General features: G+C 43.9%; 1 protein-coding gene and 1 pseudogene across 2 annotated transcripts; both read left to right on the top strand.

The window, feature by feature from the left end:
- The first annotated feature begins 56,520 nt into the window (after positions 1–56,520).
- LOC115080982 (putative nuclease HARBI1) lies at positions 56,521–60,748 on the top strand. 2 transcript variants are annotated; one of them, XM_029585479.1, is made up of 3 exons: positions 56,521–58,750; positions 58,990–59,681; positions 60,508–60,748. In XM_029585479.1, exons 2-3 carry the CDS (start codon positions 59,294–59,296, stop codon positions 60,660–60,662), a joined length of 543 nt encoding a protein of 180 aa, XP_029441339.1. In that variant the 5' UTR covers positions 56,521–58,750; positions 58,990–59,293; the 3' UTR covers positions 60,663–60,748. The 2 variants fall into 2 exon arrangements, with proteins under 2 accessions (XP_029441339.1, XP_029441338.1); XM_029585478.1 differs by having other exon boundaries at positions 56,521–59,681.
- Positions 60,748–65,471, top strand: LOC115080984 (annotated as a pseudogene).
- The last annotated feature ends 6,618 nt before the right edge of the window (positions 65,472–72,089 follow it).

Below are 72,089 nucleotides of genomic sequence, written 5' to 3'. Positions count from 1 at the left end.
CAGTGAATTTCTGCTGACATTAGCAACCATCGCTTTAACCAAAAACTTTTTTATATTTCAACAAAAATACTATCAACAGATTTCCGGGACGGCGATGGGAGCAACAATGGCTCCATCGTTAGCAAATCTGTTTATGGCAGAATTCGAAAAAGAATGGATTCAACAATCTCCATTCATTTCAAAGATACACCTATACAAGAGATACATTGATGATATCTTTACACTCTGGAATGGGAGTGAATCAGAATTAAATTCATTCTTTAAATGGCTAAATACCTGTGACGAAAACATCCAGTTTACATTAACATATCATTTCAAAGAGATTTCTTTCCTGGATGTCACAGTCAAAAAAGATGAAAATGGAAGTTTGCAGACATATGTATACAAAAAAAGCACAGACAGAAATACTATGTTGCACAACAGCAGCGCACATCCAATACCTTTGAAGACCAGTTTGCCGTTTTCCCAGTTTCTGAGGTATAAAAGAAATTGTTCAGAAACTCAGATTTTTAGGGCTCAAGCAACTAACCTTTCGAAAGATTTGAAAAACAGAGGATATCCTAAGAAGGCAATCACTAGCGGGTTCAAGAGAGCTCTATATTATGATAGAGATGCTTTATAGACGTCAACCCTAAAAGAAGAGGACGCTAAAATGATGACATGCGTAATTAAATATTCTCCAATGTCTAAACGAATTGTTCAAAATATGCGTAGACATTGGCATCTCATCCAATTAATTCCTGGATTAGAAGAACTCGAATTTAGAACCGCCTTTTCGAGAGGAAGAAATCTCAAGGAGATCTTATGCCCCTCAACATTAAAGGAGAAAATCACAAAACCTACAACGTTAGATGGCAACACACTCCGAGGCCATTATAAATGTGGCCACTGTAAAATTTGCAATCAAACCATCGAATTAAAGGAATTCAAATGTGTTAAAACTGGATATACTCATAAATTATATCAATTTACTACCTGTCAAACTACTTACGTCATCTATGTCATCGTATGTCCCTGCAACATGATATACGTGGGCCAAACAAGCAGAAATCTAAGCTCCCGCATTAGTGAACATAAGAGCTGTTTGAAAAACAAAAGACTAACTGCACCGATTGTAGAGCACTGTTTATCAAAAAACCACCAAGTCCACGAACTCCGTTGGTTTGCCATTGACCATATAACAGCAGATGCCAGAGGTGGTAACAGTAGAGAACAGGAATGGATTTTCAAGCTTAGTGCGGAGGAACCCTCGGGATTAAATAGTAAAATTGAATGGAACAGTTTAATTAGACAATAAGATATTCTGGTGGAAGATAATCATATACCATTTTCGTTGAAATACACTTTTACTGACATTGCAGTAGTAGTGTACGTTGACATTTACAGTTGTTTAAAAAATGTACACGTCACGATGACGTCTTTTCCCATTCAATTTGATGGGGATTTAAAGTTGTTCATTGTCTCAACAAAAATCACGCAATAAAGTTTGCTGCTACGTGCAGCACGTTCACCGGGAACGATTCGATTGGTCACTTCTCAAAACGCAGGAGTACTATAAAAAGTCTAGCCGAGACAGTCGGCAGTTAGAAGCCCGCTTGTTACCAGCCACAGACAGTCTCGTGAGTACAAAAAATTTGTTTCAAAATGACTAAAATTGTTATTGCTTTAAGGAAATTAATGTTTTTCTGTTATCCTGCTGTTTCTTAGAATCTGCCCTGAAGAAACTACATGTGAAACGTTGACGTTGGCGATTCTAGGCACACACTTGTTTCAAGCGGTGAAAGATATCGCAACAAGTTTGAAAGATAAGTGCAACACTGTGGCGGGGATTATAAGCACAGACTTGTTTTGAAACATTCACATTGCAACAAGTTTACAAAATTAGTGCTACATTATAGAAGGCAAAGCAATAAGTCTTCAAACCATGTCATTTTGTCTAAAGGCATAAAGTTACAACAACTATTTTGCCTGCTCCAACCTGGGCTGTATTCCCAAGTTGATACGGACACTGTTTTAAAAGGACATTCTGTAACGTGAAAAGGCATAAGAACTTTCTCAGTGAAAAATTTGAACGAAATACACATTGAGGTTAATTTATGGTATATTAACCGAATCAGCTTAAAATTTATAAGCCAGAAAATAACGGCTGTGCTACTAATGGTAACACAAAACTGTAAGGGAAGTTCATTCCAACATAATATGTCAAGTTTCACTAAACATTTAGAACATTATGTCCAATAAGATATATATAAGTCAGAAATCTTTTTAAAGAAAAAAACAAAAAAAGAGACAACAGGAAACCTATGATCGAACTTACTGGTTCCTCAAAAACCTTTGCAAAAAATACAAGGTTTACCAGTTCTGAGGTTTCTGTCTCTATATAAAAAACTTTTTTTAAATTTTGACCATAGTAGAATAAAGATTGGCTTTTAATAAATTCTGTCCGTACCACTTATTCATATACAGCTGGTCAATTTTTTCCTTTGATATATTAGAGACCAGCTGATCCCAATTCCTTTGTTTGGCCTCTGTTGGAAACAGGATGCTGGACTTGATGGACCCTTGGTCTGACCCAGCATGGCAATTTCTTATGTTCTTATAGCTGTGTTTAAAAAAGGATTGGATAAGTTCTTGGAGGAGAAGTCCATTACCTGTTATTAATTAAGTTGACTTAGAAAATAGCCACTGCTATTACTAGCAACGGTAACATGGAATAGACTTAGTTTTTGGTACTTGCCAGGTTCTTATGGCCTGGATTGGCCACTGTTGGAAACAGGATGCTGGGCTTGATGGACCATTGGTCTGACCCAGTATGGCATGTTCTTATGTCCTTATTATTGCCATATTTTTTATGTTTTATTGTAAATTGCTTTCATTTACCACAGTAAGAAATAGTTATTAACAAGTTAATAAAATAAAGTAACCCTCGGCTTAGTGGACCTTTTCTATGACCCAGTATAGCAAATCTTATGTTCTAATGTAAAATTAACTACAAATCTAACAATTTGTAGCTTAGTCACAATAATACAAGTGATTCTCACATACACAAATTAACACAATGTCTATTATTTAGTGTAACAACAATAGTGCCTTCATCTGTCTGCAATAAAAAGTAATTTGACTCATGTGATAGATGAATTCTTAGGGGCGGATTTTAAGAGCCCTGCTCGCGTAAATCCGCCCGGATTTACACGAGCAGGGCCCTGCGCGCCAGTGCGCCTATTTTACATAGGCCTACCGGCGCGCGCAGAGCCCCGGGACTTGCGTAAGTCCCAGGGTTCTCCGAGGGGGGCGTGTCGGGGGCGTGTCGGGGGCAATCCCGGTCGTCGCGGCGTTTTCGGGGCGTGTCGGCAGCGTTTTGGGGACGGGTACGGGGGCGTGGCTCCGGCCCGGGGAGGTCCGGGGGCGTGGACGCGCCCTCCGTACCCGCCCCCAGGTCGCGGCCCGGCGCGCAAGAGGCCCGCTGGCGCGCAGGGATTTACGCCTCCCTCCGGGAGGCGTAAATCCCCCGACAAATGTAAGGTTGGGGCTTAGACAGGGCCGGGTGGGTGGGTTAGGTAGGGGAAGGGAGGGGAAGGTGAGGGGAGGGCAAAAGGAAGTTCACTCCGAGGCCGCTCCGATTTCGGAGCGGCCTCGGAGGGAACGGGGGTAGGCTGCGCGGCTCGGCGCGCGCCGGCTATACAAAATCGATAGCCTTGGGCGCGCCGATCCAGGTTTTTAGCAGAAACGTGCGGCTCCGCGCGTATCTACTAAAATCCAGCGTACTTTTGTTTGCGCCTGGAGCGCAAACAAAAGTAGGCCTATTCGCGGAGTATGAAAATCCGCCCCACTATGCTTAAAAATAACTCTCAAACTTTTAGCATCTAGGATATGTGCCCCTAGTCTCAGAGGATTCAGAAATCCAGGAATAAACTTCCCCAGTAACTAACAAATCTAAAACCATATTACTTGCACCATCCACTCATCCACACTTTGAGACTTTGGAGCTCAGCCTGCCTCTGGGGATTTTGTGGGTAACTGGTACAATTCTGAGACTAATTGCCTGGAGGTTCTTGATTTTAATCTTGTTCCTTAAAGCATTAGTTTAGTTTTCAAAACCACTTCTCTGCACCTTCCTATTTCTTTGGCATCCACTTCTACTATGACAAATGGTGCCTGCCCAACACTCTCTAAAATAATTTCTAGATAACACATGAGTTCTGCTACCCTAACACAAGGTAGGTAAATTACCAAGTGATCTTCATGTCTACTAGAGATGTGCTTCAGGTAGCTTTATCATGTCGGGCTTTGTTTCGGGGCCTCTTGGTGGGAATTTAGTTTTTCAAGCTTTTCAGGGGCCTCGATTTTCAGGTTAGTGCACTCTAACTCCTGTTAGTGCACACTAACCCGAAAATTAATTTTTTTCTGAAATTTCGGAAAAAATTAAATCATTTTTTGGTTCTCCCAAACCATTCCAAATTAGGAAATTTCATTGAAATTGCTTAATTCAGAAACAATGATTGCACATCCCTAATGTCTACCAGCCAACCATCTAGCTACATTCCTAATGACTGATTCTCCAATAATAATGGCAGTTCCAATCCTTCCTACCTGTGCAATCACCTATAGAATCATATCCTCAATGTGAGAGTATATGTCATCACAAAAAGAGTAGATCCTAGCTAAAGGATTCATTTCTGCCACACCAAGGTAATGATCTTTTTTCTGGTAACCTTGCTATGCCTGAGAAGCAAAGGGGCTGCTGGACTGGATAGCCCCATCCAGCTGCAGGACTGATGTCTGCATCATATGTTAAACAAGTTTAAATTCTTAAGATGTCTTTGGTTCATTTTTTTTGCTCTGCCAATGTCCCATTATTGATCCTTGGGCTATAAGATTTTTGTCAGGGTTAATTTTTCATTTTGTGGGAGACACCATTTGCATAGAATTGCCTTCCAGTTAATGTGATTGAGGTAAAAACATTTCAAGGAACTATGGGAGAAGACCAAAGACCAACTGGAGCTCTGTGGATGGTCCTTATATTCCATTATATTTTGTTTTTCTAGGTAAAAAATAGGGAAAAATTTCAAAGACTTTTGTTTCTTTTACATGGGTAAACATAATGGGCTGGATATTTAGAATTACGCGAGCATGTAGATTTGTGCGCGCAACCTGGCACGCACAAATCCATGCCTGATTTTATAACATGCACAGCCAGCTGCGTGCATGTTATAAAATCTGGGGTCGGCGGGCACAAGGCGGTGCACACTTGTGCACCTTGTGCATGCCGAGCCCTAGGGGAGCCCCGATGGCTTTCCCCATTCCTTCCGCTCCCTTCCCTATCTAACCCGCCCACCAGCCCTACTTAAATCCTGCCCCCTACCTTTGTTGTCCTATTTACACCTGCCTCTGGCGCGATTCCCCTGGCCAGTTGCCGGCGCGCGATTCCCCCGGCATGGACCCGCCCCAGGACCGCCCCCGGATCGGCACCCCGCCCCCTTCCCGCCCCTTTTTCAAAGCGCCACGACACACGCTTGTCCCTGGGATTGTGCGCGTCGCCAAGCCTATGCAAAATAGGCTCAGCGCACGCAGGAGGGGTTTTAAATGGTTACGCGCATAACCCTTTGAAATTCCCACCCAAAGGTATTCCACATAAATCACCAATAAACTCCAGAAAGTATGCACTTAGTTGATTAATGTACGATCATAGAAAGGAGGCATTCATCGTGTGTTTTGGAGGCATCTTCCAAAGCTATATGCATACACTGAATTTTTAACCATTTACATGTATGTGCATAATTTTATTCACAGAATAAGATATGTAAACTCAGTGTATGCAAGTATCTTGTGCTTGTAAATCAGATGAGTTTGTGCATTGCCAGCTGAGTGACTTATTGAAAATGAATCCCAAGGAGATAATTAATTTTTTAAAAGATTTACATAAAAGGCTGTTGCAAATTGCTACTTTTACACATGCATCTCCCTTGAAAATGCACTCCATAGGGCTGAATTTTCAAAAGGTTTCACACACTTTCATATATGCTACTTTTACCTGTTTAACACCTTTGAAAATTCACTCCTCAGTGTATATTTGCTTATCTGCTGTGGATATTTTATGTTATCTTCTAGACTGCAATTAAGATTTTACCAACATGTGAATGTCATGGCATTTGCTTTGAAAGAAATTAACAAAAACAGCTACCTACTGCCCAACATCACCTTGGGGCTCTGGATATACGACTCCTGCAATGCTCCATTCAGGTCCTTGCAAGGTACAATGTGGCAACTCACCGGAAACAAAGACCCCATTCCGAATTATGCATGCAGAGGGACATCTCCATTAGCTGCAGTGATTGGAGATAACCAGTCTCGGATGTCCATACCCATAGCTCAGCTTCTTGGAGTCTATAAACAGACACAGGTATGGATCAGTTAAAGCAAATTCTGAAATATGCAGCTGATCTGACTAATTATAAAGACAATGTCAATTTGCTATCCTTCAAAAACCAGACTTAAGATGTGAATGTATGGGAAGTCTTTATGGTTGCTATCACTTACTGTCAAGAAGGAGATTGGATGGGTGGATGTAACAAAGGAATAAACGTTATTTTACATTTCATCTAAAAGACATGGTTAAGTCAGGAAAAAGTTTAGAGTGATTTGAAATATCCTGTAAGAAAAGAGAAAAAATATTTTTTAGCACTCTCAGAAATGTGATCAAGGTTCAGAAAAACTAATTATGTCCTTGGTGAATTTCTTCTAGATCAGCTATGCCTCAACTGTAGCCACTCTTAGTGATAAAACTCAATTTCCCTCTTTCCTCCGCACTGTTCCAAGTGATGATTTGCAGTCTATGGTCATTGCCAGGTTAATCACCTTCTTTGGTTGGACATGGGTTGGAATCCTCGCTGAGAACAATGACTATGGACTGATTGGGAGTCAGATGTTAAAGGAAGAGCTGGTCAAGGCTGGGGTGTGCATAGCCTTCTATGAAATCATTCCTCTGTTTTACTCTCAAGAGAAGACACGGCGCATTGTAGAGGTGGTGAAGAAGATGACAGCCAGGGTCATTGTGATCTTTTCCTCTGATGATACTCTCTATCCGGTGATGCTGGCAATTTCAAAGAGTGACATATCTGGGAAAGTCTGGATTGCTTCAGATGGCTGGGCACCTTTTCCATTATTTAATGAAAAGTATTTCTTTAAACTTCTAAAAGGAACAATTGGAATCTCTGTTCCTGCAGGCAACATTCCAAGCTTCAAAGAGTACCTGTATGACCTTCATCCTTTCAGATCTACAGAAGACATCTTTGTTGGGCAATTTTGGGAAGAAGCCTTTGGCTGCAGGTGGGCTGACCCCAACATAGACCAGGCCACTCTTCAAGAACTAAGCAGAGAAAGGAAACTCTGCACAGGGAAGGAAGACTTGAGGACCCTTAATATCAGTTTCTCTGATATACCAAGCCTAAAGTCCGTTTATAACAATTATATTGCTGTGTACATGGTAGCCCATGCCCTACATGCCATGTATGCCTGTGAACCTGGAAAAGGACCTTTCTTCAATGGGACATGTGGTGACATCAAACACTTTGAGCCTTGGCAGGTATGGGCCAATTTTTGTTTAAGATATGTGATTATAATTTTGCATGACCTGTAGAGTTCCCTAAATTTGAATGAAATTCAGTATGAAGTAAATTTTTAAAAGAGCATCTAACTACAGAATAATGTGTCCTATAGACTCTTCAGCCTACAGAAACTTGACGGGTCTTAAAACACCAGCCACTTGTATATATTAATGAGTAATTATTATGTATTTCTTAAAATGTATTAATCAATTTGCAGATCCAGTCTCGATCGCCCAAGATGATGGAAAAAAAATTATAAATCATAAAATCCACGCGCAGGTCACCACGCGCAGGTCACCAGAGGCAGGCAGAGCTCCGGAGTCTCAATGCATGGGTGAGACGATGGTGCAAGGAAGAGGGATTCAGTTTTGTTAGGAACTGGGGAACCTTTTGGGGAAGGGGGAGTCTCTTCCGCAGGGATGGGCTCCACCTTAACCAGGGTGGAACAAGACTGCTGGCACTAACCTTTAAAAAGGAGATAGAGCAGCTTTTAAACTAGAACAAAGGGGAAAGCCGACAGTCGCTCAGCAGCGCATGGTTCCGAGAGAGGTATCTTTAAAGGATACTAATGATGCATTAGAATTAGGGCATCCCGATAGTGAGGTTCCAATAATTAGAAAAGTAGTCCAAGTGCCTGTAACTAAAAACTCACCTGAGCTAAAAAATTCTAACTTATCCCTATCAATTAAAAAGCAGAATGAAAATACAAACAAAAAACAAACTTTGAAATGTTTGTATGCTAATGCTAGAAGTCTAAGAAGTAAGATGGGAGAATTAGAATGTATAGCAGTGAATGATGACATAGACTTAATTGGCATCTCAGAGACATGGTGGAAAGAGGATAACCAATGGGACAGTGCTATACCGGGGTACAAATTATATCGCAATGACAGAGAGGAGCACTCGGGAGGAGGTGTGGCGCTTTATGTCCGGGATGGCATAGAGTCCAACAGGATAAACATCCTGCATGAGACTAAATACAAAATTGAATCTTTATGGGTAGAAATCCATTGTGTGTCGGGGAAGACTATAGTGATAGGGGTATACTACCGTCCACCTGGTCAAGATGGTGAGACGGACAGTGAAACGCTAAGAGAAATTAGGGAAGCTAACCAAATTGGTAGTGCAGTAATAATGGGAGACTTCAATTACCCCAATATTGACTGGGTAAATGTATCATCGGGTCACGCTAGAGAGATAACATTCCTGGATGGAATAAATGATAGCTTTATGGAGCAATTGGTTCAGGAACCGACGAGAGAGGGAGCAATTTTAGATCTAATTCTCAGTGGAGCACAGGACTTGGTGAGAGAGGTAACGGTGGTGGGGCCGCTTGGCAATAGTGATCATAATATGATCAAATTTGATTTAATGACTGGAAGAGGAACAGTGTGCAAATCCAAGGCTTTCGTGCTAAACTTTCAAAAGGGAGAACTTTGATAAAATGAGAAAAATTGTTGGAAAAAAACTGAAAGGAGCAGCTACAAAAGTAAAAAATGTCCAAGAGGCGTGGTCATTGTTAAAAAATACCATTCTAGAAGCACAGTCCAGATGTATTCCACACATTAAGAAAGGTGGAAAGAAGGCAAAACGATTACCGGCATGGTTAAAAGGTGAGGTGAAAGAAGCTATTTTAGCCAAAAGATCTTAATTCAAAAATTGGAAGAAGGATCCAATAGAAGAAAATAGGATAAAGCATAAACATTGGCAAGTTAAATGTAAGACATTGATAAGACAGGCTAAGAGAGAATTTGAAAAGAAGTTGGTTGTAGAGGCAAAAACTCACAGTAAAAACTTTTTTAAATATATCCGAAGCAAAAAGCCTGTGAGGGAGACAGTTGGACTGTTAGATGATCGAGGGGTTAAAGGGGCACTTAGAGAAGATAAGGCCATCGCGGAAAGATTAAATGATATCTTTGCTTCAGTGTTTACTGAAGAGGATGTTGGGGAGGTACCCGTAATGGAGAAGGTTTTCATGGGTAATGATTCAGATGGACTGAATCAAATCACGGTGAACCTAGAAGATGTGGTAGACCTGATTGACAAACTGAAGAGTAGTAAATTACCTGGACCAGATGGTATACACCCCAGAGTTCTGAAGGACCTAAAAAATGAAATTTCAGACCTATTAGTAAAAATTTGTAACTTATCATTAAATTCATCCATTGTACCTGAAGACAGGAGGATAGCAAATGTAACCCCAATATTTAAAAAGGGCTCCAGGGGAGATCCGGGAAACTACAGACCGGTTAGCCTGACTTCATTGCCAGGAAAAATAGTGGAAAGTGTTCTAAACATCAAAATCACAGAACATATAGAAAGACATGGTTTAATGGAACAAAGTCAGCATGGCTTTACCCAGGGCAAGTCTTGCCTCACAAATCTGCTTCACTGTTTTGAAGGAGTTAATAAACATGTGGATAAAGGTGAACCGGTAGATATAGTATACTTGGATTTTCAGAAGGCGTTTGACAAAGTTCCTCATGAGAGGCTTCTAGGAAAAGTAAAAAGTCATGGGATAGGTGGCGATGTCCTTTCATGGATTGCAAACTGGCTAAAAGACAGGAAACAGAGAGTAGGATTAAATGGGCAATTTTCTCAGTGGAAGGGAGTGGACAGTGGAGTGCCTCAGGGATCTGTATTGGGACCCTTACTTTTCAATATATTTATAAATGATCTGGAAAGAAATACGACGAGTGAGATAATCAAATTTGCAGATGACACAAAATTGTTCAGAGTAGTTAAATCACAAGCAGATTGTGATAAATTGCAGGAAGTTCTTGTGAGACTGGAAAATTGGGCATCCAAATGGCAGATGAAATTTAATGTGGATAAGTGCAAGGTGATGCATATAGGGAAAAATAACCCATGCTATAATTACACAATGTTGGGTTCCATATTAGGTGTTACAACCCAAGAAAGAGATCTAGGTGTCACAGTGGATAACACATTGAAATTGTCGGTTCAGTGTGCTGCGGCAGTCAAAAAAGCAAACAGAATGTTGGGAATTATTAGAAAGGGAATGGTGAATAAAACGGAAAATGTCATAATGCCTCTGTATCGCTCCATGGTGAGACCGCACCTTGAATACTGTGTACAATTCTGGTCGCCGCATCTCAAAAAAGATATAATTGCGATGGAGAAGGTACAGAGAAGGGCTACCAAAATGATAAGGGGAATGGAACAACTCCCCTATGAGGAAAGACTAAAGAGGTTAGGACTTTTCAGCTTGGAGAAGAGACGACTGAGGGGGGATATGATAGAGGTGTTTAAAATCATGAGAGGTCTAGAATGGGTAGATGTGAATCGGTTATTTACTCTTTCAGATAGTAGAAAGACTAGGGGGCATTCCATGAAGTTAGCATGGGGCACATTTAAAACTAATCGGAGAAAGTTCTTTTTTACTCAACGCACAATTAATCTCTGGAATTTGTTGCCAGAGGATGTGGTTAGTGCAGTTAGTATAGCTGTGTTTAAAAAAGGATTGGATAAGTTCTTGGAGGAGAAGTCCATTACCTGCTATTAAGTTCACTTAGAGAATAGCCACTGCCATTAGCAATGGTAACATGGAATAGACTTAGTTTTTGGGTACTTGCCAGGTTCTTATGGCCTGGATTGGCCACTGTTGGAAACAGGATGCTGGGCTTGATGGACCCTTGGTCTGACCCAGTATGGCATGTTCTTATGTTCTTATAATACAACACCCAGCCATTACACAATATGGGGTAGATTTTAAAAGAAGCGCCCGAATGTTATAAAATCCAGGGTTGGAGCACGCAAGGGGGTGCACAATTGTGCACCTTGCGCACGCCGAGCCGCGCTGTCTTCCTCCATTCCCTTCTCCCTAGCCTGACCTCCTCCCCCAGCCCTACTCTAACCCCCCCCCCCCCCCCCCCGATCTTTATTTTACCTTTTGTGCCTGCCTCCCGGCACACTATCTCTGACACATCGGCAAATGGCCGCTGTGCCATGAGCCGCTGACCCCACCCCGCCCCTTTTTTCAAGTCCTGGGTCTTACACGCGTCCTGGGGCTTTATACGTGCCGCCAGGCCTTTTGAAAGTAGGCCCGGCGCGCGTAACCCCCCCTACGCACGTAAATCCTCTAAAATCTGCCCCTATATGAATAAAACATTTCTAAGTGGCTAAGCATTTGTGCGAATTCTTAACTGGAATTCAAAAATTAATAATTAATATTTTTATATACTGCCAAGTCAAACTGGTGCTCTGTGCAGTTTACAGCATGTATAAAATAATTCTCATGTGCTCTTTTCAATTTGCCACATATATAAAATGGTATAAAAATATACTTAAACTCCCCTATTCCATGAGTTTTGCATCCTCTGGAAAAATGCATGGATTCATAATGTGGGTGGCAGGATAACCTTTAAAAAATGTGGTCCCCACAACTCGGCATTCCATAGAGGAAAGAATTTATTGCAAAAGGACAAAATATTGAAAATGTAAGCAATGAAGAGTCCACAATTCATGATATAGTTCAAAAGTGGGAATCAGTTACTTAGTTTCTCAAGTCACTTGAGTAAAGTCCAAATGAAAAGTTTTCCCTCTTTTTTTAGGCCCCAGTGAAGAAGAGAAAACTTCTCCTCATTCACCACACAACTCACTGAGATGGAAGATGATGTATTTTGGGTTCCTCCTTCCAGTAGGTCTTTACTCTTTAGCTCATACCAGGAAGAGACACTTGAACTCTAATATCTCCACGCAATATCTCTGATCTCCTCAGAAACAGATTCAGGTTATAACACTTCAGAAATCCTCTTAATAACTCCCCCCCATGAGACATGGAAACATATATAACTTCTATAATCTATCACCTTTAGGGGAAGGACCCACCTTTCACTCTCAATCTCCTTCACACCTCCCTTGAACCTCCCTTTGCTGGAAGGTTCCTAATGATGAAGCGTAGCACCATATCTTGTGATACATAGGCAGTGCATACATTTTTTAAATATATAAATAAATATAATCAGACATGAGAGTAGTCATATATAGGTTGAAACAGAGTATATAAAACTAACCAGGTATACAGCAAGGATCAAATAAATGGTGGCTCCATAAATAGGTGAGCAATATGTAGTAAATATCAACACAAGAATAGGTAAAAGATAGGTGCATAGGGCAAGTGTTCTGTCTATTCCTATGTGAGCATGTTAGTGTGTGTATGGATGAAAGAAAATGTGTGCACCTGCTACAGCAGCACCCTCGTCCACTCTTCCCTTTCTATTCCACAATCATCTCAAGAGCAGTTGAAATGAAAAGCTCCCAGGTGTGGTTCTGACCTGTGGGGATAATGTGGAAGGGAGGGATCACTCATTTTTTTTAAAATATTGGGAAAGCTGTTCAGAAAAGCCAGGCATTGCAGTTTTTATTTTAGCCCAGGTAGTCCTCGCTGACCCTCATGTCCTTTCCAATAGTTTTGGACAGTTTGGGGCCCAGGCAATAGATGGTCCTGTTATTAGTTTTGGTTAGCATAGACTTGGAGGTGTATGGGATGATGAATGGAGAGTTATCCCAGGACAAGCAGGATGCTATTCCTCACATATGGGTGATGTCACTGACGGAGCCCTATTGCAAGAAAACTTCTGTCAAAGTTTCTAGAAACTTTTGACTGGCACTGTGAGGCTACTAAGCATGCCCAGCATGCCATGATATTCTCTGCCACAGGGGTCTCACTATAGTCTTCGTTTTTCCGCGCTGCTGCAAGCATCACGGTTATCAGAGCCCTCTGAGACTTACTCTCAGTTTCTGACTAAAAAAAGTCATTATTTGAAAATCTCTCCCTCACGGGATCTCACTCTTTTCTCTTCTTCACCTGCTGGTGAGGTTTTTCAGCGTTTATATTTTAATAACACTAATTCAAATTTTCTCTCAGTCATCGACGGCCGTCGATGTCACCATGGCGTCACGTTTCAAAAAATGCCCAACCTGTAATCACACAATGTCGATCACAGACCCGCATCTAGAATGCGTCATCTGTTTGGGTGAAAAACACGACATCTCCTCCTGTCAGCAATGCCAGGAAATGACACCAAAAGGACGAAAATTGCGACAGGAAAAAATAGATCAACTTTTCCGCCTGCAATTGATTCCTTCACCATCGACTTCATCAAAATCATCACCAGCAAGAGCTCCCAAGAAAATTTTGCTGAAAAGCGCCGACTGGACAGTTCGGGAGACAGACCCTCGCCAACACCGTCGACGGTATCGATATGTTCGGATACGGAGGTAAGGCCTAGACATAAACATTGTCATCGGCATGCCTCGACATCACCGACCGTTCTTCCCATGAGGAACCAAGTGAAAAACGGTCTAAACACAAAGATATCTCGCCGTCGCCTAGGCCTCCCTCGGTAGAACCGGCTCCACCGCAAGTAATACTATCTCCGCCTCCACCGGTGTTGAGCGTTCCCCCAGTACCACAAGACTTGACATTATTCATAAAAGAAGCGGTACTGCAGGCCATAAAGGAACACATACCGGTGACTACACCGATGCCAGTGATACCGCCGATGCCGGTGACGTCTTCTTTACCTCTGACGTCACCGATGCAGGTACAGCCGATACCGATGACAGATTTAGTTCCGGCGACGGCGCTGATGCCGGGTACCTTCCTGATGCCGCGGGAATCCCCGATGCCACGGACATCAAGTACACCTACTCCATCAATGCCGAGTCGATGCCTCCTCTCTTTTCAGAGATCACATCGATGCGAAGTACATCCTCTGTTCAAATATCGGTGCCTATTGTCACTTCTGCACCATCACACAAAAAAACTGGAACATCAACGATGCCATCGAAGCACACATCGAAATCTTCAATACCATCGATGCCACACACTTCATCGATGATGCCGCTTCCTCCTGGGGCCCAAGTATCATCAGAAGCAGCATTGTATTCCATTATACAGAAGAAATACCAGGATTTATTGGACTCTTTGCCCTCAAATCCACAAGAAGAGGACTCTTCTCCTCAGGACCCTCTACCAGGGCCCTCTGGTTTGATTCCTCCACCAAAACCTGTGATGAAACCACAGCACACTCCAGAATATGACACATGGAGTGATACTGCATCAGACACTTCTTCTGAAACCTTTATGTCTGATCCTTCACCACCACACCCTACTAAACAATCCCCTCCAGAGGATCTTACCTTTTCTACCTTTGTGCAAGACATGGCTGACTCTATCCACTTTAAATTAGAATCAGAGCAGGATCTCCGCCAACAGACCCTAGAGGTCTTACAATTTGTTGACCCTCCTAAACAAGTAATGGCAATACCCATACATGATGTCCTCCCTCAACTATAACATCGACTTTGGGAACATTCCTGTTCTGTTCCCTCAGTAAATAAAAGGATGAACACCACGTACTTGGTTCAAGCCTCGCCTGGCTATCAGAAATCACAGCTACCCCACAATTCAGTAGTTGTGGAATCTGTACAGAAAAAGGCTAAAAGGACAAGGGTTCACTCTCCAATCCTCCTGGAAAGGACAACAGGTTTTTAGATTCTCTGGGCTGCAAGGTATTTCAAGGTGCAATGCTCACTTCTAGGATTTCATCCTATCAATTGTATATCACCCAATACCAAAGAAACCTCTGGAAGCAAATGGAAGAATTGATTCCATCTCTTCCACAAGAATATAGGGAGCCTGCACAAAACATCATCAATAAAGCTTTCAAATCTGGTAAACATGAAGTAAGAGCTGCATATGATGGTTTCGAGACAGCTTCAAGGGTGGCAGCCTCAGGCATTAGTGCCAGAAGGTGGGCCTGACTCAAGGCCTCAGACCCTAGGCCAGAGGTCCAAGATAAATTGGTGGACCTCCCCTGTACAGGGGACAATTTATTCGGTACAAAGGTACAAGAGGCAGTGTCTCAGTTGAAGGAACATAATGAAACCTTAAGACAACTTTCCTCCCTTCCCCAGGACCTCACTGCACATGCCACCCGTAGACCTCCAAGGAGAGACATGAGATGACTCTTTTACCATCAAAAAAGATATTATCCTCCTGCATCTAGGCCCAGGCAATCCAGAACCCAACAAAGAACACAATCACGTCAGCAAAGAATAACTAGGCCCCAACCTGCTACTCAGACAGGACCTGCGGCGGGCTTTTGAAAATCCATCCAGGGAACTCAGCCTCTCCATAAATCCTCGGCCACAACTCCCCGTAGGAGGCAGATTGTCCAAATTTTACCACAATTGGGTTGCAATAACAACGGATCAATGGGTTCTGTCCATAATATCTCGAGAATACCAACTCAATTTTCTCTCAATTCCCACAGAATTTCCACCGACTTGTCTTCATCTCAACAAACATCACATGTTTCAGTTACAGGTAGAATTGTCCACCTTTCTGAAATCCAGGGCTGTAGAACCGGTGCCCCGGTCTCAGCATGGGCAGAGGATTCTATTCCCGGTATTTCCTCATTCCAAAGAAAACCGGGGGCCTACGTCCCATCCTCGATCTCAGAAATCTCAACAAATTTCTCAAGAAATAAAAGTTCAGGATGGTATCTCTAGGCACCATGCCTCCACTTCTTCAAAAAGGGGATTGGCTTTGTTCTCTGGATCTCCAAGATGCTTATGCTCACATTCCAATATTCCCTCCTCATCGCAAGTATCTGAGCTTCATGGTGGGTCATCAACATTTCCAATTCAGAGTTCTGCCATTCAGACTTGCTTCTGCTCCCAGAGTGTTCACAAAATGTATGGCAGTAATAGCAGCACACTTGCACAAGCAAGGTGTTCATGTCTTCCCATATCTAGACGACTGGCTCATCAGAAGTCAATCTCTACAAGGAGCTCTCACTTCTCTCAATCAAACAATTACCATACTACATTCCATGGAGTTTCTTATCAATTATCAGAAGTCCCATCTCACACCGTCTCATGTACTGCAATTCATAGGAGCAGAACTGAACACCATCCTTGCAAAAGCCTTTCTACCCGAAGATCGAGCAGAAACACTATCCCTATTGGCAAACTCGATTCATTCAAACAAACGAGCAACAGCTCATCAGTTTCTAACTTTACTAGGCCACATGGCCTCCACAGTTCATGTCACTCCTACGGCAAGACTAGCCATGCGAGTAACTCAATGGACTTTAAGATCACAATGGATCCAAGCCATTCAACCACTGCATTCTTCAATTCAAGTCACCCACCAACTATGTGCATCTCTACTTTGGTGGGTGAACATGGACAATTTGCGCAGGGGCCTACCCTTCCAACAACCAGTCCCAGATAATGTTAACTACAGATGCATCCACCTTGGGTTGGGGAGCTCACATAGACACTCTCCAAACTCAGGGGACTTGGACAAAACTCGAAGCAACATTTCAAAACAATTTCCTGGAGCTTCGAGCTATGCGCTATGTGCTGCATGCGTTCAAGGACTGCCTTTCCCACAAGACTGTTCTCATCCAAACGGACAACACAGTAGCCATGTGGTACATCAACAAACAAGGAGGTATGGGGTCGTATCTCCTTTGTCAAGAAGCTGCACAGATTTGGGGCTGGGCCCTCAACCACTCAATGTTTCTCCGGGCAACTTATCTGGCAGGCATTCACAACGTGGTGGCAGATTGACTCAGTCATCAATTCCAATCACACGAATGGTCCCTGGATCCCTCAGTAGTGACCAGGATATTTCAACATTGGGGACAACCAACAATAGACCTCTTTGCGTCACATCTGAATCACAAAGTGAACAATTTCTGTTCTCTACACAAACAGAAGAACCAGCCAGCCAAGGACGCTTTTGCTCGCCCTTGGAACTCAGGCCTACTATACGCGTATCCTCCAATACCGCTCATAACCAAAACTCTAGTGAAACTACAACAGGACAAGGGATCCATGATACTCATAGCCCCGTATTGGCCTTGACAAGTATGGTTTCCCACACTTCTAGACCTCTCAGTCAGGGATCCCATTCGTCTGGGAGTAGCTCCCACTCTCATAACTCAGGATCAGGGTCGGTTGCGCCATCCCAACCTCCAATCCCTATCCCTGACAGCATGGATGTTGAAAGCTTGATTTTACAACCACTCAATCTTTCAACCAATGTATCTCAAGTGCTTATAGCTTCACGTAAACCTTCTACATGAAAGAACTATTCTTCCAAATGGAAACGATTCACCTTGTGGTGCAGACAAAACAATATTGATCCTTTCACTTGCCCCACTACTTCTCTTCTAGACTACTTATACCATCTTTCAGACTCTGGTCTCCAGACTTCGTCTGTAAGAGTCCACTTAAGTGCAATCTCAGCTTACCATAACAAGATGGGAGATGCACCAATATCCACACATCCTCTTGTCAGCAGGTTTATGAGAGGTTTAACTCAAATTAGACCACCAATTTGGTCTCCAGTCACAGAATGGGACCTGAATCTGGTTTTAAAAAGACTAATGCGTTCTCCTTTCGAATCCATAGATTCCTGTGATCTTAAATTTCTCACATGGAAAACTATCTTCCTCATAGCCATTACATCAGCTAGAAGGGTTAGTGAGTTACAAGCACTTGTCACATACTCACCCTATACAAAATTCTTTCATGACAGAGTGGTTCTACGTACACATCCAAAATTCCTCCCCAAGGTAGTTACAGAATTCTACTTGAACCAATCCATAGTTTTGCCCATATTCTTTCCAAGGCCTCATTCTCACCAAGGGGAACAGGTCTTACACACTTTGGACTGTAAGCATGCACGATCTTTCTATTTAAACCGCACTGCAATCCACAGGAAATCCAATCAACTTTTTGTTTTTTATGATCCAAACAAACCAGGTAAAGCTGTGGGTAAACATACTCTCTCCAACTGATTAGCAGATTGCATACAGTTTTGCTATGAAAAAGCAGGCCTTCCTCTCCAGGGGTGAGTAAAGGCAATTTCAGTAAGAGCAATGTCAACCTCAGTAGCACACTATCGTTCAGTGCCAATCATTGACATATGTAAAGCAGCAACATGGAGTTCTCTCCACACCTTTGCAGCTCATTACTGTTTGGATAAACAAGGACGACAAGATTCAGCCTACGGACAATCCGTCTTAAAGAACATGTTTCCAGTATAAACCCAACTCCTTCTACATCCAACCTGCTGTGATCTTCGGCTGATTCATTTCAACAACAATAATTCACTATTGTCTCAATCCCAAATGAATCAGCCTCTAGCTTGCTAATCACCCATATGTGAGGACTAGCATCCTGCTTGTCCTGGGATAAAGCAAAATTGCTTACCTTGTAATAGGTGTTATCCCAGGACAGCTGGATGTAGTCTTCACGAAACCCACCCGCCACCCCGCGGAGTTGGGTCTCATACCTTTTATTATTTTATTTTTTTTTTGCTAAAACTTATTGCTACATACGAGACTAGAGTGAGACCCCTGTGGCAGAGAATATCATGGCATGCTAGGCATGCTCAGTGGCCTCACAGTGCCAGTCAAAAGTTTCTAGAAATTTTGACAGACGTTTTCCCGCAATAGGGCTCCGTCAGTGACGTCACCCATATGTGAGGACTACATCCTGCTGTCCTGGGTAACACCTATTACAAGGTAAGCAATTTTGCTTTTTGTCAGGGTTACTTAGAGTCAGCTGATCCCTAAACAGTGTGCATGTTGGCAGCATGCCTGCTATGCCATACATACATACATTTTTTAAAATTAAATATACAAGTAGAGTTTCCAAATACGCTTCCAAAATATTCCATGTAATGGCTCTTTACTATGCTAGTAAAAGGATGCATGTGGTTAAAATTTGGTGCATGATTTTGAGTAAACCCCAAAAAACATGTAATCTTGTAAATTTTTATATATTTGTAAAGTTAGTTCCATTTTCTCTTTTTTCTTGCCTTTTTATAGTTGCAGTTTTTGCTAATCTCGCTGTTTCCGAGCCCCCATCTTCTTATTTACTAGTTGTCCCCTTCCCCCTTCCCTGTTCATTGTACTTTCCACCGTTTTTGTTAAAATGTAAACCGATATGATGTGTATTTTAATGTTGGTATAAAAAAGCCGTTAAATAAATAAATAAACACATAAATAAATAAATAAATAAATAAATAAAACCCACTTATGCAGACTCAGCAAATCCACCCCAAGGTCTATGCAGAGATCCTGACTACCTCTTTGAAAATGCACCCAGTTTTGTTTTATAAAATTTTTCTTTCTTTGTGTTTTAATAAAGCACTAACTTTTAAGAAAATTCTAGGCTCCTATCTTTCTTTGCATGTTGTGATAAACTTTCTTATGTAAATATAATGTTTATTAAAAGTGGTTATTATACATAAGCTTTAGAGATACAAGAACTTTTTCCAGACAATCTGACAAAAGGCATCACAACCTGCAAAGAACCCAGTTTGTCCTGGACATATGAGATGACTTAGACTCTATGCAAAGGTATCTGTGAAGAAGCAACTGGAGAATCCTAAACTGCAGAGCTGTTTACAGATTTCTAATGTGTGTGCCGGCCATGGCCCTCTTACCCTCTGCTGCCTAACCCAGCGACTGGCTCCACTTCCTTTGCAGCGGTAGGCCTGTGTCTTTTTTAAAGGGGCCGCAGCGGGAACTTGGCCACGGCCCCGGAGGATGATGTCGCTGAAGCTCCGGTATATAAGGCCGGGCTCAGCTCCTGTTTGTCGCCTTCACAACAGGTCTCCACACTGGTCGAGTACTTCGTTGACTCCTGGTGATTACTTCGCATTCCTGGTTCCTGTTCCCTTTGAGTTCCTTGCCCTGGTTTGTCTTCTTCGTTCCTGTGTTCCTGCTACCCAGCTTTCCTTTCGGACTGATCTCCTCCTGGATTCGACTTCTGCTTTGCCCCACTACACCATTGATCTTCTCCTGGTCCCGACCTCTACTTTGCCCGACTACGCTATTGATCTTCTCCTGGACCCGACCTCTGCTTTGCCCCACTACACCATTGATCTTCTCCTGGACCTGACCTCTGCTTTGCCCCACTACGCCATTGATCTTCTCCTGGACCCGACCTCTGCTTTGCCCCACTACACCATTGATCTTCTCCTGGACCCAACCTCTGCTTTGCCCCACTGCGCCATTGATCTTCTCCTGGACCCGACCTCTGCTTTGCCCCACTACGCCATTGATCTTCTCCTGGACCTGACCTCTGCTTTGACTCACTACGCCATTGATCTTCTCCTGGACCTGACCTCTGCTTTGCCCCACTATGCCATTGATCTTCTACTGGACCCGACCTCTGCTTTTCCCAACCGCGCCATTGATCTTCTCCTGGACCTGACTTTTGCTTTGCCTGACCACGCCATTGATCTTCTCCTGGACCTGACTTCTGCTTTGCCTGACCACGCTATTGATCATCTCCTAGTCCAGACCTCTGCTTTGCCTGACCACGCTACTGATCATCTCCTAGCCCAGACATCAACTTTACCTTGCCACTGCTCCTTTATTGCCACCTGCCTTGTCTCCAGCTTGTTCTATGATGCCTCTACTGTCTACTTCCTGGACTTGGCCTTTCAGGCTTCGCCCTGTTCTTGCTCGGGCGCTCCCTGACAGAATTTGGTTCCTATTGGTGCCCGGGTCTCCAGGACTCATCAATGACTATATATGGAGGCCCACCTAACTCCAGCTGGCCCCGTTACCCAAAGGCTCAACCCGCGGGAAAGGAGGGCTGGTATTGGTGAAGCTCCAGCCAGCCTCCATCAGTCAGCCCACTCCGCCTACTGATGGTGGGGACCCATAGGATCCTTCCTACGGGTAGCGTCAATCCCACCTCGACCCAAGGGTCCACCTCTTGCGCAACAATTCTACTGAAATTTTAGTGATCTATGGTGTGTTTCAAGAAAACAAACACAATTACAGTGAGCAATCAATGAGAAACACCATTACAAATCTACTCCTGTCCATTCTCCTCTTGGCTTTAACCTCAGCATTGCAGAAGTTCCTCAGATAGTCATTGAATCCATCTTATATAATTTATATAAGCTTAACATCCAAGCATCCCTTTGCCCCCTTTCACAAAGATGACCCTACTTTGTCTTGTGAACCACAGATTTTAGCAAGAAGGTAAGTCAGAGCTCCCTTAGAATTAAATCAGCTGCCCCATTCAAGGAGTGCTTTACCTTGGATGACTGTAGTCACTGTTTTTAGAGGTTGACTTCCTGGACAGCCCCATATCTGCTGATCTGCTTACCTATTCTTTTTTTCTATGAGAAAATCACAGATACTAGGGGCCCACGCATAGAATGAGAGTAAGACAAGGACTGGATCATCTTGACCAGCAGAAACTGAAAAAATGGAAAAACTTATCTGCAATGCAAAGGATATTATTATGGCAAAAAAGTGTGTGTGTGTATATGTGTGTTTTTGTCTGTGTGTGTGTGTCAGAGAATGTATATATAGTGAATATAACCAACAAAAAGCGAAAGCTAATATGCATAGAAATATATGTGACATTAAAAATTTACTTTATAAAATTTTATACAAAAAGTACATTTTAATCATTTTTCCAAACATTTTTAAACTTCATACAAAACCAAAACACATAATTATAACACATGTATGAATATATGGTGGTATAGTCTTTAAATTATCAGACTGTATCCTTATGTATTAAACTGCTACAAATCATGAAAGTTGCAAGTTAAATGATCCAAGCAGATGATCCACAAAAGAATCCTAGGAACATCTTCTCATCACCTTATAAAGTTCCAATTCTTCGTATACACAATGGCTGTTATGTTAATGACTCCTTTTGACAAATGTTTCCTTGTTTTGCCCCACATTAGTGTTTGCTTTTTTTGGTTATATTCACTTTATTTAGTGTGAACACTTGAATTTTTTCTAACTGACTCATCTCTATTACACACACACACACATATATATATATATATATATATATATATATATATATATATATATATATATAATTTATTTTAATTTCAACTGATTATTTAGCCTTTCAAGAAGCCCAGCAGCCTGGATCAATAGTGTGCTTAGCTCAGAATGAAGTGGGATAAATATAGCCAGTGCTGCTGAAGTGGTATTTTAAGCCACATTCTAGGAGTGTAGAATTCAGTGATTGTCAGTATATTTTATACTTGGTTAATAACCCTTATTTAATATTTATGAGATAGAAATGCATTACAAATTCTGGATATGACTGGCAAGGCTGAGGCACAGCTGTAAACCCATGAAATCAGGCTGTCACTGTATAAAATCAATGCGAGCATGTCTCCTTTTCTCCGCACAGCTCCTGCATTATGTATGGAAGGTGCATTTCCAGAACACCATGGGCCGGGAGATTTTCTTTGACAAAAATGGCAACCCACCAGCTGCTTATGACATTAATAACTGGTACCTGCCTTCAAGTGGCTCCTTTGCCAAAGTAAAAATTGGCCACTATGAATCCGGAGCTGCCGGCAGCTGGGACATCAAAATCAACACCAGTGCCATCACGTGGAGTGAAGACTATGCACAGGTTAGATGATCCCCCTGTCTTCATAGAAAACTGATTAACAAGGTGCTCAGTAGTTATATTGTAAACCGGCATGATGTACCCACGAATGTCGATATATAAAAGCTAATAAATAAATAGAGATGGGAGGAAATTTCTTTGATCTGAATGAAATCCAATTTCAGAAACATTAATAATTGACTTGGATCTTTTCAATCAATCAAATTCAGCTTCAGATTACTTTGAATCTGACTCTGATTTATTTTTCATGAATTAGAAGAGTCTGGGACCTTTAGCTCAGTAGTCGAGTCACCACCCCGGAATCCAGGGTTCACCAGTCTGTATCTTGGAAGCTTTCTATGGGAGAAACATTGTACCAGTCTGAACTAATTTACATTAATTTATGTTCCTTCTTTCATTATATTTTAGAGTGGATTACTTTTAGGTATTGTAGATATTTCCCTCACCCCAGAGAGCTTACAATCTAAGAAAGTCATTTACCTAGCCATGGGAAAAATACTGCTGCAATACTTGGCCCCAAAATTTCACACAAAGGCGGCCCCAAGAATTTGGAAGATGAGTCTGAAAGGGGCAGATCAGATCAGACTAGCATGCCCCCCAAGAGTATAAAAAACTCTGGGGATCTCTATGCACTCACTGACACCTACAAAATCAGCCAAGAAATAATTAAATACATATTTAAAGTTTAAACCTCTGGGGGCAGCCATGTAACAACCTTGGCACTTTGTTGTAAAAATCAACCACCCCCCTTCCCCACCACAGAGACTGGCCCTCCATCCTAGCCCATAATCCAGATCCTTCCTGGACTTAGGATAGAAATGCTGGTTGTGAATTAGTGGTCCAGAGTAGCAGCTAAGGTCTGGGACCAGCAGTGGACTTTTTTTCATATGGTGCCGGATGCAGGCATGAACACCGAAGTGTGGCCATGTTAGGTTCTTTCCAGACTATGTACATTTCTGTCTTTGTGCCTATCACCTACCTATTGAAGATTTGGAACAGCAGCCTGTGCAGTTATCAGACTCTTATAAATTCATGGGGTATATATTTACCTTAGATACATTTTATTGTATATGATTTTGTAATAAACATGTATATTTTTATGATTTTATTGGTTCAGTGTACAAAATATTTTAGACTCCTAGAATTATGGTTATTTACTTGTGCATTGCATACAATCTGTCTGCTGGTTTTTAGATTTCTCACAGGACAAGCAGGATGGTTGTCCTCACAAATGGGTGACATCGAGGATGGAGCCCACCACGGAAAACTTCTGTCAAAGTTTAAACAGAACTTTGACTGGCCCCTACTGGGCATGCCCAGTAAGGCACTGACCCTGCAGCCAGCAGGGGTCTCCCTTCAGTCTTCTTTTTTCCGCGCAGCAGTTGCCACGCGGTGAAAGGAGCTCCCTTACCACGTTCCTGACAGGAATTCGGTACTTTTCTTTCCGAAGAAAATTTGCCCCTCAGGGGTCTCCCTTTCACGGAAACCGGTAAGTTTTTGCCTTTTTTTCCTCGACTACCGTCGAATTTGGCCCTCGAGGCCTGTTGGCACTTACCGAGCCCGCGACTAAATTTGGCCTTAAGCCATGGCGACGGGGTTCCGTCGATGTCCGGATTGTACCCGGACTATGTCAATCACAGACCCCCATAGGGTTTGTGTTTTGTGTTTGGGTAGTGAGCATGATGTCCTGACTTGCACCAAATGTGCCCTAATGACACCTAAGGTCGCAAGGCCAGGATGGAGAAGATGGGGCTCCTCTTCCATGCACCCACCCCAACGCCATCGATAGCATCGACGTCATCGGAACCGGCACCGTCGAAATTGCACCACCATCGTCAACCCTCCGGTGACCGGCCACCATCGATGACTTCTCGGCCGTCGACTCCTGTCCCCTCCCCGGATGGGCGAGGAGACCGGAAGGACAAGCATCGCCATCGACGGCACAAGTCTCGGCCTGTCATCGACCTCTGAACAGGCCGAACCACCGACTAAGAGGCCTCGATCAGACTTGGCACCGTCCACGTCTCGTTCGCAGGCATCGAGGAAACCCTCACCCTCTCCGGGTGTGGGAGCCGTGATCCCACCGGTTACGGTGGTCCCTCCGGCTCTGCCTCAGCCTCCCTCTCCCGTCGAGCCGGGTATTGTTACCCCTGGTCTCCGGGCTGAACTGGACCGGCTGGTCCAGGAGGCCATCGAGAAAGCGATGCAAAGATTTCAACCTCCATTGGCACCGTCTCCGGCACCGATTCCGGCACCGCCACCGGCATCGACCCTGGCACCGACTCTGCCACCGAGGAAGGAACCGACCACCGAACCTTTGGTGGAAGCGCTGGCACCGCTACTACAACGTATGGAAGCACTTGTATATGCCCTTCCATCGATGATTCCAGTAGCACCGACAGCGCCATCGTCTCCGACTGGATTTTCATCGGCGGGAGAAACACCGTTCCTGATTCCCCCTTCCGGGGTGGTCCCATCGGTGCCTTCTCGTATATCTCCACCGATTTATCCTTCGGCTCCATCGATTCCAAGACCGGCACCGACTCCATCGGCAGCACCGAAACCCTCGATGCCGTTCCCAGTGCCGATTGTACCACCGGTTCCTCCAAGGTTTCCTTCGATGCCTTCGGATCCTCAACCAGGTCCATCGGGGCTTCAGCCCCCAAGTGATCCCTATGATACCTGGGGTGATGATACATCTTCTGACACAGATTTACCATCCCCGCCTTCTCCTACAGAGAGTAGAAAAAGATCTCCTCCAGAGGATCTCTCCTTTATTAATTTTGTAAAGGAGATGTCCGAAATTGTACCTTTTCAGCTGCAATCTGAGACCGATGACAGACACCAGATGATGGAACTGCTTCAATTTTTGGACGCCCCAAAAATCATCGCTTCCATCCCCATTCACCAGGTGTTTCTCGATCTCTTAAAGAAAAACTGGGAATCTCCTTCATCTGTATCACCAGTTAACAAGAAGGCTGACTCCACATATCTCGTCCAGTCAGCACCAGGCTTTCAAAAGCCTCAACTGGATCATCGCTCTGTTGTGGTTGAGTCCGCACAAAGAAAGGCCAAACGTCTAAAGCCACACTCCTCCACTCTGCCTGTCAAGGACAATAAATTCCTGGACAGTGTGGGACGGAAAGTGTACCATGGAGCTATGCTGATTTCTCGCATAGCCTCATATCAACTCTACATGACGCAATATAACAGAGCCATCCTTAAACAGATGCAAGATTTTGCTGACACATTACCTGACCAATACCAGCCACAGCTTCAGGCCCTTCTTAACAAAGGGTTTGAAGCGGGGAAGCACGAGATCAGAACGGCTTATGACATCTTCGATGCCTCCACAAAGGTTTCGGCTACTGCCATCTCGGCCAGACGTTGGGCTTGGTTAAAGTCACCCAGAGGTCCAGGATCGTTTAGCGGATTTACCCTGCTTAGGGGACAATTTGTTTGGAGAACAAATTCAGCAAATTGTAGCTGAATTAAAAGATCACCACGAGACGTTAAAACAACTTTCTTCTGTTCCGTCTGAGGTTTCCTCCAAACAACCACTTAAGAAGGACTCTAAGAAGTCGTTCTTTCGGCCACGCCGTTACTACCCTCCATCGGCCAGGCCTCGTCCAGCTCGATCCTCTACTAGGCCTCAGCCGCGTCAGCCTAGGAAACAAAGGCCTACTGTAGCCCCTCCTCCTGGGCCTGCGGCTGGCCTTTGACTCCCCTGTAGGGAACACATGCCAAACCCCTCTTCCAGACATTCCTGTAGGAGGTCGACTGTACCATTTTCTACAACCTTGGTTGCAGATCACCTCAGATCAGTGGGTGCTAACAATTATCGCACAGGGTTACCACCTCAACTTCATAACTCTTCCGGCAGACTCCCCGCCTCTTCAAGCGTGGAGTCTATCCACCCATTTGGCTCAATTACAACAGGAAGTATCTCTTCTTCTGCATTCAAATGCTATAGAACCCGTTCCTCCCTCTCAGCGAGGCAAGGGATTCTATTCCAGATACTTCCTAATACCAAAGAAATCAGGGGGACTACGTCCCATTTTGGACCTTCGAGCCCTCAACAAATACCTTCAAAAAGAGAAGTTCAAAATGGTAACCCTAGGCGCGCTGCTCCCTCTGCTACAAAGAGGGGATTGGCTGTGCTCTCTCGACCTCAAGGACACTTATACCCACATTGCGATCACACAATCTCATCGCAAGTATCTGCGGTTTCTAGTAGGCCACGACCATTATCAATACCGTGTCCTACCTTTCGGTCTGGCTTCTGCCCCACGAGTCTTTACCAAATGTCTCGTAGTGGTAGCAGCATTCCTAAGGAAGGAAGGTGTCCACGTCTACCCCTACCTGGACGATTGGCTAATCAGGGCCTCCACCCAACAGATGGCTCAATCCTCCCTAAAATTGACAATTCAAACACTCCTTTCCTTAGGATTTCTTGTCAATTACGAGAAATCTTGCTTAGTCCCGTCTCAAACCTTATCCTTCATTGGGGCAGACTTGGACACCTTACAGGCAAAGGCTTACCTTCCTCTTCAGAGGGTCCACACCCTAATCTCCCTGGCTCGCCAGCTCCAGTCTCAGAACACTGCCACGGCTCGCCAGTTCCTCATTCTCCTAGGACACATGGCATCCTCGGTTCAAGTCACTCCCATGACCCGACTAGCCATGAGAGTAACACAATGGACTCTACGACACCAATGGATTCAAGCTTTTCAGCCTCTGTCCTCCATAGTCACAGTTACACAAGCGCTGCGCCTGTCCTTAACCTGGTGGACGATTCAGGTCAACCTCCTTCAGGGCTTACCCTTTCTCCCACCGGATCCGCAAGTAATCCTAACCACCGACGCTTCTCACATCGGTTGGGGAGCCCATGTGGACGACTTCCAAACCCAAGGGTTATGGTCCAAAGAGGAAGCCGAACACCAGATAAATTTCCTGGAACTTCGTGCAATCCGCTATGCGCTCCGAACTTTCAAAGATCATCTAATTCATCAGATAATCTTAATCCAGACGGACAACCAAGTGGCCATGTGGTACATAAACAAGCAGGGAGGCACAGGATCCTTCCTTCTGTGTCAGGAAGCCCTCTCCCACTCCATGTACCTCAGGGCCACTTACCTGCCGGGAGTAGAAAATGTATTGGCGAACCAGCTAAGCCGTGTCTTCCAACCACACGAGTGGTCACTCAACCCTCTCGTAGCGTCCTCACTGTTTCGGAAGTGGGGTTTTCCCCGCATAGACCTCTTTGCGTCCCCTCAGAACCACAAAGTGGACAATTACTGCTCTCTCATTCGGAGCCAGCACTCTCGACCGAGAGATGCATTCTCCCTCAGGTGGACAACCGGTCTGCTCTATGCATTCCCTCCACTTCCTCTTGTGTCAAAGACTCTCGTGAAGCTACGTCAGGATGGAGGAACCATGATCCTGATAGCACCTTACTGGCCACGCCAAGTATGGTTTCCAATACTCCAGGATCTCTCCATCCGCAGGCACATTCCTCTGGGAAAGGACCCACATCTGCTCACTCAAAACGACGGATGCCTCCTCCATCCCAACCTCCAAGCCTTGTCCCTGACGGCATGGATGTTGAAAGGTTAGTCCTTCAACCATTTAACCTTTCGGATTCCGTTTCTCGGGTCCTGATAGCTTCACGAAAGCCTTCCACAAGAAGGTCTTACTCATACAAATGGAAAAGGTACACATCATGGTGCACTTCTCAGTCCCTTGATCCCCTTTCCTGTCCAATCTCAAAATTCTTGGACTATTTATGGCATCTCTCTGAATCAGGTCTTAAAACCTCTTCTATACGAATGCATGTCAGTGCGGTAGCCGCCTTCCATAAGGGTATTGGGGGTAATCCTATTTCAGTACAACCCCTCGTAACACGCTTTCTTAAGGGATTGCTCCATCTAAAGCCTCCCTTGCGTCCTCCAGCCCCATCTTGGGACCTTAATCTGGTTCTTGGTCATCTAATGAAACCACCTTTCGAACCTCTGCACTCCTGTGACTTGAAATATCTCACTTGGAAAGTGTTATTCCTTTTGGCTGTTACTTCAGCTCGCAGGGTTAGTGAATTGCAGGCCCTAGTTACCTGTCCGCCTTACACTAAGCTCCTGCAGGACCGGGCGGTACTCCGCACTCACCCTAAATTTTTGCCTAAGGTAGTTTCGGAGTTTCATATCAATCAATCTATCGTACTACCTATCTTTTTTCCCAGGCCCCACTCCAACTCTGGAGAACAGACTCTGCATACCCTAGACTGTAAACGGGCTCTAGCTTTTTACCTGGACCGTACAGTTTCTCACAGGAAGAGCACTCAGTTGTTTGTCTCTTTCCATCCTAATAAATTAGGACAACCTGTGGGTAAGCAGGCTCTTTCCTCCTGGTTGGCAGACTGCATTTCTTTCTGCTATAAGCAGGCTGGCATTCCTTTTCAAGACCGTGTTAAAGCACACTCTGTGAGGGCCATGGCGACGTCAGTGGCACACCTTCGATCGGTGCCACTTCCTGACATCTGCAAAGCTGCAACCTGGAGTTCTCTCCATACCTTTGCAGCTCACTATTGTTTGGACAAGGCTGGAAGACAGGACTCCATCTTCGGCCAATCTGTCTTGCGTAACCTTTTCCCAACGTGATGTACCAACACCCTTCCACCTCCCGGTAGGGTGCGGATGCCCTTTCCCAAATTCCAACCCAGTTGTTGTGCCTGTAGCACGTCATTGGGTGCATTTGGTGCAAGTCAGGACATCCTCAGCTCGGTACTCACCCATTTGTGAGGACAACCATCCTGCTTGTCCTGTGAGAAAGCAAATGTTGCTTACCTGATGTAACAGGTGTTCTCACAGGACAGCAGGATGTTAGTCCTCACGAAACCCGCCCGCCACCCCGCGGTGTTGGGTTCGTTTTCTTTTTACTTTTTAGGCACTGCCTGTAGCTTTGAAAATCAGACTGAAGGGAGACCCCTGCTGGCTGCAGGGTCAGTGCCTTACTGGGCATGCCCAGTAGGGGCCAGTCAAAGTTCTGTTTAAACTTTGACAGAAGTTTTCCGTGGTGGGCTCCATCCTCGATGTCACCCATTTGTGAGGACTAACATCCTGCTGTCCTGTGAGAACACCTGTTACATCAGGTAAGCAACATTTGCTATTTCCCTCTTGTGGTAGATTGCCTCTCTTTATTGTGCTCTAATGTTCCATAAATGTATCAAACCCAGGGGAATGTGGAGATCCCCATCAAGCCGCTTCCTCTGAAATCTTTGCAATAACTGCTCTGGGGCAGGGTTGGAAGAGTGTTGTCTGGTTAAAATAGTGTTGTCTGGTTAAAAGAGTGGTTTTGTTTAACCGAAGGAATCTCTAAATAAGGTTAATTCATTTCTTTTCTCTGCAAACTCAACTGTTTTGTGCTTTTTTAAAGAAAGGGCTTATTAATCTAGAAGCAATTTATTGGGTATCCAGTTCATTTGTTTCTTAGTACCTCTGAGCTATCATTTTCAGAAGCAGACCACTCTTCCTTATATAGTGATGGGCAACCTCAGAGATGACGTGGGTGCTCTAGATGTTGTTTAAAGCAGCTTGAGCTACAGGGAATAATTTTGATCAATGAAAAAATGCATTTATTTTATTTATTTAATTAAAAAGTTTGTATACCTCAAATCTAAATTTCTAAGTGGTCTGACAAAAAGCATTCATAAAATCATAAATAACAATATAAACATAGACAATACACAAGTAAAATAAATATTGGTGATTTTTAAGAATCCTAGAGAGAAACTACAAATAACAGATGTAGCCTGGTAAGTCATGATTTTTATTCAACGCCTTAAAGGATGCCACTAGAAAACCAATTGCTTACCTCCTAATGGATTTAAATGCCTTGACACAAGACGTGTAGATTGAGGACAGATAACTTCCCCCTGTCTGGCCCACTGTGAACCGTGATAAAGCACAGAGCCCCGATAAAAAGAAGTGACCGTTCGCCTCAACCATTACACATACATGCAGACCGGTATGATGCAGTCAGCATGTCTAACTACCTGTGTTATGATTCTGCCCACAGCCAGGGCCATGGGCAGCCTCTCACTTTCTGCCAGCCAGCTTTCTGATGCCACTCTCCTGCTTTCATGTGACCTAGAGGCCGCCGCTGCTCACTGCCGTGTTCCGCGGCAGGCCTCCCGCCTCTCTCCATGCAGCCAGGAGGCCGCTGTTGCTGCTTCTCCGCAGCCCAGAGGCCGCCCTTGTTCATCTTCTGCATGGCAGGCCTTGCTGCTGTGCTCCCATGTGGCTAGGAGGCCGCCGACGCTGAACCCCACGCGGCAGGGTGCTGTTCCTGCTCCTCCCCGCTTCGCGGCAGGGAGCCGCTGTCATGTCTTCCATGCGGCTGGTGCCACTGTCCTCCTTTGTGGCCAGAGGGCTGCTGACGCCGTCTTCTCACAGCTGGAGCCACCCTCAGATCTCCTTCGTGCGGCAGGAGCCACCTCCGACATCGGGTCCCGGTCCTGCTTCTCCTTCTCTGTGGTGCGGACGCCGCTCTCCAGGGTCCTGCCTCGTACCTCCTTAGGCGCGAGGCTGCGCCTCTTCACAAGATTTAAAGGGCCGGTCTTCCTGGCCCCTCCTGATTACCTCACCGTGGGAGTTCCTTTTTAGCCTTACAAAGGGGCTCAGTCTTCATTTCTTCTTTGCCTTTGCAAGGAGCTAGTCCTTCTTAGGACTCCTCAGCATTCCAGCTTCTCCTAGGCACTCTGTTCCTCATGGGATCCCATGTCTTCATCCATATATCCTGATGTTCTTCATCCTGGTCTCTCATCTGATCCTGTCTTCGTCTCATCGGTTCCAGATGTGCTGATGTTTTTCGTCTTGGTCTCTCATCTGATCCCATGTCTTCGTTGTGATTCCCTGATGTTCTTATCCAGATACTTTTCTCATCAGCAGCACTAGCCTCCAGAAGACCCTGTTTTAATGCCTTGAATCCTGAGCCTGGGGCTCCCAGCCTTGAATCCTGAGCCTGGAGCCCCAGCCTTGTATCCTGAGCCTGGAATCCTGAGCCTTGTATCCCGGATCTTAAAGGTTTTCTCAGTCCTCGGAGTCTCTCTTGTCTGCTTCAGTCCATGCCTGAGACTCTTCCCAAACCTGCTCCATTCCAGCGTGGCCGTGCCTTGCCTTGACTAGCTGTGGAGGGCACACCTCGGTGCAGGCCTCATCTGAATCTTCATCATGTTTGGATTTGAAGTCCATTGCTTCACCTGGAGTCTGCTTCACCATCAGCGTGGTCCGTGAGCAGCCTTGAGTGGCTGTGTAGGGCACTCGGTGAGGTGGCGCTCATTCAGTACTCGCTGTCATCTTGAACTCTAAGTATCTTGAGTCGATGTCTGAGTTGGAAGTCTATTTCATCATCAACGTGGTCCGCAACCTGCCTTGACTGGCTGTGTAGGGCATGTGACATGGCAGTACTTCTTCAGTTTTCTTCTTAATTCTGAACCTCTTCATACTCTGAACCGTCAAGTAACCTGAGTCTATATCTGAGTCTGTTCGTTCCTGCCCTCAGCCTCTGTCCATCCTGTCACATCTGCTGTCTGTCCTGTCACATCTACTTCAGAGACCAGCATTGCGTTGCTGGGTCTCTCCAATGCGTTCAGATATGGCAGAGGCCAGGGCTCCTCATCTCCAGTCTGCTGGCCCATGCTGGGGCACATCTCGCCTGCCATGGCGCTTCCCCGGAGCTACTCTCCGGTCATATCATGGTCCAAGGGTGCACTTCCCCTCCGGAAATGGGACCGCTTCCCGGCGCTCCCGCAACAGATTGCAAAGGCCATGTACCCAGCGAGGGTGTTCTTGTGATGGGCCTTCACCTTTGGATCTCCAAGAGTTTTCGTCTTCAGGAATTTCTTTTTTCCTGGGTTCTACATGACCTGCAGGAGGCGCCTGTGCCCAGATTTTCATCTCCAGTGCCAAGATTCTGCATTTCAAAGTTGTGGACTTTTATCTGCCATCCCGAGTTTATCGAGTCCCTCCAAGTCCTTAAAAATGGACTTGGGGAGGGGGTCTTTGAGGAGAGGGTGCTTTTACGATTCTGCCTATGGCCAGGGCCACGGGCAGCCTCTCACCTTCTACTAGCCAGCTCTCCATCACCTCTCTCCTGCTTTCATGTGGCCTGGAGGCTGCTGCTGCTCACTGCCATGTTCTGCGGCAGGCCTGCTGCCCCCTGCCTCACTCCATGTGGCCAGGAGGCCGCCGTTGCTGCTTTTCCATGGCCCAGAGGCTGCCCTTGTTCATCTTCTTCATGGCAGGCCTTTCATTTAACAGGCAAGGAGAAATAGAAAAATCAAAATTAAACTTGTATCTACCAGATCAAAATGATATGGTTACAACACAACCAGAAAAAATCAGGCACTCAGACCCCATCCTTTAAGAAGTGCTCAATGGTGTTGGCTCTTGCTATGGGAAATATGCATAAGTGTTGCTTCATAAACTATCTTGGCATCCACAGGAAGTGATCCTGTGGCAAGGACCTGCACTCCAGGTGATGCATTGCCCTCTTGCACTGAGGACAAGTCTCCCAGGGCTACTACCCGGGAGGGAAGAGTTAGGTCAGCCGTCATAGTTGGTGAATGAATTAATAGAAATGTAGACAGCTGTGTGGCTGGTGGATGTAAGGACGACCTGGTAACTTGGCTGCCTGGTGTGAAAGTAGTGGACCTCTCGCATCACCTAAATAGGATTATAGACACTGCTGGGGAGGAGCCAGCTGTCGTGGTGCATGTGGACACCAACAACATAGGAAAATGTGGGAGGGAGGTTCTGGAAGCCAAATATCAGATTTTAGATAGAAAGCTTAAATCCAAAACCTCCAGGGTGGCATTCTCTGAAATGCTCCATGATACACGTGCAGGTCCTCAGAGGCAGGCAGAGCTCTGGAGTCTAAATGCGTGGATGAGACAATGGTGCAGGGAAGATGGATTCAGTTTTGTAAGGAACTGGACAACCTTTTGGGGAAGGAGTTGACTTTTCTGAAACGATAGGCTCCACCATAACCAGAGTGGAGCCAGGCTGCTGGTGCTAACTTTTAAAAAGGAGATAGAGCAGCTTTTAAACTAGAACAAGGGGGAAAGCTGACAGTCATGCAGCAGTGCATGTTTCGGAGGAATGCATCTTCGAAGGATACTAATGAAACCAGAGAGTTAGGGCATCCAAGCAGAGAGGTTCCAATAAATGCAAAAATAGTCCATGTGTCTATAAGTAAAGAATTAATTGAGCTATTGGATTCCAAAATATCTCTAGCAACTGAAAAGCAGGTTGTTAATACAAACAAAAATTACACTTTCGGGGGGGAGGCAAGATGGCCGCCTAAGCGTGGACTGATTTAGACGCTCGAGTTAGTGGCACTTACCTGCTTCATTATTTCCGCATGCCGCACACTAATGGAAAGGGGAGGCTTAGAGAGGCGAATGATGAATCGCCCTCTATGGACCCCCAACAGCCACAAATCGAGGGGTTCTTTTCAGCTGCCACTACTTCGTCTCCGGAATGCCTGGTCGCTGGGAGAGTACAGCTGGAGGGAGCAATCTCTCCCCAGACCCATGATGTAACCTTAAGCCCCAGAGAGCCCAAAAGACCTGTATACCCGGGAAACAACGCGATACCTGGCACCCCGGAAGCCGCCTCGAATCCTTTGGAACTGATCCGGAGTGAGGGAGACACCACGATCCAGGAGGCAAACAGTCTCGGAGCCCATGGACTAAGAAGACATTTCTCTGGTCCTGAGGAGTAACTTGGAACATCTAAGGTCAGACTCCGAGCTGGGGGCTAGAAGGAAGGAGACATCTACAATGCCAGAAGGTACCGAGAAGGGTGTGCGGCTGGGTGTGGAAGCGGAAGACGGCATCTTTGAGACTTTAATGGCAGGTATTAACATTGTCACACCAGAAAAGATTACCCTAGAGGCGATATGGATGGCACTAAAGTTGATTGAATCTTCTATTAATGTACTAGCACAAGCTACAATCGAAACTAGAAATCAAGCAATAATAAACAACAAACATCTCAAAGTACGGGGAAAAAGTTTAAGAGCTAGATAAGAAGATTTCAACGATTGAAATACTGCAACAAAAATTAATTATTTCTGAAAATATTACAAACATAAAGCTTGAGAGGTTGGAAAATGCCCTCAGGGCCCTTAATCTTAGAATACTCAATTTCCCTGTTGTGCAAATGATGTCCCCTCTTGAGTTATTTAGAAATTACATGAAGTCTATTCTTAAGATACCAGAAACTGCTCTACCAGTTATTACGAAGGCGTATTACCTTCAAACTAGAACCCCAGTTGAGGGAACAGAAACTGAAGGAGACCAAGCCCAAGAGATGAATCTATCTAACATATTGGAGATGACTATCGATACAGAAGTAAAATCTAGACAGCATTATTAATCTCTTTTGCATTTTTATCTGATCAGAACTATGTCATGAAGCTATTTTTAGAAATAGACAGATAAAATTCCACGGATACCCGATATGGATATATCCGGATGTCATAAAATCGACACAAGTTCGGCGCAGAGAGTTTCTTGCAATGAGACCTTCGGTTCTTCAACTAGGGGCTTCGTTCACTCTTAAATACCCCTGCAAATGTTGCATAAAGTATATTAATGTAAATTATAGTTTTCTTGAACCTGTACAGCTTAAAGCTTTCATAGATGCAAGAACCCGTGTAGAAACCTCCCCAGTTTAGGCTCTATTAAAAGTAAAGAAGTGGCAATGCTAGGCATACTGTTTTCCTAATTGGATATATTCTTTTATTATTAATCGCTCATTTCTGCCTCCCCAATATTTCTATAATTTCGGTTGTTTACAAATATTCATTGTAAATGTAATATTTCTTTGTGTATATTGCCTAATTTGTATGCTACCGTTTTGCTGTGCAAGATGTTTTTTCTTGGGATGTTTTCAAAAACTCTTGAAAATAAAGAATTGAAAAAAAAAATCACACTTTGAAATGTCTGTATGCCAATGCCAGAAGTCTAAGAAGGGAGAGTTCGAGTGTATAGCAGTGAATGATGAGATAGACATAACTGGCATCTCAGAGACCTGGTGGAAGGAGGATAACCAATGGGACAGTGCTATATCAGGGTAGAGATTTTATTGCAATGATAGGGAGGATCATCTTGGTGGGAGTGTGGCACTTTATGTCCGGGAGGGCATAGAGTCCAACCGGATAAAGATCATACAAGAGACTAAATTCTCAGTAGAATCTATATGGGTATAAATCCCATCTCTTTTGGGAAAGAGTATAGTGATTGGAGTAATCTGCCATCCACCTGGCCAAAATGTTGTGCTGGAGATGGACCCTTGGGTCGAGGTGGGGCTGGCACAACCCATAGGAGGGATCCTACGGGTCCCCACCGTTGGCAGGCGAAGAGGGCTAATGGACAGAGGCCACAAATACTAGCCCTTGTTCCCCGTGGGTTGAGCCTTTGGGTGCCGGGGCTAGCTGGACTTAGGTGGGCCTCCATCAGTCGTCGTTGATGGAAGGATCGAGGTCAGCCCAGAGGCAGCAACAGGAGAGAGTGCAGTCTGTACTGGATGACGCGGAGTCCGGGAGACCCAGGCGCCAATAGAACCAAAGTCAGACAGGGGGCACCCGAGCAAGAACAGTCCGAAGGCTGAATTGGCCAGGTCCAGAATGTAGACTGAAGAAGTGTCGTAGGGCAAGCTGGATTCAGGGCTGGCGGCAATCTGGAAGTGGTGACAAGCAAGGCTGAGGTCTAGTCGAGGAGAGAGTCAAGAGCAAAGTCAGGTGATGCAAAGGTCTGGTTCTGGAGAGAGGGAATGGAGTAGTCAGGCAAAGCAGAGGTCCAGGCTTGGAGAGAGTCAACGGCATGGTCAGGCAAAGAGAGGTCTGGGCTTGGAGAAAGTCAACGGCATGGTCAGGCAAAGCAGAGTCAAAAGTCCGTGAAGGCAATCCAAGGAAGGGTTGAAGATCAGGAACGCAGGAACGAGGAAATCAGGAACAGGAGTCAACGAGGATCAGGAACACGGAGAATCACAAGGAGGCAATGAGTACTCGACCAGCGAGGAGACCTGTTGCAAAGGCAATCTTAGGAAGCGGAGTCCGGACTTAATACCGGAGATCCGCTGATGTCATCATCCGGGACCTCAGCTTGGTTCCCGCTGCGGGCCCTATATAAGCTTTAGAGATGAGCGCGTGCATGCCTAGGGAGGGGCGTGGCGCTGAGAGGTGGCGTCTCTCCACGGGCCGCCAGGATCTGTAGCTGAGCCAGAGGCACCAGGCCTGAGGATGGAGCTGGTGGCCTACCGCTGCCAGGGATGAGGGACCAGGCACTAGATTCACTTGAGAGAGGTAAGGGGGCCGAGCCACGGGTCTGCCATAGCCGGCACACATACCACAAAATGATCAGATAGATGATGAAATGCTAAAAGAAATCAGGGAAGCTTACCAGTTTGTCAGTGCAGTAATAATGGGAGATTTCAATTACCAAAAAGTAGACAGTTCTTAACACAACGAGTACAAAATCTCACAAGAAAACGTTATGCAATTCAATTTTTTTCTTTCAACGTGCAATATGATTTTTTTCTTCTAAAGGACCATCATAACACCCGTGGGCATACAGGCTCATTTGCATTCATGTATTGCCTCCTCGGGTCATGCTTAATTATGGGTCCATGTCCTTTATTGCTAAACTCTTCTTTCCTATTTTTTATCTTATTTTTTATCTTTTTTCAAATTGAATTTTCTTTAAAATGAAAGTGGAGTGATACCTTCCTTTTGTGAAGCTTTCTCAATTTTCGCTTGGTGCAACCGCACTCCCAAAGCCAATTTTATTCGGAAGACCCTCCGGTAGCAATTTTCACTCAGAGGGCAATTAGCCCTTGGCTCCAGTCTGACGTACGTTTCGCTAGTGCTGCTTCAGGGACTGTGATCAACATGAATTCTTCCGTACTTTTCACCGAAAGGTTCTGCTCCTCAAATCCACTTACACTGCTTTATTGCTAAAATGTTTTTTAAGGACAAACATCAGCATAGCTAGATTTAGTTATTTACCGCACATGCATTCAACTATAAACAGGCACATACTTATGATTTTCATGGGTTTAATGGGATTCCAGCACTGACTTACCCAACCTTACCACCTTTTCCTCACTTGTCGGCGTCTAGGCGAGGTTATCGCGAGAGTCCTGATGTTTTTATGTCATTTGTCATGCTTCAGCTGTGTGTGTAATTTGACTGAGTAACTGGGCTCACATGAAATGGACCCATTCAATCTCCTTATTCAAGCCATGTGGGATTACGGTGTTTAATTGAAAAATCCAACATTGCTCACTCTGTTGAAGACGTTTAATTCTATTGCCTCGTCTCCAATGCATTGGAACAATTTCTAAAATAGTCCATTGAATTTCGGCAAAAGTTTGTTGTTGTGCCATAAAATGGGCTACTAGTGGTTCCTCAGTTCTGCTTGTATTAATACAACATTTGTGCTCTGTGAGTCTGGTACGAATGGCACGTTTGGTCATGCCCACATAAATCAATTGACATGGAGGGAAAATTGCATAAATGACGAATGAAGTTTTACATGTTGCCTGTGGTAACGAAACAATGCGTCCTGATGAGGTGCTGATTGAGCGGACTTTAAACTACAAAGAAAACAATTGGTACATTCACTGATACTTGTCGATGGGATCACAGACTGGTGGTCGCTGGAATGTACAATCTGATCTTTTATGTTTCTACCACGCGAGTAAGCTATACGGATGGGCTCTTTGAACAATGGATGTAATTCTTGTACTACTGTCCAATGTTTTCTAATGGCTCTACTGATAAATGGAGTAGCTCATGTATGCTTGGTAACCAAAGTCTATAAGTTCGAATCCCCCACATTTTTCTGAAGGAATAAATATTCTCTGTTGGAGAACAATGCTCTTCGATACGCTCTTTTGACACTTGAAACTGGATATCCGCATTGCAAAAAGCGTTTTACCAGTTGTTCTGCTTGTAATTTAAACTCTGTGTCATCAGTGCATAGACGCCGTACACGCAAAAATTGTCCCACTGGGAGGTTGGATTTGAAAGTGCTGGGATGGAAACTATCATACCGTAACAAATTGTTTTGATCATTTGGTTTACGGTATAGAGTGGTAGCTACTGTGTTGCCACGTTTACTGATCATAATGTCAAGATATGCTACTTGGACATCAAACTGCATGGTAAATTTTAAACATGAACTTAAATTATTTAACCAATTGTGAAACTGTAACAATGATGCCTGGGACCCTTGCCACACGATGAAAATATCATCTATATACCTTCTCCAGTATTTTAGATGTGGTGTCCACTGATTTTGGTAGATGTGCAGGTGTTCGAATTCAGTAACAAATAAATTAGCTACATCGGGGGCCATGGCGGCCCCCATTGCTGTGCCACGTATTTGTAAAAAGAATCTATCTTGAAACGTGAAATAGTTTTTACTCAATGCTAAATGTAGCAACTCAATTAAGAAGGATGTGGGGATGCGTTGTGGTGATGGACGGGTATTCAATACCAAAAATATAACTGTAAGGAGTTCATCTTGAGGGATGACCGTGTATAGGGACTCAATGTCCATGGTGACTAATATACTTTCCTCTGTCAAGGTGACGGTTGATAGAAATTGAAGCATGTCGGAGGTGTCTTTGACATATGATAGGGCTTTTGAGACAAATGGTTGTAAAATTTTGTCTAGAAATATTGAGATCAGCTCAAGTACCGATTCTTTAGCCGAGACTATTGGTCTTCCTGGAGGTTTTTGAAGATTCTTGTGTATTTTAGGAAGTATGTACATCACTGGAATTCTCGGGTGTTTGTTGATGAGAAAATCTTTTTCACTGCTAGTGAGAAACCCGGATTCAAATCCGTGTTCTATAATTTGTGTTACTTCAGCTAGGATCTCATCTGTAGGATCCATTTTCAATGCTTGATAGAACAGAGTGTTAGATAGTTGTCGGTCAATTTCTTCCTGATATGATGTTGAACTCATCACTACCACGGCACCCCCTTTGTCCGCGGGTTTAATTACTATATCCTGTCTTTCACATAAATGCTGAAGGGCTTGTGACTCTTCTCGGGTTAAATTATAAAAAGAATGACTTTTCGTTTTTTCAATAATTTCCACATCACGCATAACCAGGGCTTGAAAGGTGGTAATTGCTGCATCTCCCGGAGGTGGTGGACTCCATTTAGATTTATTTTTTACTATTGGTGTAATTGCCGTAGGAGAAGGCTTGAAGGGATTTTGTGACAAAAAATTTTTTCGTTGTAGTTGTCTAATAAATTTGAAAAACTCACAACGGAATTGAAATGGGTCGTGCTTTTGAGTGGGCACAAAATTTAAGCCCTTATTCAAAACTCTTTCTTCCATTATTGAAATTGGGCATCCAGATATATTAATGACGGCTGATGTCACAGCCATCCTTTCTGTCCTGATGAATGTGGAGGATTGTAAGGTTGTTGTTGTGACCTGGTTTTGGGGCGATTCCAGTTCGTGTTCTGATAATTGCGGGACCCCCGTCTTCTTCCTCTGGTGGTCTGTCCCCGCTGTGGAGCTGATTTTAGACCCCAATATTGACTGGTGTATATATTATCTGACTTTGGTAAGATGCTTCTCTGCTACAGGACACACGAGGATATCACAAGTAATTTAGTAAGAGCAAAGATAAATTTATTATTGCATATCCTTGGGCGACACAGCCAGACCTTCAACACAGGGGAAAGCACTACAGCCTGTCTCTCCCAGTATCTTGTAAGAGCTGTATTATATAGGTTTAAACCATACAGAGAATACCTGTGAACCTATGGTGATAATCACTTGTGCAATATGACAGTGAAATAAACTACTTTAACCTGAAAACTCTCCACCCACATTGAGGCCCCTTTGTTACTTAGCTTTGCTTTTGACAGACGTGTTCTGCTTCTTCTGAGTTTCTTTTGTCCTGTCAGTATATCAATCATTTCATCTCCAGGGGGCAGGGAGAACCTCTGATATCAGTTGAGCCTCTCAGATAATCCAAGAATGTGGCCTGGAATGTGGCCTCAGCCATTTGCTATCTGTAATCTCATGACCTTTGAGCATAGGCTTTGCAGAGCCTAAATGTATTCCAGATATCTTCCAAAGTCTTGAATCTCAAGTCAGTTAAAGGTTTGCAAGCAGGCCACAGACAATGAAGGATTCTGGGAGCTGAGTGAGCAATAGTCTTAGCATTAGTCTCCATATTAGACTGCCCATATATCATGTCCCTCTTGTGCCACCTTCAATGGCAAGAGTGGCACACCAACAGGTCCACGACGATGGGCCATAGCAAAGGGGCCTAAAAAGTGTTTCCTAACAACTAACCTTGGTATTTATCAGGTGTAAAGCACAGTTGTGTCTGTCCCTCTAGATTCCTAATGAGTGTAAGTGATATTCATATAAGCATAGGCATTCACTAGTTAATCAAACAATAACATTACAACTGAATTACAATAGAAATCATCCAGTTCTATAGTTGAGCTGCAAGTGTGATAATAATATCATAACTTTAGTCTTAAACTAGAAATTGCATTGCATAAAGAAGAAAGTATGCATATTCTTGCTATACTGTTTATAATGGGCGAGTCTCTGCAAGGAGAACTGTTTCATACTGAGAACCAGGGATAAAAGTAGAGAGATGTAGCAGAGAAGAAGGAGGAGTGTGAATATATGATAGAAGAGAAAAAGAACATTGAAAACAACAATAGCCAAAAATCAGTATAAATAAGATAGCAAATACAGAAAATAGTAACTTATGCAGCCAAGAAATTGAAGGAAGTGTAAAGGGGGTATCCTTTACAATAATTTTAAAATAAAGACTTACCTGATCCTGAAAGTCAGTACGAGGTGATTACAGCTGTTATGAGAGAGCCAGGGGCAGTGACAGCAACAGGACAGGAGCTGAAGACAACGCTCTGCTGTGCTGCAAAGAACTGCCAGAGGCTGGGAGCTGAAGCTGGAAAGGTGCTGAGATAATGAGAGCCTGATTACTCTGATTAAAACAAACAAACAAACAATAGAGAGAGTATAAGCAACTGGGAAGATGAAAGAACAGCCTGAATTACAACTCTACCCAGATCTACCCAGAACACTGAAGGGAGTTGTCATAATTTACTCACTGCTGAAGCAGACTGATCTCAAGAGGAAAGAAATAAAGGAACCACGTTGTGAGGAAAAGCAGGAAATGCTATACTGACCTGACATCCCCAGCACAAGGGGGAGGAAGACTGCCTTGATTACAGGAGACACAGGAGATCAAGAGGGTGCAGTGAATGGGTTAACTTTCTGATCCCAGGAGACAACATTAAACAGGAAACATCGTTGCCATTGCTGAGAACAGAGGCTGAGGTGCTGACGGAGAGTGAAAACTGCTGTTGTTTAAAGAGAGGATAGTAGGAAGAAGAATAAAGAAAGAAGAAAGAAGATATAACTGGCCAGCAACAAAAGAGAATGTGCAAGAAGAAGAACAGATAAGTAACTTTGCTTAAGCACTAGAGTAATAGCCAGGCCTGAGCTCACAGTTCCTATAGCAAGAAGAAAAAGAAAACAAAGACTATCATCAATCTTCTGCATATGAACTGAATTATTATCTTTTGGGAAAACCTAAAGTAAAAAAATATGTAGTTACTTATTCAATATAAGTTGCTATATTTTTTTGTGTTATATGATTCAGTTTATATAGAATTTCATTTATAACATTTGATCTGTTATAGAAATAAATTCTGTAGAAATAAAAATAATATATTAGTATTATAATAGTGAAATTATTCCTTTATAATTTAATGGTAAACTATATTCCTGTGTATTAAACATCAAACTTGTTGCCACGGCTTAACTGACACCACTCGGCCACTAGAAGTCTTCCCACAGGAATTGGTTTGCCAGGGTGTTACAACAGAAGCCATGAAAATATAGAATCAAGCCATGAGTCAGTAGCAGAATTTATACCACCTTGTGCATACATAACATGAGACAGATTATGAAGGTATTGGAAAACATATGACATGTTATGTTCATAAGCTGGAGTGGGAATATTTGATTTATACCAAGACATATCACACTGTCAAGTGGCCAGCAGTGGGACAGGATGATTGGTTAGTGTGAACAGATTAGCTTTCATAAATAAAAGCAAAAGAGAACATATCAAATAATCATCTCACTAACTCAGCAAGTAAATGCATATACTCATTATAAGGTATAGGACTGCATAAATACTACAAAATGCTGGAACTGTAAGGCTACTAAAGACTACCTCAATTCAGACTGTGGTATTAACTTAAAATCTAAATAGTGACATTTTAAAATGTGTACATAACTAAAATATTGACTAGGTGTATCATTTCATATTTTTTGTTATTGACAATCAGTTATCACATATGAAATAAATGTCCATATGATGAAAAGTGCACAATGACTTCTGTGCATAGGATGGGATGATTTCTGAAGTCAATGACATTTGACGTATGCAGTTTTCTCAGCTGGGTGGATTTCTGACATCCGAGCATAGCCTCTCAAATCAGTATTAGATGTATATGTTATTTAAAGCCTAATATAACAAGCAAAACAAATTCAAATTAATCAATGAGACAAATTCTGTCATGGCCTTAGCTCACTATATCTGGTAATCCCTAATCTGCATAATAATCTTTCTTTATAATTAGGTAATATGCAATAGTCAGGACCACAAACAACGTAAGTGCTCAGACATTACACAGACACATGCATTTCACTAAACTGATACACAGATTCATTCATTGCATTCTTCAGGTGTCATGACACACACATAACACAAAAAACAGATAACAAGTAACATATTTGAGCTCAAAAAGTAGACCAAAAAGTATTTGGATCGATCCAGAATAAAACAAAAATTAAAATTAAAATGATCTATTTAAAAATGAGAAAATCAAACTGAAGAAAAATATAATCTTCAAGCTTTACAGCTCAAATAGCAAGGAAGGTGTTTTCTTTTTCAATCTGAAAAGATATAAACTCTGGCATACAATAAAGTAAAGTTATAGTTAAAGTGGCATTGCAACATCATTGAAATTAACATTTTGATATATCTTAATTCAGCAAATAGCAATCAAGCAAATTTCTTGTTTCTTTTGTTATGCAACTGGAAAGTGCTACACAAGGTGTGGTGAGTGAACTGTTCTCCATCTGGGATTTAAAACCCTTTGTATTCCTTTTCGTAAGGTGATAATGGTAATGCTTGGTAATTCAAGGAATGAAAATTTGCCACCTTTGTTAATGGGCCTGCAAATGCACCATCAATACTTGTACCATCAACTCCTAGCTTAATTCCTAAAAATGAAACCTGGGACAGACAATTTTGACTTTGTTAGAATTTATTTTATTTCCTTTCTATGCTCTTTATATAAGTAGTTCTGTAGGGTGCCTTGCACACAGATCCTGTAAATACTGTACTTAATAGATTGTTTAGATAATCACAGATGCATCAGTTGGAAGTCTGAAGGTCTTGGACAAGGTTAAAAAAATAGAAGGGCTTCAATTGAAACAGGCACCTATAGAAACTGTTCCTGTCTGTATGTGAAAGTAACAAACTTTCTGGCTGAATGCACAACTTTGGAGATGATGCAAAAGAAAGCTCTATTTCCAGGGCTTTTAACAAATCCCTACCTAACAAATTTACTGGACAATCTGGAGCATACAAAAACTGACTCATCACTTCTTTTCCTTCTAACTGCACACTAGTTTTTTCTGTTCTCTGTACTAGCTTATTCTGTCCATTAAATCCTATAGTACAAATAGTATCATCTGACAATGCAACTCCCTCGGGAAGTCTGGTAATCACAGATTTGGTTGCCCCTGAATCCAATAGAAAAGTATAAGGTTGTTTGTTAATATGTATTGTCAACATGGGATCTGCAGTTCCTGCCCTAATTTGCACCACTCCTAAAAGTCATTGGTTATACCCATTTCCTGCTCTATACCTCTGAATCTCATTTGCAAGGTTCCAGTGAGGGAATCCTCCTTGTCTCCCTCTACCACCAGTACTGTTTCTATCAGGATTTGCCCTGCACTCATGCGAAAAATGCCCGAATTTGCCGAAGAACCAGCAGTCTATCCCTGCTCTTCTATCAGGTCCAATCCCAGCTCCTTGTGACAGACTCCCATACATTCCTCGTCCACCTATCCCTCTCCTGCCTCGCAACATCCCTCTACCTCTACCTCTATATTACCTCGCAACATCCCTCTACCTCTACATTATTTCCTCTAGGTGCAATTACTGCACCTATTGATTCTGGGGGTAACCTGCATTACACCCATCCTGTCCATGTCGTATTTCTGACTCAAACTCCTTATCTGGACATGCTTTAACTCCTTCTGTCCCAGTCACCTTATTTGTTTCTCTATCTTTTTGTTTATTTAGCTGTTCGATCTGCATAGAGCATAATTTAATTTGGATTTTAGTCAAGTCATCAGCTCCTTTACCTTTCTCCCTAACATACAAATCACCATAATGGCATATATTAAGGAACATTTCTGGCCACAATTTACTTTCTAACCCTACAACCTGATCTAACTTTTGCTGCACCCCTTTTTGGTAACATTTTCCTTAATGCTTGGTAAAACAGAGGTAACATTCCAAGCTGATCAAATGGCTGTTCCATTTGCCGAAACCATTCCTCCTGCATTGCTTGCACATGCAGCCTGATATCAGATGTACCATCCCATGCACGTGACATAAGGGTTGATAAATCTCTTTGTGTAGGGAAGTTTTGCCGTAAAGCTTCTCAAAAATTATGACGAAAGTGATTAAAAGGATTACCATCATATTCTGAATTAGCTAATGTAATTTCCCTCATTCTAGCCTGTCTAAACAATGCATCTACATCAATTCCAGGCAGTCTAGCTAATAATGCTTTAATATCTCCTATAGCTAGAGTCAATCCACTGGTTAGTTTTTCAAACTCCCGAATCCATGCACCTGCACCTTTCGTTAAAGGTGGCAACTGCAGGATTAAATTAGTCAGATCAGTAAATTGCCATGGGGTATAACGAGGGAGAACCTGACCCCTCTCATTAGGTCTCCCTAGCAACAGGGGATACTGTGTAGCTTCAGCCCCTGCTTGTTTTTCATATTTTTCCCATACCATTAAGCCAGCATTCATATATTGATCATCCCAATCAGGATCCCCATAAGGACCTCTAATACACTGGTGGGCTACATTCATATCTCTGGAAGATAAAGAACCCTGTCTTGGATAGGGGGACATATCTCCTCTCATTCCCTCAGTCCATTTGGCTAACCTATCCACCCATAGATCCACATAATAACTACTATCTTCACTCTCAGCCACTATTTCTTTTGGTGTCTGTTTACTCAAACTCTGGACTAACATAATCAGGTCTCCATTTCCATCTCTACAGGCTCTTTCTTCCTCTATTCCTTCATGTATAATAACACATCCCTGAGTTTTGCATTGTCTGGGTGGCTGTTTTCTACGACAGTCTTTTCCTAGCTTACTCTGTTTTATCTTTTCCTTTTTCCTTATGCTTTTGTCCTCTTCCTCCTCTGTGCTATCACTTTCCCCTTCCTCCTCTACGCTTTCAGTGATTGAAAGCTTAAGAACCTCTCCAAACCTTTTTCTTAGCTCATCTACAGTCAGACCTGATTGCACAAGATTTGACGGATGCATTAACCCTTTCAAAATGCAAGTCATCTCCTGCCATCCTTCCTGTAATTCTACCTTAGGTGGGACAAGTCCTTCTGCTTGCTGCAGTGCCGCAGGTGCTGCCACTGACACAGAAGCAGGGGAAACCACTGCTGGCAGAGAAGCTGCAGGAGCACCTGTGGACTGAGATTTTTCAGAAATACCCTCTCCTAGATTATCAATAACATATAGTGGAGTTACTGGCAGAGGGTCTAACTGCAATGGCTTATAGCCTGGGGCTACATCTTTCAGATCTACAGGTCCTAACTCAGCAGGCACAGCATGTAATGGAAATTGCCCTAGACTGCCATAAACATCTGGCAGTGCTGGGTACAAGCCTGAAGAACTAGAGGCAGGGAGCGTGGAATAATTAACAGAAGCTTTCTCCGGGGCATATGGTGGTGGCAGTTTATCCCACTCTGTATCCTGACGGACAGAATCTCTCTGCCTATACCATAAATCAAACACTTGAAAATGCTTATCTAAAAGCTTTCCTTTCTTTGAATCTCTAATATATTTTAGCAAATTTAACAACACAGAAGGTTGTAACGAGCCGTCTTTCGCCCAAACAAAATCTGGATATGCTTTCGACTTCTTACACCATTTGGCATGATATTGTTTAATTTCCTTAATATTAAGCGGATTTGCATTCAATACTAAATCTAAAGGAGTTTTCATATTGTCCACTAGATGGCACCCCTACAGCAGAATACACTCACTGTAATACGAACTGTAAACTGCAAAACTTCAAAAATGTATTCCTATCCCCCTCTTCTTTATTTTTTCTTTTCTTTTTCTTTTTTTAAATAGTAAAAAGAACTATCAGGATAGAGAAAAATAGATGTAATCCCAATATGTTAAACTCAAAAGAATTGAATTAGCATCAGTCCATCTTCGGGAACAAATTAGAACACAAAGAGCTATAGCTCGGCCAAGAGAGACCAACAGTGAAAAAACAAAGGCAGAAACAGAAGCCCTAAGACACAATATCTGATGTGAGATTTAACACACAATCACTATACACTGTACATGTGCACACAAACAATGGGATATATATATATAATAAAAAAGATACTCACAGATTATTGAAGATTGCTGTACATACTTACAAAAATGGATCCATCATACGCAAAACCACCAGAGGCGGCACAAAAACCTCTTTAAGCCTCGTCTCTGAGCTCAATGTCCTCCGGGTAGTACTGCTCCAGCAATACTCCTCCAGACCACTTAAGTCTGGGTATTCTTTCTTCGGACTTAAAACCAAATTAAATGTCCGAGAACTTAGTGTGGAATTGGACCCTGTCCACCAGAGTCCAATGTAACACTACACAAAATAACAATAGCCTCAGCTACTGCTAAGTCCCTTCGTGCAGTCGCCAAAAATGTATATATTATCTGACTTTGGTAAGATGCTTCTCTGCTACAGGACACACAAGGATATCACAAGTAATTTAGTAAAAGCAAAGATAAATTTATTATTGCATATCCTTGGGCAACACAGCCAGACCTTCAACACAGGGGAAAGCACTACAGCCTGTCTCTCCCAGTATCTTGTAAGAGCTGTATTATATAGGTATAAACCATACAGAGAATGCCTATGAGCCTATGGTGATAATCACTTACGCAATATGACAGTGAAATAAACTACTTTAACCTGAAAACTCTCCACCCCCATTGAGGCCCCTTTGTTACTTAGCCTTGCTTTTGACAGACGTGTTCTGCTTCTTCTGAGTTTCTTCTGTCCTGTCAGTATATCAATCATTTCATCTCCAGGGGGCAGGGAGAAACTCTGATATCAGTTGAGCCTCTCAGATAATCCAAGAATGTGGCCTGGAATGTGGCCTCAGCCATTTGCTATCTGTAATCTCATGACCTTTGAGCATAGGCTTTGCAGAACCTAAATGTATTCCAGATATCTTCCAGTCTTGAATCTCAGGTCAGTTAAAGGTTTGTAAGCAGGCCACAGACAATGAAGGATTCTGGGAGCTGAGTGAGCAATAGTCTTAGCATTAGCCTCCTTATTAGGCTGCCCATATATCACTGGTTAAATGTAAAATCAGGACATGCTAGAGACATAATGCTCCTGGATGGAAGAAATGACTGCTTCATGGAGAAATTGGTTCAGGAACCAATGAGAGAGGGAGCCATTTAAAATTGAATTCAGGATTTGGTGAGAGAGGTAACAGTGGTGGGGCAACTTGGCAATAGTGATCATAACATGATCAAATTTCAACTAATGACTGGAAGGGGGCAAAATGTAAATTTACCGCTCTAACACTAAATTTTCAAAAGAAGAACTTTGATAAAATGAGGAAAATAGTTAGGAAAAACTGAAAGATGCAGCTACAAAGGTTAAAAGTGTACAACAGGTGTGGATATTGTTTAAAAATATAATCTTAGAAGTGCAGTACAGATGTATGCCATGCATTAAGAAAGGGGGAAAGAAGGCAAAATTACTGGCATGGTTAAAAGGTGAGGTGAATAAGGTTATTTTAACCAAATAAATTGTCCTTCAAACATTGAAGAAAGATCCACCTGAAGAAAACAGGAAAAAACATACACTTTGTCAAGTTAAGTGTAAAACATTGATATGACAGGCTAAGAGAGAGAATTTGAAATGAAGTTGGCTGTAGAGGCAAAAATTCAGAATAAAAACTTTTAAAAATAATCCAAAGCAGGAAACCTGTGAGGGAGTCGGTTAAAACGTTAGATGACCGAGGGGTTAAAGGGGCTCTTAGGGAAGATAAGACCATTAGGGGTGTGCATTCGTTTGCAATGTATTGGCAATCTGCAACGTATATGTCCATATTCGTTGTATTCATGGGGTCGCAAAACGTATCGCAATTCCCCACGAATATAACATATCATTCATTCCATATGTTTGGTGTGCTCGCAGTGATTTCTTAGCGGCCATTTCAAATCGGAGAACGCCATTTGGGTGAATCCATAGCCAAAAACCATCCCTTTTCTAGAGATGTGAATCGTGTGATCGATCGTCTTAACGATTGATTTCGGCTGGGAGGGGGAGGGAATCGGATCGTCGCAGTTTGGGTTTTTTAAATATCGTGTAAATCGTGTAAATCGTGTAAATCGAAAACCGGCACACTAAAACATCCCTAAAACCCACTCCGACCCTTTAAAATAAATCCCCCCACCCTCCCGAACCCCCCCAAAATGCCTTAAATTACCTGGGGTCCAGTGGGGGGGGGGGAGGGCGGGAAAACCGGCACACTAAAACAACCCTAAAACCCACCCCGACCCTTTAAAATAAATCCCCCACCCTCCCGAACCCCCCCAAAATGCCTTAAAATACCTGGGGTCCAGAGGAAGGGTCCCGGTGTGATCTTTTACTCTCGGACCTCGGACCTCCGTGCATTGTAGAAACAAAATGGCGCTGGCGCTACCTTTGACCTGTCATATGACAGGTCAAAGGTAGCGCCGGCGCCATTTTGTTTTTTTGTCCCCCGACGTCAAAGGTAGCGCCGGCGCCATTTTGTTTTTTTGTCCCCCGACCTCCTGCAGTCGAATCGTTTTTCCGTACGGAAAAACGATTCGTGGTAGGAGATCGCTCCCGGACCCCCGCTGGACCCCCAGGGACTTTTGGCCACGATTCTGTAATACGAACTGTAAACTGCAAAACTTCAAAAATTTATTCCTATCCCCCTCTTCTTTTTTTTTCTTTTCTTTTTCTTTTTTTAAATAGTAAAAAGAACTATCAGGATAGAGAATAATAGATGGAACGACCTCCTGCAGTCGATTCGTGTTGCCGTACGGCCGGCGCCATTTTGCGCAAAATGGCGCCGGCCATTCGGCAACACGATTCGACTGCAGGAGGTCGTTCCGGACCCCCGCTGGACTTTTGGCAAGTCTTGTGGGGGTCAGGAGGCCCCCCCAAGCTGGCCAAAAGTCCCTGGGGGTCCAGCGGGGGTCCGGGAGCGATCTCCTACCGCGAATCGTTTTTCCGTACGGAAAAACGATTCGACTGCAGGAGGTCATTCCGGACCCCCGCTGGACTTTTGGCAAGTCTTGTGGGGGTCAGGAGGCCCCCCCAAGCTGGCCAAAAGTCCCTGGGGGTCCAGCGGGGGTCCGGGAGCGATCTCCTACGCTCCTGACGTCGGGGGACAAAAAAACAAAATGGCGCCAGCCTGTCATATGACAGGTCAAAGGTAGCGCCGGCGCCATTTTGTTTCTACAACGCACGGAGGTCCGAGGTCCGAGAGTAAAAGATCACACCGGGACCCTTCCTCTGGACCCCAGGTAATTTAAGGCATTTTGGGGGGGTTCGGGAGGGTGGGGGATTTATTTTAAAGGGTCGGGGTGGGTTTTAGGGTTGTTTTAGTGTGCCAGTTTTCCCGCCCTCCCCCTTCCCCCGATTTATGATTTTTTGACGATAAATCGGGGGAATTGTTATTGTATCGCGGCTCTAACGATTTTTGACGATTTAATATATATCGGACGATATTTTAAATCATCAAAAAACGATTCACATCCCTACCCTTTTCTGTGAGTCATCAGAGACCTCACCGCCCTGTCAGAGTGGGTTGGACAGGTTGGCAAGGAGACCAGAATGCAACGTATCAGCGAAAAGAATTTTTGCAATGCAGCCAATCGCGCTCTCACTCAGTGGTCGGTGACACTTTTCCTGATGACACAGCACTATATATACTTAAGCACGTGGCTTGCCACGCACTTTCTTTGCAGGGGTGATCTGGGGAGGCCTGGAGGTGGTCTGTCTCTGAGGAAGGTGGCTGCACTCAGAGCTAGTCTGAGTTCTCAAATCTGTATTCAATTGCTAGCTAGGCTAGTTACTTAGATAGAAAAAGATATTTGTTCTTCATTTGACTGCAGTGCCAGTGTTGCGTTCGTGCCTATTCTCGCCCTCGCTCCACCCTATCTACCTTTGTGGTGACTCCCTTTGGCTCAGACGGACAGATGCAGCCACGGCTTCTCTCCGCCTCTTGGTCCCGGTATCCCTGGGCTGGCTTGACTCTACGGATCGGCCATGTTCCTGATGATATAAGGGCGCATGCGCGCGCACTCCAGACTTTGTACCAGCAAGGGCGTGAACCTTGGGGGCATCCCCCCGTAATGACGTCATCCATTTTCAATTTAAAAGGTCTATGTTTGCTAACTACAAGTGAGTTAGCAAGGAACTCCAACGGGACTTGCTTCGGCAGTCCACCCTACTTGCAAACTACGTTCCGAGTTAGCAAGGGGAATCCTTCTCCAGTGCTCGGCCTTTTCAAACTATCAGGAGTACCCGCTCCTCGGGGGCTCCGCTCTCTTATTCTTGATTTCAGATTATTGGACGGGATCCAGTACTCGCTCCTCGAGGGCCTACGTTCCTGAAGACTCAGAAGACTCCTATTGCCTGGAGGCGATCGCAGACGTGAACACAGTGAGTCCTATTACAGACAGGAACTGGTACTCGCTCCACGAGGACCATTGTTCCTAATCGCTAAGGCTCCCTTCAGTCTAAGACGTTATCGCAGGTACAGAGATCGTGAGTTACCATTGCAGATTGCAGATAGGAATCGGTACTTGCTCCACGAGGGCCTATGTTCCTAATTACTTTCTCATACTCTCTTCTTCCTCAGAAGATATCGCATACCTATATCTTATGGATTACTATTACAGATTAACTATAGGAATCGGTACTCGCTCCACGAGGGCCTACGTTCCTAATTTTCTTCTAGCCTCTCTTCTATTCCAGAAGCCATCCCATACACAGTTATTGTGAGTTCTATTTCAGACTGCCTACAGAATCCAGTACTTGCCTGCGGCTCCTGTTCCTGTATACTGAAGACTCTCTGTTGCATACAGAAGACACTACAGAGATCTACAATTGTGAGTGTATCATCTACCACTGGTTATGCCCAGCATACCCTGTCTACTCACTACCTATAGTCTCTCCTGGACCCCCAGGGACTTTTGGCCAGCTTGAGGGGGCCTCCTGACCCCCACAAGACTTGCCAAAAGTCCAGCGGGGGTCCAGGAGCGACCTCCTGCACTCCGGCCGTATTGACAGTATTCAAAATGGCGCCGGCGCTACCTTTGCCCTCACAATGTCACAGGGGCCCCCTGGACCACCAGGTATGTGTAAAAGGTTTTTTTGGGGGGGGGGGGGGGATCGGGAGAATGGGGGAGGCTAAGGGGGTAATTTTAAAGGGTCGGGTGGGTTTTTTTTTTATCGGGCCATCGGCGCCATTTATATTAGTGGCAGCCAAAATGGCGCCGATGGCCCGAGAGCGGGAGATGGCGCCGGGACCCCCCCCCCCCACTGGACCACCAGGTAATTTAAAACATTTGGGGGGGGGGGGTTTGGGAGGGTGGGGGATTTGTTTTAAAGGGTCAGGGTGGGTTTTAGGGTTGTTTTGGTGTGCCGGTTTTCCCGCCCTCCCCCTCCCCCGATTTACGATTTTTCACGATAAATCGGGGGAATTTCTATTATATCGCGACTCTAACGATTTTTGACGATTTAAAAAATATCTGACGATTTTTTTAAATCGTCAAAAAACGATTCACATCCCTAATGAATACCTGTGTAGGTTAATAGAGAAGTGCAGGAACATAGCAACACACTTCCACAGAATTGTGAAGGCGGGGCATGTTCTCCTACAAAAGCAGACTGATTTGGAGATGCCTCACAAGGGTCTCATTCAAGACATTGCCACCCGGTGGAATTCCACCTTTATATTGCTGCAGAGGTTAGTGGAGCGGCAGACACCCCTTCATGATCTATCTGGTTCAATGGACATAGGTGTGCAGAATCCCCTAGGGCATCATGATTGGTTAGTCATGAGTCAGCTGCTAAAAATCCTGCAGCCCTTCAAGGATGTCACGGAGGAGCTGTTTCAGAAGTGCCATCTTGGCTGACATCATCCCTATAGTTAATTTCCTGGATGAAAATTTGGAGGCCTTTAAACAGGAAGAGGGAAAGACAGTTGAGGTGCTGCATTCTCTGGAGCAGCAGCAGGTGGAAGAGAGATTAAGGCCTTTAACAGACGAGAACACATACATGCTCGCCACAGTCTGTGATCCCCGTGTGAAAGGTAAACTTGCCCTATAGTACAATTGTCTCCTATTGGTGAAGGACCTGCTGTTAGCAAAAGTCCGTGAACAGGAGCGCCATAGGAAGAGACAGATTAGGCGTGAAGCAGAGGAGGAAACAGCGGGCACTTCTTAGAGTTGTGCTAGCCCAAGCAGGAGCAGCACTCTGTCAGCAACAGCTAGTACCTCCTTCTCCTCCAGAACGCCAAAGGCATGTTGCCCATAAAGATTCATCTTTTGTGCTATAGACTAGAGAGAAAGCAGCTGGAATGAGTGACTCTCAGCCCACCCAAGCAAAGGAGACACCAGCACAGCTGTCAGTGACACGGTATCTCTCAGAGCCCACAGAGAACATGCATACACATCTGCTGGCATATTGGGCACACTAGTCCACTGTCTGGCCACATCTAGCCAAAGTGGCTCAGTGATATCTGTCATATCCACCAACCACTGTGCCCAGTAAACGTGTCTTTTCAATGACAGGGGATATCATGAGCCCTCACCGCCCAAGGCTGGCACCAGAGTTGATGGAAATGCTAGTGTTTTTGAAAGTAAACCTGCCTTTGCTTGGGTTTCCAAATTTTCCCTGTGAATGGCAAGATGAATAAAAGCAATTGAAAGCCTTGCAGCAGCTCCAACTGCCGCCTATGCTCCAGATAATATAAGCACTGCAGCACATGTACCTGACCTGAAATGCTATGCCTGTCCATCCACTGTCCACTGGGTATTCAAAAATAATCTTCAGCTCAGTTCTTGCTTCACAAATGGCAGTCTCTATTGCTCTAAAATCATCCTCTGTTGAATTATCTTTCAGAAATGAAAAAGACGCCATTTTCATCTGGAAGTGAACCATTTCAGGAAGAAGTGACAGGTCAACCACAACATACCTGCACAAAGGAAATCCTCGAATGCTGTGCCTGTCCATCCAGGCCTTATGTCCCTACGTGGGCTTGACTTCTGTCCTCGAATGCTATGCCTGTACGTCCAGGTCTTATGTCCCTACGTGGGCTTGACCTCTGTCCTCGAATGCTGTGCCTGCCTGTCCATCCCGGCCTTATGTCCCTACGTGGGCTTCACCTCTGTCCTCAAATGCTGTGCCTGTCCGTCCAGGTATTACGGGCCTACGTGGGCTTCACCTCTGTCCTCGAATGCTGTGCCTGCCTGTCCGTCCAGGCCTTATGCCCCTACGTGGGCTTGGCTTCTGTCCTCGAATGCTGTGCCTGTCTGTCTAGGTCTTATGTCCCTACGTGGGCTTGACCTCTGTCCTCGAATGCTGTGCCTGTCTGTCCATGCAGGCCTTATGTCCCTACATGGGCTTGACCTCTGTCCTCGAATGCTGTGCCTGTCCGTCCAGGCCTTATGTCCCTACGTGGGCTAGACCTCTATCCTCGAATGCTGTGCCTGTCCATCCAGGCCTTATGTCCCTACGTGGGCTTCACCTCTATCCTCAAATGCTGTGCCTGTCCGTCCAGACCTTATGTCCCTACAAGGGCTTGACCTCAAACACTGTGCCTGTCCATCCACATTTGGAATGTACGAACATAAAAAGCTGAGTTAAAATGTTTGGAACTTGCTTAATAGTTTTCATGACCTTCATAATATGGGACATGTTCGCTAAATCTTTCCTAGGTGTCAACATTAATGTTTCTTCTAGTACTATCGAAAACTGGTGGTAGTGGGACTCTAGTTCATCCTCTGTGATCCCATAGTTTACACAGGCACTGTAGGGTACAAAGTCAACATAGGTTGATATTATATATTTGGGCGGGAGATGACATCAGCGCTTCTTTTGGTCCTAATGGCTGAACCCTCGTTGCAAAGGGAAATCTCAGTCCCTGGAAATTCAAACTACTAATCCTTCATAGCATGGGTCCTTAAATAAAACAAACAATTTTCTTTAGTTTCAGGGCAGAGAAGAGAACTTCCTCCATTTTGGTCATGAAGTCATGATCTGTTTGCAAATGCTTAAATCCTAACAATTTGTACCTATGTACACTCTAGGGGCCAACCCATTCCAGGGAGCCCTTTCCTGCTCAAAGGAAAGGAAACTCTCCCCAGGTGTAGCAGCCTATCTCTTAGCACCTGTTGACCCATGTTCAGAATGAGAAAAGAGCTCCAAGGTAGTTAGACTGTGGCAAACACAGTGAGACCATGCTCACAGTGAGACCATGCTCCACGTCGCCATGCTTTGAAGGCTCGTGCTCCACTCTAGGGGCCAACCCATTCCGGGGAGCCCTTTCCTGCTCAAATGAAAGGGAACTCTCCCCAGGTGTAGCCAGCCTGTATCTACCCTCTGCCACTCTGCCTTGCTGCCATACACCAGATGACTCTCTCAACTCCTTGTGGTGTTCTTGCCACTATCATGGGTCCTCATTGTGTTGGTGCTAGTCTTTCTGCTGTCTATGTTCCCCCTTCATTGTGCTGTAGGATGTTGATGCCACTTGTCTTGCCACTTTGCTTGTCGTGCTACCTTCGAGGGTTCATGTATCTGTTATCGGTGCTCTCTTTTGAAGCTGTGGTGTGTTTTTGACACGCTGCTGCTTTGCACCTCTATTAAAGTACTCTTGCCTCTCCTGATACCCCTTTGCCCCTTTAAAGTACCTTAGGCTATTCATTCCACTTTGGTGCCACTTTGCCACAGTCTAAGTACCTTGGAGCTCTTTTCTTGTTCTGATGATTGCTCCCCAGAAGTTTCATCAAAATTGATAAGAAAACCCCAATTCTGCAGCCAAAAATAGGTTGCAAATACTTCCAAATGGAATGTATCAACGGATTGGGGCCGCCATTGAACGAATGCAACGTATTTGGCTCCCGACGAACACAAATACCGAATCGGACAATTTCGTCCTTTCTGCACATCCCTAAAGGCCATTGCAGAAAGACTAATTCAATTCTTTGCTTCTGTGATTAATAATGAGGATGTTGGGGAGTTACCAGTTCCGGAGATGGATTTCAAGGGTGATGAGTAAGATGAACTGATCAAAATCACTGTGAACCTGGAAGATGTAGTAGGCCAGATTGACAAACTAAAGAGTAGCAAATCATCTGAAACAGATGGTGTGCACCCTAGGATTCTAATGTAACTAAAAAATGAAATTTCAGATCAATTAGTTAAAATGTGTAACCTATCATTAAAATCATCCATTGTACCTGAGGACTGGAGGGAGGTGGGACTGGCTGAGAAGTGGTGCTGGCTGAGAAGACCCAACTGGAGCTTCACTTTTACCAGCCCACATTCCCCGCAGGTTGAGCCCTTGGGTGCCGGGGCCGGCAGGTCTTAGGTGTGGGTCTCTCACGTCATGGAATCCAGATGAGAAGGCTAAGCGGCATTGGGCAAGCAGAAGTTGACGTAGGCGGCGGACAGTCATAACCAGGAGCAGGCCATAGGTCAGGATACGCAGCAGACAGGCAAAAATGAGGAAACAGGTTGGAGGTCAGGTCAGGGCAGGTGGAGGTCATGCGAAGTTGGAATATAGGGAGGGGGGTCAGGCAGGCAGAGATCAAGCAAAGTCGGATTACCAGGCAAAGGTCCAAAAGCAGGAAGTCAGTCCAAGGGCTGGAGGAGGAACAGGGACCGAGGCAGAAACACAGGATCAGGAATCAGGACTGGAACACAGGATCAAAAGGCTAGGCTGGAACACAGGATCAGGAACAACGCAAACTACGCACTCTAGAAGCAGAACAGGACTTGTTGCTGAAGCAAAGTGCTGGAGTTAGGGCCAGGTATATATATCCGCCTTGGGTGATGTCATCTCCCCGGGCTGGGGCAAAGTTTCCAGCCGTGGGCCCTTTAAATCACCGGCGACAGCGCGCACGCCTAGAGGGGCGGATGCCAAGACCGAGCCAGCGGCGAGTCACGCTGAATGGGCAGGCCGTACCAGTATTTATTTATTTTTATTTATTTATTTATTTAGCAGGTCTTATATACTGATGTTTGGTGTGATCTTCACAATGGTTTACAGTTTCTTTGTAAAAGCAAATATACAGTCATAATAATGTAAAAATTACTCTTATTCTACTAACAAAATAAAACATTGAATAAAAATGTAAACGTATACCTTATTAATAAAAAGCAATGAGTTCTGCGCTTGGCCACAGCGAGCGGCGAGGGCGAGAGCCGGGACTGGCCACCTCCTGGGGTAGGTGGCCCGGCTGCGGATGGCCACAGCCGAGAATCCTACCAATAAATAAAGACATGGTTTAATGGAACACAGTCAGCATGGATTTACCCAAGGGAAGTCTTGCCTCACAGATCTGCTTCATTTTCTTCAAAAGGTTAATATACATGTGGATAAAGATGAACTGATAGATGTAGTGTATTTGGATTTTCCGAAGGCGTTTGACAAAGTCCCTCATGAGCCTGTTTATTAGAGACAAGTGATAACACGCCAGAAAAGAGAGAACAATCAGGCCGATACAGTAAAACACGGCCCGGCTTGCGTGCTATTGAATGCGAATTGGACGCGCGTTTTAGACGCGTAAGATGTATGCACGATTCAGTATATGCTCTAAGCGTCCTTAGCGCGTGCTGAAAACGCCGTGTTACAATTAGCGCCCGTCGCATGTAGATGGTGTTTAATGACCTGATTAGCTATTCCCCTCGATACAGTAATGCGCGCCCAAAATTGAGCGTCTTTAACAGGCACATTTAACCTCTATATTTACCGCCTACCCTGACCCTGGCGTAGTGTGTTGCTGTGCTCTTGACAGTCGTGAATATCCAACGGACAGCATCGGACAGCGACATGGACTACATGTATATATTGGCTTTGGCGATCTTTTTTCTAGGGCTGAGAACGAGATTAAGAAATGCTCTGCGAGCGAATTCTAGACGGCCTATTGGGGACAACAGCCAACAGCAGAACCCGGCACAAAGACCGGAGGAGGTATGTATATGTGTTGTTTTTTAATATCCAACAGTAGCATTTTTCTGTCTGGGCGTCTCTGAGGCTCCGCGGGTCCAGTGGAGACACAGACGCCTGTACAGATGCCGGGAGAAGGATGCTGCACACGACCTTCCTCCGGTGTCTCGAATTAGGCGTCCCTGAGGCTCCGCTTCTTTTGTTAAATGAATAATCAAGATGTATTAAGTTATGCTGATTTTCTTGTGTTGTTTTTCACGCAGGCACAACAGGACGGAGTCGTCCGTGCACAGGACAGGGACATCGGCAGACCAGGACGGGCCATCGGCAGACCTGGACGTATCATTCGCCCACGGATAACTTTCTTTGGCATGTCGGAGTGAGATGTAGTCCGAATCTACCGGCTGAGCTCACGGGTAATCCTGTTCCTCTATGAAGATCTGCGCTGCAACCTTGAGCCCCTGGCCAATCGCAATTATGCTGTGCCAGGGTTGACAAAACTTCTTGGTGCCTTAAATTTTTTTGATACCGGAAGTTTTCAAAACCCCCGTGAGTGTTATTGCGGGTATGACACAGTCCTCCTTCTCACGGCATCTGACACGGGTCATGAAGGCCATGATGAAGCGGATGAGGACGTACATCGTGTATCCTACCGATCCAGTGGAGCTGCAACAGATCCGCAGCGGGTTCATGGGTATTGTAGGGATGCCGAACGTGTTGGGTGCTATAGACTGCACCCATATTGCGTTTACCCCGAGGTTGGAGGAAGAGAGCTCCTTCCGGAATCGCAAGCACTTCCATTCAATGAATGTTCAAGTCGTTTGCGATGCACACCTTCAGATTCTAAATGTTGTAGCGAAGTATCCTGGGAGCTGCCATGATGCCTACATTCTGGAACATTCATCTATGGAGACACATTTCCCAGAGGGGAAGTACGGTGAAGGCTGGCTACTTGGTAAGTGACATCGGCTACGGCCTGGGATTCTATATCTGGGATGTTCGGTATACAATATGGGGCGGATTTTAAGAGCCCTGCTCGCCTAAATCCGCCCAAATCCGGGCGGATTTAGGCAAGCAGGGCCCTGCGCGCCGGTGAGCCTATTTTACATAGGCCTACCGGCGCGCGCAGAGCCCCGGGACTCGCGTAAGTCCTGGGGTTTTCTGAGGGGGGCGTGTCGGGGGCGGGCCCGAACGTGCGGCGTTTTCGGGGCGTGTCGGGAGTGTTCCGGGGGCAGGCCCGGGGCGTGGCTACGGCCCGGGGTGGTCCGGGGGCGATGCCGTGCCCTCTGGACCCGCCCCCAGGTCGCGTCCCGGCGCGCTAGCGGCCCGCTGGCGCGCGGGGATTTACGTCTCCCTCCGGGAGGCGTAAATCCCCTGACAAAGGTAAGGGGGGGGATTAGACAGGGCCAGGCGGGTGGGTTAGGTAGGGGAAGGGAGGGGAAGGGGAGGGGAGGGCAAAAGAAAGTTCCCTCCAAGGCCGCTCCGATTTCGGAGCGGCCTCGGAGGGAACGGGGGTAGGCTGTGCGGCTCGGCGCGCGCCGGCTATACGGAATTGATAGCCTTGCGCGCGCCGATCCAGGATTTTAGCGGATACGCGCGGCTACGCGCGTATCTACTAAAATCCCGCGTACTTTTGCTTGCGCCTGATGCGCCAGCAAAAGTATGCCAAATCGCGCGGTTTGAAAATCTACCCCTATGTGTGCATTTATATATGTGATGTGTTTAAGATGTTAAGCGCTGTAAAGTTGTTTTTGATGCATTCCTAATTATTTCCCCTATAGGTGATGGCAGCTATGGCTGTAAGCCCTGGTTGCTAACTCCACTCCAGTCTCCACACACTGCGGCAGAAAAACACTATAGTGAGGCTCATGGCAGCACCAGAAACGTTATCTATTCGGTGTTCATGCGGGGTCTGTTGGAAAGAAGCATCCATTAGTATGGCCTTACCTGCTGAAAGCATTGCCGATCTTCCCATAGATATCCAAAGATACCGCTGTAACTGCTCTGTCCTGGGCTGAATCAAAAACAAGACTTTCTTATGCGACTTAGATACACGTCCAAGGTAGGATTATGATGTGGCGATGATGTCACAAAAGGGGAACAACGGGATACGTTTCCAGATCTATGAAAAGTTTGGAATGTAACATTCTTGTTACATTTTCAAAATGACATTCCCCGTTCCCTTGAAATGACATTTATGGAAGCAGCACGCCCTGGATACTGTATAGGAGTTCTATAATATCCTATACAGTAAAATCGATTGCGAACGCCTACTGCTTGATAGGCGCACCTTTGGCGCCTCTTGGATTTAGGTCTAATTTGAATACTGAATCGAGAGGATTGTGAACCAAAATGTGCGCGCGTCAAATGAGCGGGTGCTGGATACTGCCGCACTTTATTTTACTCGTCGGTACTGTATCAGCCTGAGAAAGTATAAAAAGCAAAGATGCTTACCCAGAAGGGCTTCTGAAGGAGAGCACTTATTCACACATGAGCTAGGGAAACATAAAAGAGAAAAAAACACAAGAAACAAAAGTTACAATTGCATGGAAAGACATTTACCTGATTGTGTTACTTACTAGAATCCTGGAACTCTGGAGTTCTTTGCTCCATGTAAGAAAGTTATAGAATTTATTGCTCTATATACACTGAATGTGATTAGAAAAAAGTATAGTTTGCTGAAAGAAAAAACAGAAGTACTTTTGTAAAACATAATTTATTTCAAAGATTCATTAATTGACTCTAACGCATTAAATGTAATTTGCACAATACTTGTGTTCCTCTTAAACATTTCCCATCCCCCTCTACCCCTGAGGGATGCACAGGTGGATTTTAATCCCTTAGTCCTGGTTAGGTGCCCTGACTGGGAGGAGAGTATTCCTCTTAACTGATCCCCACTCTTTGGTACCTGAGTACCTAAAACATCAAATTGTCATACTCAGCCACTGAAAGAGGGAGGGTTGCCACACACAAAGGGGGGCATTAAACTTGAAGTTATTTTTCTATGCAAGATTTCACCATACTGTACTATTGAAGCCTGACACATATTTGATGTTTCTATCATATCCTCACGTTCCCATCTTTCCTACAGCATATTCATTTGTGTGCCTTAAGATCCTCTTTTCGGAGTTTCTGTTTCAGGCCTTTTATCATTTTAGTAGCCCTATTCTCAACTGCTTCCATCCCCTCAGATCACTTTTCCGGTCTTTATTTTTACTCTTTCTGGTGTGTGTCTAATCTTATACACCACTCTTATCTGAAATAAAGAGCCTCTTTGTACATTAATAATAGACACATTTGCTGTGTATCCCTCCTCATTTCTCTCTGTTAAGGCTCCTGTCTCTATCTGCAGTGAGAGCTGTGGTCCTGGGTTCCGGAAGGCCATTCTAGAAGGGCAACCTGCCTGCTGCTTTGACTGCATCTCCTGCTCCAAAGAAGAGTTTAGTAACCAAACCGGTGAGTGCTATGAAGTCCACTCAGTAGTGAGCATATTTAGAAGGATGGAAGGTTGGTATTAGAGGATACAATGGTTCTGTCTAGGTCAGTTTAATGGACAAAAGCATTGCAGAGTATGCAGCTACATTTCTGAGCAAATGTTCATAGACAATCAAATACCAGCATATATATTAAAATGTTGAAAAGTATATTTCCTAGTGAAGAACTGCCTTGTGCTTTATTTATTTATTTAAAAAAAAACATTTACATTTGCAATCCAACATACTCAGCGGGGTACAAGAAACATACATAATAAAAAGAAAAAGATATCTTCCAACTGATTTCAATAAATGTAAAGATTGTATGACATACCAAACATTGGCCTTAGTCAAACTTAATTCAAGCACCAACTTAGTAGAAGCACAGACAACATTGTGAAAAGAAACCATGTCTACAAACCCCAAAGCTAAAAGGAGGACTGCAGGAAGGTGTTATTCCTTAGTTACAAACAGGAAATGAATCCCTCTTCATTGCCAAAAGCTTGTCTAAAAAATAAAGTTTACACCATCTTAGTGAATGTTTGAATGTACTAAAACATACCTATATCTCCTGTGATGTTTTCTTGAGTTGAAGTCCCTCAGTAGTTTGTAAATCCTAAGTAATTTATGGTGTGACATCTTCAAAAAGAGACCTATGAATAACGAGAATATAACAATCTACATCTATCATATGTATGGTGTTATCTGTCTTTTGGAGGGGTCTGATTTGGATACACGAACAGCCATCAGGGAGTGATCTCCATCATCTGACACACATACTATGCAAACCTGCACATCCCTGGAAACACAGTGGCAATGACTGATAGAGTAAAGGGTTCTGGAAGGCTACATGAGAGAGGATATCAGCAGACTTGCAAATATGTGGTGAGACAGGGAATGAGTCTCAGGGTCAGACGGGGGGGATAGACACAAGTACTCAGTTCATTCATATTTAATACCTGTTGACATTTCAGTGGATGTCAGCAGATAATATTCATTATCTCCGTTCTTTTGGATGATTGAATAGAAAATAACACATTTGAAAGTATTCTTCCTTTCATGAGACTAGTGAGGGAACAAATATTGCAAGCCTTTTGTACATTAAGTTCTTTGGTAAAAAGTTCAAGGGATACTGTGTCCATTTAGACTTTATTGTATGGATTTCACCAGCTGGACAACAATCCTTTTTTAATTTGCCAAACTTTAATCTAATTTATTGATTTACAAATTACCTTTCAATTTGTAAATGAATACTGAAGGCAGGATTCAAAAGAGAAAGCCTCCACAAGCAAGTTACATGGAAAAACTACAACTTCAATACAACAGAACAAATTATAAACAAAACAATAATGCCTCCACAATCAGGCTACATAGATATATCTTATAATTCAACAAGACAATAGTTACAAATAAGATGGGAAAAGGTAAAGAATCTCTAAAGATGAATGATACTCTCATTATGATTATCCTCATCTAGCCAGATCTGGACTTGCTTCTTCCTACAGATGCCAAGGAGTGTATGAAGTGCCCTGAAGACCAATGGCCGACCATAAGACAAGATGGATGCCAGAAGAAGACAATCGAATTTCTGTCCTATCTAGAACCCTTGGGTATGGTCCTGGCAGTTATCTCTGTGCTTGGTGCCCTGATGCCAGCCACTATCCTTGTTATCTTCATCCAGAACCGCAACACACCAGTTGTGAAAGCAAACAACCGTGAACTCAGCTATCTTCTGTTATTAGCCCTCATCCTGTCTTTCGGGTGCTCATTAGTATTCATAGGCCACCCCACAAAAATGACATGCATGATGCAACAGATGACATTTGGAATTGTATTTCGCCATCTGCATCTCTTGCCTGCTCGCCAAGACCATCATGGTGGTCATAGCCTTCAATGCCACCAAGCCAACCAGCAACCTAAAGTTATTGGTGGGACCACGACTGTCCAATGTCCTGGTATTAACCTGCAGCCTGATCCAGGTCCTCATCTGTGTCACTTGGCTGATAGTGGCTCCCCCATTTTACCAAATGAACATGAAATCCCAGATGGGAAAGATAGTCCTTGAATGCAATGAAGGGTCATTGTCTGCATTCTACTGCATGCTGGGATACATGGGCTTGTTGTCTATTATCAGCTTCATTGTAGCCTTTTTAGCTAGAATGTTGCCTGACAGCTTTAATGAGGCTAAGTTCATCACCTTTAGCATGATTATATTTATTGCTGTCTGGCTTTCATTCATCCCTGCTTATCTAAGCACAACAGGGAAATACACAGTGGCTGTGGAAATATTTGCAATTTTGACCTCCAGTGTTGGGTTGTTGGGTTGTATATTCTTCCCCAAATGTTATATCATCCTATTTAGACCAGACATGAACACCAAGGAATTCCTAATGGGGAAGGCCACAGGGAGCCTCAAGAAAACAAAGTAATTGCATTGTAGCATATTGATTAATAAATATCTCAGTTTACATGATGTAATCTTTTTCTGAAAATACATTTTCTTGTAGCAGTAGTGGTAGTAAATTGAAAAAGAACTTTGCTCATAGCTGATCAAAAAAATTGACCCCTCTGTGAAGTTGAACATTGGAACGTAGAGATAATATCATATCTGCCAGTCTAGTTCTACCTGAGATTGTAAACACTTCCCTTAAAATTTATAAAGCATGGTGGCATGTCTGACAGATAAATCGCTATCCAAAGTTTGCGTGACCCAGACTACATCCTTACGTTCACTTCATCCATTTTTACAGCCATTTCTCTCTCTCTCATTCTGTAAACTGGGATTTACCTGTTACACTCGATGGACCGCAAGCTCATTCAGTGGCCTGTACCTGTCAGCTAGCCCCGGCCGCATAGTCTCCCAGTGCCGCATCACCCCCGCTGCTTCTGATTACCCCCGCATGGTTTCATTCTGACAGTATGAGAGGAAGCTATGCCACGCTGCTCCCTCTCCTCGGTGTGGCAGTTAGCTGCTGGAACATCAAGGATAAGCTGCCCTCCTGGAAGCCATCTCCTCCTCCACTCTATGGAGTAGATTTTCAAAGCAGAGTGTATGCATCTATTGCTGCGGTTCCTGGAGTGAGGACATGGATGAGCATGTTATAAAATCGGATAGCCATGCACTCATGCATACTAGATTTTAAAATCCGTGCATGCATGTGCGGGCGGTGCATACAGAGGGTGGGGAATTTTCATTAAACACATGCTGCGATGCAATTGGACCTTCCCCAGTTTCTTACCCCTCCTACCTACATTTCCTATCTCTTCCCCTATCCTCCCCACCCCCTAAACCTAACCTTCCTTTCCCTACATTTTTTATTTTATTATTTACTGCTCCTCCAGAGCAGAAGTAAGTTTCCGGCCAGCACGCGCTTCCCCAAAACAGCAGCTAATGGCTGCTGTCTCGGCCAGCCTCTGCACTTGCAGGGCTCCTCCCTGCAGGTTGTGCCAACTCCACCTCATCCTAAGGGTCCACATTTCCAACATTACCATACCTGTCATGTTGACCCTACACCTGTTGTGGTTTCAAAATATCCATAATGAATATGCATGAGACAAATCTGTATATGCTGGATCTGCAAAGTATGTAAATTTATCCCATTTGCATTCATTGTGAATATCACACACATGTCAACCAACATATGTTTCTGTTATTATAATGCATTATTCTCTTTCATAGTTATTGCATTCTAGCAAACAGGGTTTATTAAGACTTTTTTCACCTATTGAGATTTGTTTTGAGATCACTCAACAATCCACCTTTAGTAGTCATGTATCACTGTTGTATTACTCACTTCTCCTAGACATTAACCTTGAGTTAAATTATTTAAAACTGAGGAAGAATTGTAGGGCTTGTTTTTTCTATCAATTATTGCAATAATTTGGTGGTTTAGGCTTGTGTTTCTCAATAATACGAAGGTAAGTTTCACTCAAATATTTATGGGTGGATATCCCTTGTGCATTGGGGGAAGAGTATAGTGATAGGAGTATACTACCGTCCAGCTGGCCAAGATGGTGAGATAGACAGTGAAATGCTAAGAGAAATTAGGAAAGCTAACCAAATTAGCAGTGCAGTAATAATGGGAGATTTCAATTAACCCAATATTGACTGGGTAAATGTATCATCGGGACATGCTAGAGAGACAAAGTTCCTGGATGGAATAAATGACAGTTTTATGGAGGAATTGGTTCAGGAACCAATGAGAGAGGGAGCAATTTTAGATCTAATTCCTAGTGGAGCTCAAGATTTGGTAAGAGTGGTAACGGTGGTGGGGCCACCTGGCAATAATGGTCATAAAATGATCAAATTTGAATTAATGACAGGAAGGAGGACAGTAAGCAAATCCATGGCTCTAGTGCTAAACTTTCAAAAGGGAAACTTTGATAAAATGAGAAAAATAGAAAAAAACTTAAAAGGAGCAGCTACAAAGGTAAAATGTGTGGAGGACGCATGAACATTGATAAAAAGTACCATCGAAGAAGCACAGTCCAAATGTATTCCACACATTAAGGATAGGTGAGGCTATTTTAGCCAAAAGATCTTCATTCAAAAATTGGAAGAAGGATCCAGCAGAAGAAAATATGAAAGAGCATAATTGTTGGCAAGTTAAATGTAAGACATTGATAATAGGCATGTGCATTTGTTTAGAATGAATTAGGCAATTTCAATGAAATTGCCTAATTCGTCCTGGTGCAGGAGACCCAAATCCCGAAACGGATTTTTCCTGAAATTCAGGAAAATTTTGTTTTTCGTGTTAGCGGGGGGGGGGGGGGGGGGGCACATTTATTTAAAGAAAACCAAAATCCCACCCAACCCTTCCAATTTCCTTAATTACAAACCCCCCACCCCCACCATCCAGATCTCCTCCCAAGACTTACTGAAAGCCCTGATTGTCCAGTCGGGGTCCCGGGAGCAATCTTCTGCTCTTAGGCCATTGGACCTGTCAGGAATCAAAATGGCACCGGTGGCCCTTTGCCCTTACCATGTGACTGGGGCTACTGGTGCCATTGGTTGACCCCTGTCACATGGTAGGAGCAATAGATGGCTGGCGCCATCTTTGAAAATAGAGCAGGCCATCCATTGTTCCTTCCAAGTGACAGGGGCCGACCAATGGCACTGATAGCCCTGTCACATGGTAAGGGCAAAGTGCCACTGGCACCATTTTGATTAGTGGTAGCCAAAAGCCCGAGAGGGAGAGATTACTCCCTCGACCCCGCTGGACCACCAGGGCTTTTAGTAAGTCTTGGGGGGGGGGGATTGGTGGTTGTAATTAAGTAAATTTGAAGGACTGGAGTGGGGTTTTTTTCCGGTTCATTTCCGAAAACGAAACAAAAAAAAAACGTTGTGCACATCCCTAATTGATAAGACAGGCTAAGAGAGAATTTGAAAAGAAGTTGTCCATAGAGGCAAAAAATCACAGTAAAAACTTTTAAAAATATATCCAAACTAGAAAGCCTGCAAGGGAGTCAGTTGGACTGTTAGATGATCAAGGGGTTAAAGGGGCACTTAGAGAAGATAAGGCCATCACATAAAGATTAAACAATTTCTTTGCTTCGGTGTTTACTGAAGAGGATGTTGGGGAGATACCCGTTTCGGAGGATTTTCACGGGTAATGATTCATATGGACTGAATCAAATCACTGTGAACCTATAGAAGATGTGGTAGGCCTAATTGACAAACTGAAGTGTAGTAAACCATCTGGACCGGATGGTATACACCCCAGAGTTCTGAAGGAACTAAAAAATGAAATTTCAGACCTATTAGTAAAACTTTGTAACCTATCATTAAAATCATCTATTGTACCTGAAGACTGAAGGGTGGTTAATATAACTCCAATATTTAAAAATGTCTCCAGGGGCGTTCTGGGAAAATACAGACCAGTTAGCTTGACTTTAGTGCCAGGAAAAATAGTAGAAAGTGTTCTAAATATCAAAATCACAGAACGTATAGAAAGAAATGGTTTTATGGAACAAAGTCAGCATGGCTTTACCCAAGGCAAGTCTTGCCTCACAAATCTGCTTCACATTTTTGAAGGAGTTAATAACATGTGAATAAAGGTGATAGGTAGAAGTAGTGTATTTGGATTTTCATAAGGCATTTGAGAAAGTTCCTCATGAGAGGCTTCTAGGAAAAGAAAATGTCATGGGATAGGTGGCAATTTCCTTTTGTGGATTACAAATATGCTAAAAATCAGGAAACAAAGAGTAGGATTAAATAGACAATTTTCACAGTGGAGGGGAATGGGCAGTGGAGTGCCTCAGGGATCTGTACTGGGAGCCATGCTTTTCAATATATTTATAAATAATCTGGAAAGTAATTATACGAGTGAGGTAATCAAAATTGCAGATGATACAAAATTATTTAGAGTAGTTAAATCACAAGTGGATTGTGATAAAAGGGATGGAATAGCTCCCCTATGAAGAAAGACTAAAGAGGTTAGGACTGTTCAGCTTGGAGAAGAGACGGCAGAGAGGGATATAATAGAGGTGCTTAAAATCATGAGAGGTCTAGAATGGGTAAATGTGAATCGGTTATTTACTCTTTCGGATAACAGAAGGACTAGGGGGCACTCCATGAAGTTAGCATGTAGCACATTTAAAACTAATCAGAGAAAGTTCTTTTTCACTCAACGCACCATTAAACCCTGGAATTTGTTGCCAGAGGATGTGGTTAGTGCAGTTAGTGTAGCTGGGTTTAAAAAAGGATTGGATACGTTCTTGGAGAAGAAGTCCATTACCAGCTATTGAGTTGACTTAGAAAATAGCCACTGTTTTTACTAGCAGCAGTAACATGGGATAGACTTAGTTTTTGGCTATTTGCCATGTTCTTATTGCCTGGATTTGCCCCTTTTGGGAACAGGATGCTGGGCTTGATGGACCCTTGGTCTGACCTAGTATGGCATGTTCTTATGTTCTTATACCTGTTGTGTTTCTCAATAAGAAGAAGGTAAGTTTCAAACTGACATGTGGACTCTGTGTGGGGTGAGTTGATCAGCAGGCACCAGATATGAATCCATTTTAAAAACAGTCTCACTGCATGCATATGTGTACCCAATTTTAACTGGGCAGGAGCCTATGTGCATAGATCTCTCTTCTGCCATTTAAGTCGGGGAATTTTAAAAGGGGCGCGCATGCACGCCATTGACAGTTTCACCAGTTCATCCATGTTCACCCAGTTCATAAGGTTCTCCAAACTCCAGGCCCCCCCCCCCTGACTTGATGGTCTGCACACCCCTCAGTTACCGCAGAACTTTAAAACTCCTGACAAATGGTTCTTTCTGTTTATTTTGTAACTTATTCCTCATCCCTAACAGAAGTAAAATTGAGCACCACTGGATCTAGATGCACACCCTGGATTCAAAGTATTTACGTCCGCATCTCATGGCCACACCCCAAACCACCAGACCTCAATAAGACCATGCCCACTCCCTGCCCCTTTTAAAAACCTTTTCACATATCTGCACAGTGGGAGACAATCAGAAGCAAGACAGACCAGTCGCCTTAACTTGAAGATATTTATTGGCACATATTTTCAAATATATTTAAATATCTTCAAGCTAAGGCGACTGGTCTGTCTTGCTTCTGTTTGCCATCTTCTGGTCTGCTTTGTGGGATGCTCAGTGGGAGATACACGCATATCTGGGTGGCTTTAAAATTTCGTAGTCGTGCACCTTCAATTGATGTAAGTGCCGGGCTTTTAAAATTCACCCCTTAAATTTCATAGTTTTTGTTTTTGTATGTTGAATTGATATTATAAATTCTATGCCTGTATTTTTTATTATAAACTGAATTGATTGTATTAATTATGCAATATATCAAATTAAATAAACAATAAATGATTGGCTGTGAGGTCACCAAGAATCTTTTGTTCCATCCATTCCGGGCCTTGTAGATAAAATTATTTTAGGTAGCATCAACATAGTCCACATGAAAATCCAGAATACACAGACCACACATACATACACGCACACAGATTGCATCCCTCAACCAATCAGAAACTTAAGACAGATTTAGCAAATAGAGGAAGAGGAGGGGCTAGACTAAAGAAATGGAAGGATCTGGGTTCATTGTTTCTATGGGAATGCATATGATCAATACCTGGAATGGTAGAGGGACAAAAAATGAAGAAGGGGAAATCAGTCAGCACAGAATGGCACTACAGCCTAGAATGGAAAAAGGGATGACGTGGGGTTTTATTTCCCATTTAAATGCAAAACTCAAGGAAAAGTGACCTCCTGCAGGCAGTCAAGTTTCTAGAGCTGAAAACTGGGAGACTTCCTTAGCTCAGAGATAGACCAAGAGTAATGACCAGCAACACGGTTGGAAATTGCTCGAACATGGAAATCGTCTAAAGGACCGACCATTCTGGATGTGATTAAGAGGTTGGATTCCGTGTGCACCATGAGCAAGCTCACTGTAGCTAAAAGACAACATTTACAGGTCTTCACTAAAACATGGGAAGATTACTTGAAGTGGCGAGGAGCATCAAAGGGAACGGTTCATTGATGCGGGAAGATTCTCAGGGGAGGTGCCCAGGCCTAGGAATAACTGCGGAAGGAACAACTATTTTTTTTTCTCCTCTTTATGTACTTCAGCACCTGTTGACATTCTTATTTCTTTCATTTTTGATTTATTATTTCCTACAGCTTCACAGCTTACTTGTATTATGTATTTTGTACTATGTTACTCATCATACTGATGGGAGGGGGGGGGGGGGAGGGGAGAAAAGAAGGAAGGGGATAATGGTATATATTGGTAAAGGCATTCTGTTTTGTTGCATTACCTGTTCGAAGTGTGCGGCCTTGTTATTGCCAATAAAAATTATAAATTGAAAAAAAAAAGTAATGACCAAAGCAAGAACAGCATAGGCAGAAGCAACTTGACAGTATGGATGCCTAAAAAGGCGTTATCTGCTGCCATCTCCCAGCTACCAATGTGTATTTCTGATGTCAGTGACTCATTATTAAACATGGTTGCTCACAAGAATGTATCAGAGTTGCACCTAAAAACCTTCAAAAAATGGCTACACTTGATTGATAGCTCATAGCATGTTATGTGTCCTGTTGAAATGCTATATACAGAGCCGTAGCCAGGCAATTTTCCACCTGTGGCTAAGTAAAAAGCTGCGTCCTCACCCTTTAGACAAAACATGATACTGTAAGTTAAGATACTCTGTCAAATGTTTGTACAGAAATACCCAAGGTCGGTACTTTTGCTGATGTTGAAAGGAGGGGCTAGACCCGAACTGGAATCCCCGGAGACCTCAGGGAGGTAAGAGTTCAGGAAGGTCTGCTGGGCAAGACAGGCAGTGCCTGCGGGTCTAGTCTGGTGAAGGCCTCGGGTTGAATCCAAGCAGGTTGGTCTGGTAGTCATGGTAGGCCAAAAGAGAATTTAAAATGAAGTTGGCCATAGAGGCAAAAACTCATAATAAAAACTTTTTAAAATATATCCAAAGCAAGAAACCTGTGAGGGAGTCGGTTGGACCATTAGATGACAGAGGGGTTAAAGGGGCTCTTAGGGAAGATAAGGCCATTGCAGAAAGACTAAATGAATTCTTTGCCTCCGTGTTTACTAATGACGATGTTGGGGAGATACCAGTTCCGGAGATGGTTTTCAGGGGTGATGAGTCAGACGAACTGAACAAAATCACTGTGAACCTGGAAGATGTAGTAGGCCAGATTGACAAACTAAAGAGTAGCAAATCACCTGGACAGGATGGTATGCATCCTAGGGTACTGAAGGAACTCAAAAATGAAATTTCTCATCTATTAGTTAAAATTTGTAACCTATCATTAAAATCATCCATTATACCTGAAGACTGGAGGGTGGCCAATATAACCCCAAGATTTAAAAAAGGCTCCAGGGGCGATCCAGGTAACTATAGACCAGTG

This window comes from Rhinatrema bivittatum, chromosome 19 (genome assembly GCF_901001135.1).
Source record: "Rhinatrema bivittatum chromosome 19, aRhiBiv1.1, whole genome shotgun sequence".
Classification (NCBI taxonomy): domain Eukaryota; kingdom Metazoa; phylum Chordata; class Amphibia; order Gymnophiona; family Rhinatrematidae; genus Rhinatrema; species Rhinatrema bivittatum.
This window is presented reverse-complemented; position numbering and strand designations above follow the sequence as displayed.

Coding starts and splice junctions, on each gene's coding strand:
- LOC115080982 (XM_029585479.1), top strand. CDS start 59,294: ATGACACAGTCCTCCTTCTCACGGCATCTGACACGGGTCATGAAGGCC. Junction 59,682..60,507: donor CGGTGAAGGCTGGCTACTTG/GTAAGTGACATC, acceptor TTTCCCCTATAG/GTGATGGCAGCTATGGCTGT.